Here is a 72,089-nt window from a genome sequence, read left to right on the forward strand (position 1 = left end):
ACTGTCCTTTATGCTTGGAACAACCTCTTTCCTTCAGTTGTTTAGTGCCCTCCCTCCCAGATAATATTTACCATTTGTTTTTTTCATACCTTTTCTGTATACAGATAATTGACCCTACCTCATTCTGTCATTCCAACCCCCTCCCTCCATGTAATAAAATTGTGTGTGTGTGTGTGTGTGTGTGTGTGTGTGTGTGTGTGTGTGTGAGGAGGGATTGTTTTTGTCTTCTGTATCTCCAATATCTGGCACAATGCCTGACAAACGGTAGGTGCTTACTAAATGCTTGGTGAATAAATGTGCTCCAGGATCATGAGTAGAAAGCAACAGAACTGCAATTCAAGGCAAATCCTATGGCTACTAATCAGATCATGTCTGTGAAGCCATAATTTTTGTCAAATATAAATTAGCCAAATCACCATTTTGTGATGAATTCAGTGCTACATCCCACAAACAGAACTTACTATCCTAATTAAACACATTCTCTGCAGCCACAAGAAATCTTAAGACAGAAGAATACTGTGGTCTCTCTAGGTCTTGAGGTAGAGCTCTTTTCCAGCTATATCAACAAGAGGCTTAGTCTCAGATCAGTGGGGGTGGGCAGCTCCCTAGAAAGCTAACTGGGAAGTGGTGTCAACACCCAAATGGATCTTTACTACAATGCTCTGGTCTCAGAGAGATCAGTCTGTAAAATGGGGTGGGGAGGGGCACAGAGGTTGAATGGCAGCACCAATGACAGCCCATCAGTTTTCCTTTTTTCTACACAAAAACGTCTCCTATGATGCACATCAGTGATGTTTAATTTTTCCAATACCCAGGATTCTAAAGAAATGAGTGGCTAGATGTGATGGCAAACATATCATCAGAACATTCATCTTTATTTATCTCTCATCAGCATATGGAAATCTACATGAAACAGCATTCTTAAAAAATAAAAACTACTTAATTTGGGCTGAGATGAACATTAGAAATTTTAAGAAGAGGAGAAATATCTCAGCAGCTAAACTGCTATAAGCCAAAAATAATCAATTTTCAAACTGCATAGGTTAATATGCAGGGAATAAACCATCAGTAGGAATTTGAGTATTCTAAATTCTTTTATCTATAGCTTGAACATGACATCCAATGTCCAGGCTTGGTATTTTTTCACTGACTTGTCTCATTCTATTGGAATGCTTTCCCTTCTCACTTCCACCTCCTGCCTTCCTTCAAGAATGCTCAGATCCCACTTTCTGCAAAAGGCCTTTCCCAGTACCCTATACTGCTGGCTCCTTTCCTCTTGACATTACCTTCCATCTATGCTGTATGTATTTTCTAGGTCTGAAAGTTTTCTCCCATTAGGATAGTTCTCTGAAAGGCAAGGGCCATGTCTTTGCCTTTCTTTGCATTTCCAGAGTTTAAAACTGTCTGACTAAATGCTTATTGAATGACCACTACCCACAGAATTGCCTTGATGCATATTCTTTGATGAAAGGATAATAGAGCCTTTGGTTTAAGGATTTACAGGTTTTCTTTGAGAAGGTTTTGAGATAAAAAGCTAGCCTAGAGTTGAAGAGAGAAAATACTGCAGAGTTCTCATAGAGAAAAGGGACTCATCAAAATAGCTGTATGCACATGTGTATGGATGTACGTATTATCTAATGAGGAAAAGCAATTCATTTATATTTTCACAAAGGATGACATTTATTGGCTACAAGAATCTTAACCTGGCTTCCATTACCTTGTTTTAAAAATATTTTTAATAACTATTTCAATTGATTTCTAATCCTACATATTTCATTTTCTGCATTTAATTTTTTTTCTAATAAGATGGCCCTAGGCTTCACCAGACTAACGTAAGGATCCGTGTGTGTGTGTGCGTGTGTTCGTTCTTTGTTGCCAAAGAAGACCATGCCATCAGAGAAATGGTGACATGACTTGCACATGACTTTGTTTAATAACAGAATGTCATTTGGTTAATAGAAAACAGTTTCTATATAAAAAGGTGAAAGACTGAATAAGAATCATAGTTTCCCAATAGTTTAAGCTATTAAAACTTAAAACTACACTAAGATTTTTAGGACACCCTACATTTTTCACCCACCTCAATAAATAAAGCCATAAAGAAAAGTAAAAAAAAAAAATTCTTGCTAGTGGTATTCAATAAGTATAAATAAAGCTTTGATTTCCACCCCCTTCCAGGTCTACAAAATGCAACAAGTTCAGCAGTTACTAGAAAGACACCATTTTTACACGTTGGACTGCAAGGGACCTCTGATATCATCAAGTCCGACCTCATCACTTCACAGAAGATGAAACTGAGGCCCAGACAAGTGAAGAGCCTTGGCCCAAAGTTAATGGCATTTACCTCTCCACTGCAGCATGCAAACATGCTGAGATGTTTCTAAATTATTTCATAGAATGAAAGCATAAAATGAAATCAAATACAAGCAGGCACATTAAGATTCACTGTTGGTGTTGTAAATTGGTCCAACCATTCTGGAAAATAATTCAGAATTTTACTAGAAAACTCATTAAGCTGTACGTACCCTTTGGGCCAGTGATACCACAACTAATGAAGACTGGTCATATTGATATCAAAATATTTATTGTAGCACTTTTGGGGGTACTCATCAACTTGGGAGAGGCTGAGTAAATTGAGTAAATTATGGTATATGAATATGGCAGAATATTATTTATTATGCTCTAAAAAATAATACGCATATTCAGGGAAACAAGGGAGGATTTGTATAAACTGATGCAAAGTAGCAGAGTTGGAACAATCTGCACAATGATCACAATCACTTAAAGGTACAAAGCACTTTCTTTCCTCACAATAACCCTCTGAGGTAGGCAGTGCAGGTATTAACACTTTGTAACTGAGGAATTTGTGAGCTAGAAGGTGACATACCCACAATTACACAGTTTGTGAGTGGCAGAACTGGAATTCTAACAATGAAGTCCATTAATATTTCCACCAAATGAGACAAAGCTCTCCAAATACAGTTAACTGGGCTAACTGAATCTAAAGTGGTCTTAAGAAGCATCTTCACAACCCCAAACCTCTAATTCTGACTTTAATCAGTGAGCAGAAAACACACAACCTGAGTTCAAGGAAATGCCTCATCTCCCGCCACTTTTCTAGAGCTGATATAAAAAAACCAAAACAAACAAAAGATGAGGTTTCAAACTATATATATTCTCTAAGTCAGTAATCTTTCACTTCCCTTATTGTACCCTTTCCCTTCCTACAACCCTAACGCCCAATTCAGCCAGAGAGAAGCATAATCTAGGACTAGGAGACTCCTGCTATTGACCATTCAGAAATGATGTGAAATAATGGTAAGAGTAAGCCAATATGCTGTGGAAAAATGTCAGGTACAATTTGAGTCTCAATAGAAGTCTAACCTGCCATTGTTTGTGGACTTAAGAAAGCCAAACTAAAGTCCTCTGTCACTGACAGGAAATTTGGTCAAAGATCAAGATTTTGTTCAAGCATCTCAATAGCTAATTTTACACTCACTCAGCATGTAAATAAACTCCATTTGTAGATGTTGTTTTAAGTTGCTTTATGAGCCAAGCAGGCCATTGTTTATTCCCAATTTCAATACTAGGTTTAAATCTATGTACCTTCTCTTGAAAGTCTAGGCTGTGTTGCTAAAGTTTTTCAGTGGATATATACTGCAGTGAAGAAACATTCCCAACTTTCCAGCACTGTTGTCTTTAGTGTCCAATTAAATTCACCCATACTAATAAAAAATTATGTTCTGCCAATGGCACATTTGTCTCTTTTCTGAAAGAGTACACCAAGCTATGCTGGGGGAGGAGAATTCATTTGACCTCTTCATGGAGAGATACATCGGCCTCCCTTATCCGTGACTTCAGAGCACGTGTTGGCCTTCCCTAAATCATAGGCTCAGTCTTCTGTGGTGAGGTCATAAGAGTCCTTCTCCAAGTTCCTTCTCCTGTTCCTGTGGCACAGAACCAACTACGCTTTGGTTCTCAAAAGTTATGCCAGTAAATTTCAAGCTCTGGCATCATCCTAGTGTCAGATTATGCCTGCTTTCCATTGCTTAATATGCACAGGAATTATCACTGGAAGATGGACTACTGAGGGATAAATTCTTTGAACACAGTGAGCCATAAAATGGATAAAAATACAAAATGGTCCTCAGTCTTGAATGAACCCCCTTCTACTTCTGGAGAGATCATGGCCGAAAGGAAAAAGAGGGTATTAAGACTCAACATTAGATTGCATATTAACCATTAACATTCAATGTGAAATCTGCCCAGGGACCTTACTGGCAGAACTGAACCACAACCATACTGAAACCAGAAGACACAGTGATGTGATCACCGAATGTAAGGATGGCTCACAGGTTCTCTTCAGGAGGCAAAAGAAACTGGTTTGATGTTTTGCCTAAATACAACAAATGTCATTTCACTGTCATCTCCACCTTGTTGTACACATAACATGCATAAGCAAAATGATGATCACTGAGATACTGATGCATAAGTTGCATTTATTTGTTGGAGAAGATAAAGTAGGGATATTGTATAGAGAACTTCAGTAACAACTTAAAAACCAAGTACATATGGATGTTTTAATACTCAATTACTTGCAACATGAAAATGAGTATACAAGATGAAGAATATGCTGGAAAACACAGACTGGAATTAAGGAATTAAAATGCTTCCCTCAATCCCTCCAAAATAAAAAAGTCACTGTGATATAGTACCTTGGCTACAGGAGAGTCAGGAGAGACCTGGGCTCAACCTGCAGCTCTGACACAAGTATGAAAGCCAGAGGCTTTCATAGAAGTTACTAACTTCTTTGAGTCTCAGTTTATTCATCTATAAAAGGGGGTTACTAATATCTACAGTACCTATGCAAAGCACTCTGCAAAGCTTGAAGTACAATATAAATGGCAGTTATTATAGTGGACTATGGTAGAAGCTTCATACCTATACATCACTTTTTCAAGTCAGCAGGTACTGGATATGGCAAGTACTGAGAATGACAAAAAATGAAACTGCATCTTAGCAGACAAGAAATAATTGAGAACCAATATGGAAGTCATTTGAGAATCACCTGTGCTTGCATATTCACTTCTTTGGTCAAAATACCAAATTAGGATAAAGTTGAGAAGCTACTACATGCAAATATTATAGCTCCAAATCAGCATATTTAAACAAGATGTTGACTTCAAAAAATGGATGACACTGAAACAGATTAACACTGTTCCTTAAAGAAGTTTTAATTAATGTAAAACAGTAACCACAACTTGACCACAAGGGTCCCAAAACCACTTCAACCTACTTGATCTCTCTGCTAGTTGGAAACACATGGCAGCCAAGGGCAATATTAGTTCAGAGCTTGTACTCTAAGAGGGAGAAGGATAGTTGATTATGAGCAGATTTTCCTTACAAAGATGGAGGCGGAGGGAGTGGGGGAATAGTCCACTGTAAGGTTGTCCTTAACAAAGGTTATTAAAAGCTAGGATAAAGTACACTGGCAAAATTTCCAGTTTTCCTTGTTAAAGACATTAAAACGATCAGCCATGGTGTGTATATATCCTACTCCCTTGTCCCTCAAAAGAAAGAAGGTTCCTTGGGAGCAGGGATAATTTTGACTTTTGTCTTTGTTGCTCTAGCATCCAGCACAGTGCCTGGCATGTAGTAAGTGCTTAATAAATGCTTATTGAATTGAATATGCAAACTGTTTTAAGTTTAAAAGGAAAATGACCTTGAGTATTTAAACGTCAAGATCCTTTTAGGGGTTAGATTCTCATCCCTGTTAATAACTTCCTCCATCTTTCCTTTATCAGTAGGTACCATGTATTTAAAAAAGGAACCTTGAGTATGGAAGAGACAAGAGATAGTTAAAAGACATGAAAACATTGCAGAATGTTTGCTATTTTTGGTACAATGTTTTAGAAACCATTGAATATAAATGGGAAAAGTTGTTATAAGGCCAAAATTAGCTATAGCTACACTGAATGCAAATATGTGTGTATATCCACACTCACACATCTGCATGTATAAAATACATATAGATATGTGTATGCATGTGTGTATATGTATACACACATTGCTTCATTAAAAATCACTTAAATGGGGGAAGAGGGAGAGAGTCCTATCAGATTAAGGAAATTATGTTAGAAAAGTTCTTAACTGAATCAACTGCATTTTGTAAATGGAGTGGACAAAATACAGCGGTAATTTGCCTGATAAAATTTTTCTCAAATAATTAGAATGCTCTCCAAGAGAAAAAGGTCCAAAACTTTCTATACATGTTAACTAAAAGGAAGCAAATATTTTTCTTAGTCAAAATGAACTTCCTAAAGTGAAGAGATGTACGCTTCCCTGATGTGCATCAATGACCTGTCAAAATAACTATACCTAAAACTCTGTCTGATAAAAAATTTTTATGCTTGTAAAAAAAGTATTCTATAAATATAAAGCATTAAAATGAGATAACATTTAGTGTTATGTAAAAAATAGCACAATGCAAATTCAAATAAATGAATCACAAAGTAACCATTTAATGAATACTCAAAATTAAGTTACATATCTTTATTAGTATTAACTTTTTTGCTAAATTAAATTTTTATGTAAAGCAAAATAACTACATAAGAAAATGACACATTAAGATCATACAGTATTTATAAAAAGGCACTTGTGGTTAGTCTTGCAATAAACTGTATTTAGGGTAAGCTAAATCATATTTTCATATAAATCTATGAATATAACAAATGAGATAGGAACAGTATAAATAAGAAATCTGCACTATTTACACTTATACAGAAACTAGACCAAATGGTGCAACAAGGAAATATTTGCTGTTAAAAGTGAGATTACATATTCTGCATACATATATATGCATCTTATTATTTTAATGCTTTTATATTGTGTGCAATTTCTATACTATTTTGGATATATACTTGCATAGAATTTTTTTTTTATAAAATATCACTTAATTATGCATTTCACATCACAGTAGGAGCTTTTAGTAAAACAGTACAAAAACACTACCTCAGTTTTAAGGGGCAAATCCTCTCAAATCTAATTTCTCTTAATGTCAGGTTTCTTGCTTTTGGGAACAAGGAATACATTTCCATCCCTTGTTTGCTGCAGGGAATACTCACTAGGGGAATAGGGGTCTCCATTTTCATCCCGTAGCATGCTGAAGACCTCAAGATATAAGGTGCTAAGCTGTTTTTTCAGTAGATGGAGGCTTTTGTCATTTTCTCCTTTTTCTCTGAGCAGCTTTTCCTTTTCATCTTTTAAGTGATCCAAATCTTGCTCTAGTTCCACTATATTTTCCAGTTTTCTTTTCCGGCAGTTCTGAGCAGCCACTTTGTTTTTGCCCCTCCTACGTATATCTCGAATAAGTGCAAGCTGAGCCTCATTAAACTGCTCTTTTGACATCATTTCATTGAAGTCATCCATACGAAGGTTAATAATTTTTTCTACAGGGAAAGGGATATGAAGAGCTTTTGCTCTCATTTCATCTCTTGTGAAATGGGATTCTAGGCGGCTTGAATGCTTGTCTTTTGTGAACGGGGTTTTCTGGTGACCAGGACTGGTGGGCAATTCTTTCTTTGGTGTGCTTACACTCTGCAACACATCAGGTGCTGGAATGGCCGGCCCCTGAATGGGCGACATTGGATAGCTTGTGTCCTCTTGCAATGGCACTGGCTGTGTCCTGGTGCTGCTCTGGTGAATGCTTCCAGGAACACTGTCAACATCTTCCATTTCAGAATCACTGAAGCTGAGCGGCGTGTCTCCATAGATGGAAGACTCTACTGAGTGTTCTGGTGATGCCATGTTGGAGCTTGTGTTCAAAGAAATGCCTGAGTCAGAATCATTACATTCTGGTGAGTTTTCAGGATGGTTGCTGTTAAAAGCCTTACAAAGTGAAAGGTCAGAAATATCAATGGGCTCATTTAAAAGTTCTGAGAGTGACTGGCTGATGTGGGTGGGGGAAGGCATAGTGCTGTTTATGTTTGTTTCTGCTATGAAAGTTGAGTAAAATTCCTCACAAAAATCAGTGTTTATTGTGGCATCTGAATTTAAAGAGTTCATTCTCAACTGGTTAGGGTCTTCTGTGGGGAGCATGCTGTCAAACGAGTCCTCAAATGCACTGAGGAAATCTGGACTGCAGGAAACTTCTTCTTTTTCCAGTGTTGAGAGTGAACTGTAGAAACTGTAACTGTTGTCGATTTCTGTTGGTTTAGCTTCAGGACTCACAACTATGGTGGCCTCAGCCAGCTTGTCATTTTGAATGTTAAGACACTGCATGAGGAAATGTTAAAATAAGATTTTTATGTAAGCAATGCCTAATATTTTCAAATTAATAGTAGCTGACATCCATATTTGCTGCTGGTTTGGGTGTTCACAAGAACACGTGAGAGCAAACCCACCAAAGTCTTCAAGTTGTTCTTACAGAATTACAAAGCCTATTTGAGTTGATGAGGCTTTATAATCATCAAATCATTTTATATAGATATAGAAACTGAGGTCCAAAAAGTTAAGTAACTTGCCTAAGGTCATCTATATGCCAAATTATAGTCTAATTTCTAGCATAGACTTTCATAAATGATTTGCAATTTCTAAGCATAAGCATGATTTTCACAATTTCTAGGTCAGACTTGAAATATACGCCATCTGTCCTAGCCATCATGGTGGTACATTATCTGCTTACTATGAAATGAGACAGGATCTGTTATTTTATTGAAGGAGGGAACTTCCTTTACCAATATAGACTAGCAACTACTCTACAATATAGTCTTAAGAGAATTGCATGTGGTAATGTGGGGCCAAGTGACTTGACAGGGTCCCAAAGACAATATGTGTCAATGGCGGCACTTGAATCTAAGTCTTCCTGTCTGGGAGGGGTGCTGCTCTCTAGGTACCGAGATAGCATAGTGGATAGAGCACTGGGCCAGGAGTCAGAAAGACCTGAGTTCAAAGCCAACCTCAGGCACTTACTAGTAATTTAACTTCTGCCTGCCTCAGTTTCCTCAACTGTAAAATGGGGATCATAATAACACCTACTTCTCAGGGTTGTGAAGATGGAATGAGATGATATCTGTATAGTGCTTAGTATGGAGTCTGGCATAGTAGAGGCTATGCAAATGCTTATTTCCTTTCCTCTTTCATAGAGAGCTGACACTCACTAAATAATTAGATTTTTTGTTGAATGTTAGTATGGGCTTCGAAGGCTGTGAAATATAAAATCATGCCTTTGTTCCTGGCTCTTAGTTACCTGTAACTCTGGAATAGACAACAGCTCCTCCCACACTTGCTCTATATCCTGCATGCTGTTGTCCACTACTGAATGAAGGGCAGTTGATCCAGGTTGCTCAGCTTGATTAGAAGTAATGAAGACTGAGTTGCTGTCAATGTGATCTGGAACAAGTGATTGAAATGTGGCTGAAGAAACCTAAAATTGACAGATAATTTATTTAAAATATGAAGTGCTTGTCAATAATACATGAAACCACAACTCCTTATGGAAACTCCTATTCCCCAAGCTATGATTATAGTTTTTTAAGTTCCTGTGTCTCCCTTGTTCAGTCCACCTCATATCTGACCCTAACTTCTTTTCTCTGCCAGATACAATTTTGTTCTTCCTGACCCAACTGGCCCTCCCTACCTCTTGCCCCCTAATCCCTAGTTATTATCTTTTTCATTACTTAATAAACTTCAAGCAAGAACTATCATGTTTTTCTGTTGCAAATATCGGCATGTAGGTGACATTCAGAATTAAATGACAAAGTCTGGGGAGATTACTCATCCTACTCATTTATCAAGTCAGAAACTGGCCTACTCATGCAGGCTTTATTTTTATACAATCATAAAAAGTGAATGTCTTTTGTCCATGGCTATTCTAACTGCTATCTTTGGTTGTTAAGAGTGACAACAATTTGGCCCAGACACTCTTTATTTGGCTGAATTATTTTAATGAAAAAGTCAATAACAGTGGCTACAAAGAAAATGTTTAGTGCACACTACAACAACATGATTTTCTGCACAAAGTTCCTTCCCAAAAGTTTTTTTTTTAAAGGAGAGACCCTTTATGTGACAGCAAACAAATGAAAATAAGGTAGATGCCCATCAAAGAAGATCGCCATTCTGGCTACAGAAACTGTGATCCATGACTATTAACAGAAGAGGGGCCCTGTGCTGTAAGGAATGTTATATGTGATGGATACAGAAAAGCCTAGAAATATTTACATGAAGTAAGCAGAGCCAAGAAAACAATAGAGAGCAAATACAACAATGGAAATAGAAAGAACCACACACACACACACACACACACACACACACACACACACACACACACACACACACACTCACCCCCCCAAAAAATAAAAATGAATATAAAGATCCAGCAAGACTACAATGAAGAAGGATGAGAGGACACACACCCCTCCTTGTGGAAGTAAGAGGTCCACAGGTGTTCCACATGACACATATTTTCAGACTTTTTCAATATATTAATGGGTTGGGCTGATTTTTTTCCTCTTTTTTTTTTTTTTGCAGGGGCAAGAGGGTTGATCTTTAAAAACTACTATTTGTTTTATGGGACAGCTCACTAGGAGTGAGAGGAGAGATAATGGGGAAAGTATCATGACATAAAACAGAAGTCATCTAAAAAAGAGCACACACTCATGTCACATAGAACTGATTTTGTGGGTTTTAGAGTTTTTGTTGGACATCAGCCCGAAGCTTTACCTCATCATCTTCTACAAATGGGAATGTCTCTGCCAAAAGCTGCATGCAGTCATCAAAGAAAAGAGCATCTGCTTTAGGGATGTCAGCCACCTATATGAGAGAAGCAGAAGTTAACAGAGGAAGGTGTAGATAGCATTAATCAACAGACATTTACAGAACACCCACTATGTACCTACAGACTCTCTACTCCCAAAGTAGTTGATATTCTGGTTGAACTTCCCTTACATCATATTTAAAAATCATTGCACAAAGAAACTGATTACTTACCTGGGAGTAGTTGGCAGATGTGCTAGGCTCAATGTGCTGGGCAGGCTGAATTGGGAGAAATTCACCTGTTTCTTCGTCTAGTTGCAGCTGGGCCAGAAAGGCCTTCTCTTGTTCCTTTTGGAGTTGTTCTTGTCTTTCCTTTTCAAGTTTCTTTTGTTTTTCCAGCTCATGCTCTTTCTGCCTTTGACTGAAGTCAAACACTTCACGTCTTGCCCCAAGATCTATATCTTGTCTCCAGAGGATGTCAATCAAATTCATATCCTATAATAAAGGAAGACTAGGTCAAGAGGGTTCCTAGATGAAGCTTCCTTTTAGTTTTAAGCACACCTTGTGGAATACGAAAATGCTGCCTTCTATAAGCATGTGTATGTATGTATGCATACACACTAACATTTATAGAAGAAACCACATGACTAAGTAATTGACTTTAAAATGAATTTTACCTAAAACATCTACGTTTAAGATACTTCCTAAAGGCAGGATAAAGTCAATTCTCCATTAATCATAAGTGAATTGCCCACAATAAGTAAGGAAGCCAAAACTGACTTCACCTGTCAGCCCTTTCTGAACTTTTTCTTTTGAATGATGATTCATGTTTAGAAAATGTGATTATTTTTAACAGTATTCTTCTAAGTAAAACTTTAACAAGGAAAGAAGCCTGTTGAAAAGTCATGAAACAAAGTGCAATCATTCAGCCAATAAACTCACTGACAATATGAAGGGATGAATGCTAGGCACTTAAGGACACGTAAATAAATTTAAGAGGCATTCCTATTCTCACCATAAATCAGTTTATAATCCAGATGGGGATAAGCCCTAGACATAAAATATAATTGCTTCATTTTACTCTGAGCTCAAAAGCAAAACAAAACCCACCATACCAAAAACCAGTACCATATTTAATATAAAGGGAAAGAAGACTCTGAACTCCTTGAGGGCATGGCCCTAACTTACTATTTTTTTATCTCCTAAGGTCTAATAGTGTTTTGCACCTGGTAGTATAGTTTGCTGTTGTTTTTTCTTTACCCCCAGTCATGTCCAAATCTTCATGACCTCATTTTGGGTTTTCTTGGCGAAGATACAGCTCATTTCACAGATGAGAAAACTGAGGCAAACAGGGTTAAAGTGACTTGCCCAGGGTCACACAGCTTGTAAGTGTCTGAGGTCAGATTTGAACTCAGGAAGATGAGTCTTCCTAACTCCAGGTTCAGCACTCTATCCACTGTCCCATTTGTATCTGGTAGTACTTAATGAACCTTTGTTGCTTTAGATAGTGGAAGCGACTATGGATAAGACAGACAAATGCAAAAAAGATCAACTGCCCTTGGTAAGTGGTTGAATATAGGAATTGAGTAGGAAAAGAGAGAAGTTGAAGAACACTCTTGAGATTTCAAACTCCAGTGACTAGCAAAATGGTGAAACCATTACTGAAGTGAGAAGTCTGGAAAAGTAATGTGTGTATTTTTGTCGTTTTTTTAGAGGTAGGGGGAGGGTGTTAAGTTCAGTTTTACGTAGGCTGAGTTTGAGGTGACAGAAGTCCAACAAACAACTAGAAATATAGGACCAGCACTGGTTTGGGAGCCATGAATAGAGACAATGGGGAAAAAGTATTTCAATGTACCTGATTTAACTGGGGGATCAAATAATGTTCAGGTCTGGACTTCCATGTTAAAATAATTTGTCACTAAGAATGATTTAATTAACACCAGTAAGGTTTCCCACCCCAAAATATCCTCCTGCTACCAGGTAGCATGATGAATAGAGCATTTAAGAGTCAGGAAGACTCAAATCCTGCCTCAGTCACTTACTAGCTATGTGATGCTGAGCAAGACACTCAGCCTCAGTTTCTCCATCTGTAAAATGGAGATAACAAAAGCACCTACCTCACAGATTTATTGTTAAGAATCAACTGAGATAACATAAGTATTTTGCAGATCAAAGTAATATATTAGTGTAGTATTAGTATGAGTCAGATGCTTTCCTATTCCCAGATGCTACCTGAGGTTAACTCACTGACAATAGTAACTCTGATTCAGTGTCGTGGTAGGAAGTAAGGAGAAAATAACAGAGCATGAAGAATTCATTTTGATAGGGTATGGAAACAACACCAAGAGGAGTAAAGTAGATAAGGACTGATGGCCAACCTCACCAACTTTTGGTTTTGTTCAGTTGTCCTAATAAGTGCATCCACTCCCAGCCCCATTCCCAAGCTTCCCAAAGCTAAAATTAACAATTATTTCAGCAAGCAGTCAACCTATTTTTAGTGTCAGAGGCAGATTCAGGCCACCAAACCTAGAGGTATCCCTGCTCACTGGATGATGGGAACACACATCTACCTCTAGACTGTTCAGGTCTTAAATTATGCAGAAACCTTATTCACACTCAGAGCAACTTTTGGCTTCAGTACAATTCTAGACTTGAACTTTATAATATATACAGACATTTAAAATCTAGCATAATCTAAACCCCAAATCTCCTAATCTTCAGAATCTGTTGAATTTAGATAGTATAATTTGACAGTTAATCTAAGAGTATACACATCATCTCTCCCATATATGTACTCTGAGGAGGTGGGGAAGAAACGAAGCGATTTGGAGAGAAGGGAAGGTGAGAGATGAGGAGATTTCTAAAAAACAAGAAAGAGACTCCTATTTTCAGATTCTGTACAGTTGGAGTCTTGTTTCTTATTATTACATTTAACTCTGCTTAGGCCACTGAGGTGCTTCCAACTCTCAAATTTAGTGATTCCGTAACAGTAAGGTCTGACATAGTATACTGTTACTAGACAAGAGACTTGGTGTAGTTTCAAGTCCACCAGTGGTTAATCAGCATTACTTTTTCCAGAAGTGGAAATCCCACCATTGTTAATTTAATTTTTATTAAGGAAGCATGCCACGTGTTAAGAGTTTACTATATGCCCATCACAGAAAGAATCAAAGGAATCAATGTAAACACAATTCCATCTTGCCTAGTCTCTGTCTCTCTGTAAAAATAGAAATGATACTACTACCAACTTCCTACTTGTCTTATGGGGTGTTAGATCTTAGAAAGCTTTGAGTATTTTGGAAAACCTAGATTCCAGGACCCTAGTTTTAATAAATTTAATAAATTATATCATGCCAAAGCTGTAAGAAGTGCTTCAATGTAATCCATACCAAAAAATTAGTGTTTTTTAAACTCATTTCCATATTTTATTTTATGTACTCATATATTCTCTCTCACACATCAGTTACTGGAATTGATGCTCTCCTAAATAGGAAGTGCTTCCAGCAAGAGGCAGTGTGGGCTGAGAACATGACTGTGCTCTTTTCAAAGTTCTTGCATCATCCAGAAGGAAATGACAATCACAGCAAAACATTCCATGAGACCTCTCTATATAAATGTGTGAAAATGAAGTAGCCCTGCCTTTTCCGTTGCCTCTCCATGATATCAAAAGATTCAGGGATGTACTCTATGGAATCAGGAGGATATAATATATAGACATCAAATACCATATTAGCTAAGTTTTGAAGAGAGAAAAGAATACAGAGAGTTTTCTACGAATTCTGCTCAGCATTTTCTTGATTTGGGTAAAAATACATGACTGACTTGTTCAGTGTAATCAAGCTTAGGCTTCCTTTCTTTTAGGACGGCATATGGAGCAAACATTGTCTGGCACTCAGTCTTGATTTTTTTGGGGGGGTTCTTTTGGTGATATGTTGTCACAGAATCTGTTCCAAACCACACTGCTAGCTTGGTTTAGACAAAAGAAGATAATTTTAATAAGACAAGCATAAATGTTCAACAATTCATGTTAAACTACCATCTGGCTCCATTGGAAATATTCATTTAAAATTTATATATCAGCACTTGCCATCTGTGTAATCTGTTACACATTTTATGAGGAAACTGCCGACATTGTGAAGTTGGACGATTAACTCTTACTGCTTTTAAACAAACATCTTTGCACTAGGATAAACAAAGATAGAGAAAGGCCCTGAATACATAATCCCCATTACACACGTCCATTGCATGCAGTTTAATTCTCCCCTCTCCCCACCCCCATTCTACTGTGGACAGTTTCAAAGCAGATGGAAGGAGAAGGATCAAAGTAAGAAGTCTAAGTCAACTTTTAAAATAAACTAATCCCAAAATAAGTAATTTTAAAATGAATTATCAACATATTTCATTTGATGTTTTGCTTTAAGGCAGGAGGATTCCACCCCACCCTCAACCCCTAATTTTCCTTTGAAAATTCAAGTTTTCTCCCATGCTTGAAAATATCTTCTACCTCATCCTTGTTCAGTTATGTCTGACTCTTCATGACCCCATTTGGGGTTTTCTTGGTAAAGATACTGGAATGGTTTGTTATTTTCTTCTCCAGCTCATTTTACAGATGAGGAAACTGAGGCAAACAGGGTTAAGGGACTTGCCCAAGGTCACCCAGCTAGTAAGTATCTGAGATCAGATCTGAACTCAGAAAGATGAGTCTTCCTGACTCCAAGATTGGAGCTACATCCATTGTGCTACCTAGCTGCCTTTTCTTATCATTGCTTCTCCAAAGGTCAGTGCGCCTCCTACAGGAGGCCTTTCCTGACTCCCCTGCCACCCACATAGTAGCGCTGGTCTCCCCTAAATGCCATGTACTTAACTTTGCATGTATTTTGTAACTACACATATATGGATATTTTGTTTCCCCTTATAGGGGGTAAGATTCTTCAGGGTAGGGAGTGTTTTATTTTTGTTGTATCCTAGCACCAAGCAAAATACCTAGCATGTAGAAAGCACTTAATAAATGCTTGGTTAGAAATGAATGTTTTACCAAAGAACTACTCCAACAACAAGCTGTCCAGGCAACTTTATTTTACTATCAATCAAACAAGCATTTATTAAGTGCTTACACAAAAAAATTAGGGATGGACATGCAGAGAAAAGCAAAAACAGTCCTGGCCTTCAAGAAACTATTATACAATGTCCACAGAGAGTAGATGATAAAATGAGTGGCCCTAAGCTGGGGTCCAGAGAGGGCAGGAAAGCTGGGAAAAGCTTTCAGAAAGCAATGGTGATTAAGCTGAGTATTAAAAGACTAGTATAGGTAAAGTATATGATAAGGAGGGTATGGTAAGAAGACTAGGAAGGTTAAGGAGGCTAGGTTATGATAAGCTTTAAAAAGTCAAAGAACTAATTAAAAAAAAGTCAAAGGACTGTGTGTGTGTGTGTGTGTGTGTGTGTGTGTGTGTGTGTGTGTGTGTGTACAGTACATGCAGAGGGCCCTTTCCATTTCTGCAGTTCCAAATGGACGTTTTCCTCAAGGGCTAGCAACGCATTTTATTTTCATGTCTTTTTTTTTTTCCTCCTTGGGGCAGCATTTTTCAAAATGTATGTTGTAAAACTTGTGTCACATTCCATTTGATGTGAATAAGGGTTTGGTAGAAAAAACTATAATTATAGGAATATTTTTTCTTCTAAAATTTTATATAAAATTATGTAACAAAAATCATTAAATGGTAATTAAAACAGGCTTAATTCCCTCTAAAATTCCAAGTTAAGCAGGTCCTTAGAACCAACTTCGTAGGTTTTGTCAATCTATTTCATGCTTTCTGTAGCCTAATTGGCTTGTAAAACACTGCCTGGGGTGATCTCTATTTAAAACTAAACTTAGTTACTATATAGGATGTAACTGTACCAGGTATTGAATTACTTTTATTTTGTTGATTTTTAAAATCTTTTTTAATCTCCTACTTATCTCAAAGGTTTACATGAATTACCGTATCCTAAGGTTAATCTAATTTAACCTTTTCCAGTATAAATTGCCCAACTACTTTTGCAAAGTCAGAGATGTAGCATAAGTTGTATATAGATCCTACTTCCTGGAGGCAAGGCTCATGTAAGAATTTGTAGGGACTTAAAAGGTTACTGAAATTTAGGGAAGATTTATTTCTGGAATTGTAAATGTTCAAACTATACTTCCCAATACCAAAGTATGACTCACACAACCCTACCCTTGTGAAAACTTTTTTTAGGAGGCCACTGATATGTTCTTTCTCTGCTCCCTACCCCCATCCTCTAAACTGTCCCATAAGCCAACCTTTAATTTTTAGTGACAGTACAGGTATGGTCTCTAGAAACAAATCATTTCTGTAAATTATATACATACATATGTATATATGTGAAATACACACACATATAAACACACCAGAAAATGATCAAAAATGTAAGGGGAGGGGAAGGAGGGGGGAAAAGAGAAAAGGACTAATATTTGAAAAAATAATTCTTTGGCTTCCAAAAACAATTTCAGCCTGGACTTTTGGCAAACAGAATTTAATTATGTTTATTAATCAAGGGGTAAACTTCTTGAGATATTTTGGCTCAATTTGTTTACTTTGACAATTCCTCATAATACAGATGTAATAGTAAATAAAGGAAGTGATTAAATAATGGTTTTTTAAAAAACTAAATGTAATCACCAGGAAAAACTTACTAGAACAAGTTTCTTGAGAGACAGAAGGCAGCATGGTGAAGTGGAAATAGCATTAGATTTGGCATTGGAGAAGACCAAGATTCAACTTACTATTTGTGTGACCTTGACTCATCTGACAAAGATGGGGTTGGACACGATTTCTTCTGAGGACCCAATGATCCTTCATGACTACATCTTATTTTTTGTATTTCTTTCAGTGCCTAAAACTGTATATTGTGCAGAGAATCACAGAGAACGAAAGAATGTCCGAGATGGAAGGGACTTTAGAGGCTATCCAAAGTTTTCAATTTGTTGATTTTACTGAAAGGTAAGTTAAGGTTAACAGGTGAGCAGATCAAGGTCACATAGTGAGTTAATGAATTACAGAGACAAAGTCAGCATCCAGGCCTTCTTAATCTTAGCCTAAATGCTCCCTCTCCACTGCTTATCTGCTGCAAGCTACAGGTGAATATTTGTTTACAAAAGTGCTGTATTTAAAAATAACTGAACCGTCATCAACATGTAATAATCTTGGAGATGACTACTTATTCAAGTTTTTCTTTGTTTTCATAAAGTCTTCCCCAAATGGGTTAACAACAGCACAATTCTCATTTATACCAACAAATGCAAGACAATTTACTTTTAAACCAAATTAGTCAACAATTAAATAAACTGAAAAATATCTTTCCCACTCTACCCTTTTCTTTCTTGAGGTGGGTAATTACTGTGGTTTTCAGTTATAAAGTAGTCTAACTGTATACTTGACCTGGCATGTTACTATATACAGGTATTTTCACATGCTGCTTCCTAGTTTACAAATACACTTTCTTAGTAATGACGCAATGATCTATGAAATATGACCCTGCCAATCAATAACACATGTTCATCATGCTGTCTAGTGAATTATTGCAGCACAATACAAAGCTAGAGTTATAACCAGACGATGATTCAAACACCCAAAACGAATCATTTTCAGGATGAAAATATGTTTCTTGACCAGAAAAAGAAATTATGGTTGGCAACTCATTTTCTGAAATAGTGGGTTAGTGCCATCTGCTACAAGTACATCATTCTTATTTATGCTTTGAAGATTATACACCTAGCATTCCAAAAGACGTATTTATATTTGAATAAAGTACTAATGACAGCACTCATAATGAAAAAGATGTATGTGAGGGTAGGTTGTGATTGCCTAGTAAGATCTGCCCAGCTCAATGAAAGCAACCCACTTTCCAATTCTTGAAAAGTACAATTCTGAATTACCTTCCCTATGTAAAGGTAACTACCAACCTATAAGTAGATCATGTAATTCCTAGTTAAATCCATCACCATTAATGAAAAGCTGCATTATGAACTTTGGTTGTGAGCCATCCACCCAACCAATGATACACAGATGGTAGGCAGCTTTGTGGGTAAGAGTAATGGACATGGAATCATTAAGACCTGAGTTCAAATCCAGCATCAGACACTTGCAAGCTCTGTGATTTCGGGCAAGTCACTTGATCCCGTTTGCCTCAGTTTTCACATCTGTAAAATGAGCTGGAGAAGAAAATGGCAAACCACTTCTGTATCTTTGCCAAGAAAACCTCAAATGAGGTCATAAAGAATCAGACACTACTGAACAACAGCAATATGGGAAAAAGAAAGCACTTCACAGCACCCCTCACAGGGTGCAAACCGTAAAGCATCCCATAAGTGAGAGCTATTTACACAAGCTCACAGAACCAAACTGTCTGGGTGCTACCTTGAACATGCCAAGAACTCCTAAGACCCATACTCTTACACTAACTTGCCAGATTTATTCCCTGACCACTCATTTAATAATGAGGAAATTTATCCCCAGAGAAGTGAAGTGATTTGCCATGTCCCTCCTCTAGAGCAGTGTGTCTCTGTCTCTCTCTCTCTCACTTGGGTTTCTAAATAGGGCCCCAGGAACCTCCTTAGGTCTACAAATGGTAGAAGAGTTGCCAATGTGAGTTGATAGTTCCTTACCAGATTAAAAAAAGGAAATACTTTGGTATGTAAAAATGCTGGACTAAAAAGGATGCAGTAGACTTAAGGTCTCATGCTAGCCCTGTAAATAACCAGAATTAATCATATCATAGATCCCTGATGATACTAGACTATTTATAGCTATTCTAAGGCCTAGTAGGAAGACCTCTGCCCTAATGAATATAAGAAATAAATTAGTAAGTTTTTTTGTGGAAAGACACAAATATTTAGATAACAGCACAAATAGATCAGAGAACTTAAAAACAAACATTTTAAAAACAGTGTTTTAGACCACAAGACCAAAGTGGAAGTCACGAATGCATTTCATAACCTTTTCCTGTTCATTAATACTGATGACAACTTGGAGAAAACAAAATCTCACCTGAGTCCTAATCTACTAACTTCAAATAGTAGCTTTTTCACAAATACTAAAAATGAAATACTTCAAAAATATGTACACAGATTCAGTTACTCTCACATGTGTGCATGTACACTAATAATAATGTTCTTGAAAGGCAGTACTAAAGAAGTGCGGTCTGAAAGAATTTTTATGGTGAATTCTTTGTAAACAAATATTCACCCTCACTCTATTTCATCCTGATTTTCCTAAAATTTCTCAAGCAGATAATGTTCCTTTGACGGTACAGCATATATCCTCTTTGGTAGCTTTCAGGAGTACCTTTAGCAGAGTAAAAGGCATATGTGGGTGTTAAATGGTTGATGGGCTATTAGGATTAATTAAATGTAAGTACTTACAAAGTACTAGTACCCTTTCAAATTGGGTCTTCAGCATTACAATTCAAAGGTAAAACTGAAGAGCAAAGAAAACTTCATGCACTAACAGCAACAACTGAACAATTTTTATTCAATCACCAAGACTGTGATTGTTTTGGATCAGACATCTCTCTGTAGTCTATTGCTAAAATGAAAAGGATCATAATATATATAAAACAGCAAGCAACCGTGATTTCTGCACAAATGCTGTAATGATAAGTAAATTTACTTTTAAAATTTACAGTGAAAAATCTCAAAACAACGATATTCACTAAAATGAACATTAAATAAAAATTTATCTTTTCATAAAATATGCAAAACCTCACTATTTAATGTAGTATTTTTTCTTACAAGGAAGGCCAAATTAAGAATGTTGACCTATTTAATAGCTCCTCATGGAACATGAAAAAGGGGACAAAAAACAGAAAAAGGCCTAAATCAGACATCAGGAGAGGTAGAGTTCTGACGGAGACTATGCCACTAACTATACAGTACTGGACAAATTTCTTAACTTCTCAGCATAAGAAAGTTTAAACAGGTGTGACCTCTAGGGTACCTTCCCCCTTATGGTAGTTTTAACATATTCTTAAAAACATTTCTCAGGCACAGAACATTTAACCATTAATTGTATTTAATAATCATGTTTACATAAAGCATTTTCCAGCATATACTGTTCCTTAAGAAATTAACTATTATAGAGAACTTCGAAATAAAAAGAACACTTTGGGATTACCTATCTAAATACTTCAGGAAAAAAAGTTTACAGCTTGGTTAGACTTTTCTGATGCTTAACCTTCCAACTCTAAAATGCTAGATTCACAGAAACTACAGGGTGATGAGATCAAATCCAGTTACTATAAGAACAAAGTCAGTACATACTCTACTGTGTGATACACAGTTCATTGTGTTGTTTGATTTTGCATGTATTATACTTGTATTTAATATATTACATCTTCTTGTGGTAAGATAAGTAAGGTTTTAGGGAAGAGGGGTGTCTTCCATTTCTGGTCAACTTTCCAGCCAATGCCAGTGTTACCATTGCTAAGAACAATGGTGGATCCAAAAAATCAGTGTATTTATAAGTCAATTCTGCAAGTCAATAAATATTTAAGAACTTATTACATGCAAGACACTGTACTAAGTGCTGGGGATGCAAAAACAAGTAAAAGAAATGAAGCTCTCAGTCTAATGTAGGAGGCAACATACAAACAACTATGTGTAAACAAGAAACATACAGGATAAATTGGAGATAATCAACAGAGGGAAAGAATTACTATTAAAGAGCGGATTGGAAAAGGCTTTTTGTAGAAGGTGGGATTAGAATTCCAGGTAATGGGGACAGCCAGTGAAGATGCACGAAGTCAGAAGATGGAATGTCTTGTGTGTGTTCAAGACTAGGGTACAGGTTATTTAACTACTAAAGCCACCTTGATAAGCTATTCTGGCACATGGTACAAATACCACAAAAGGTACCTTTCATCAACTTCTCAAGACAGATTCAGCTGAATCTTCAAATGCAAGGGAAAGAAATCCCGGATTGCTGCCCCATTGAGGTACAAAGGAAGAATGGAGACCCTGGGACACTGAGAAAGAAGGCTGTTACCAGAACTGAAATTTGGGAAGTGATTACCTGTCATCTGGTAGACCTCCTTAAAAAAAAAACAAAAACTCTAATTATTCTTGCTAACTCAGTTTATACCTACCTCTGTTCACACCCTCTAAATTTCAGTGTCCTGGAGTAAAACCCTGTTTCCCTATCCTAATTATATCTCTTCTCTAAACTTTACCAGTTACTTACAAAGACTTCCTGGGGATAAATATCCTAAGGTTGTTCTATGTTTGACCCTAGAAACAACTATTTCCCTTCACTAAGCTAAGCAAAGAAAATCCACTAAAGTTACTGTTCGGTAACATACTATCCAAAAAATATTGGTTCATGCATACACATGCTGATTTTTTTTTAACCCAGAAAGTTTACTGAAGAATTTTATCTGTGTATAGTTTAAGTTAAATTTTGAAAGACAGTCTGACCCTCTAATTTAAAAAAATTATAAACAGATAAACATTTCAAAAGTCAGATGATAGCCAAAAATACTACAATGGTATATACAAAACAAAGGCTCTTTAGCATTTTTTTGTGTGTGTGTCATGGACAAACCACTTTGACTCTCTGGTTAAACCTATGGACCCCTTGTCAAAACAATGTTTGTAAGTACACAGAATGAAATACAAACAATTACCAAAAAAAATTATATTGAAATACAATTATCAATACAGTGAAAAGACAAGCTCACAGACTTCACAGGTTAAGACTCCTGGAGCAGAACAACATAATGCTTGAGGAGTTTCAAATTCACAGTTTCTTCCTATATGGAACAAAACTGTTTCTGTTTTGGGTTCATTATCTTTGAGCTTAAAAACAAGACCTGTGCACCTGGGTGAAAATTTGGAAAAATTGTCAGAGAGTGGACAGGCCCTTAGAAATCATCTAGTTCAACAACTTCAGTTCAGAGTAAGATGAAGGCCAGACAGTTTGATTATGTCTAGTTCAACATTATAAAGGTTAAGAAATGACTGAATTAGCTTCTAAACACACACAACTCTGACTCCCAGTCAAGGACTCTTGAAAACATACAAGATATTTTCAATCAGTAGGCCAGAGTTATTACAAGGGATCTGTAAATCTAAATGTCAAACACTACCATTTTTATCTTGATTTTGTTACATCAAAATATGCAGTGTCACTTCTGAAGACTAAGTAGCTTATACACATCACTACTTTTCAAATGTATGTAATTTTTGTGATATATAAAATAAAAACTATGACTCTAAAACTGTATCACATACTTTCACAATCAACAGACAACACTAATGCAACTACTCTTGGGGGGAACCACAAAATTTGATGTTAAAAATGTCCTTGTTCTCAAAAAAGTTGGAAATTCCCCATCTAAAATATACTGCAGTTAGATTTCATTTAGTAATCAATGTCTGGACCCAAGAATGCAAAAACTGATGCAAATGATATGAATATTCCATATAGAAATATAATTTACATTTACCATCAGAAAGGATTACATGCCTAACAACTCAAGTTGCTTATATTATGTCCTGTACAAAACAGTTTTCTCACTGCCTCCACCTAAAACCTTGAGGTTTTTTCTCCAGTGTTTTGAAATAAAATTTTTAAAAAATTATTAGTGACACCAATTATAGTTCTGATGTCAACAAAACAGTATCTAAAAGTTCAAGGGAGGAAAGAGCATTGAACTGGGAGACAGAATATTCAGGTTCTAGGCCAGGAGCTCTGTCCATCTGAGCCTCAGTTTCCTCATTTATAAAATGAAGAGGCCAGGCTAGAAGATCTCTAGTAAAGAATACCAAATTGAGAATCACAATTTGCATTATATACAGTAGCAGTTTTTCCAAAGTGAGTAAGCCTTTAATAGTGCTGAATTACATTAAACAGAGAGCTCTTACACTTGGTAAATGACTCCTTGAATGTAAGTCAAACATAATACTAAGAAGGCTGAATTTTCAAATAATCCTCTGCCTGAAAGAGTTAATATCAGTCTCTACAATCTTGAATCTTAGTGAATACTACAACTAAAAACATGAATTATTTGATTATTTCTGTGTTAGAATTCTAACAACTTCTCAAATTACAAAGGGTTCACAAACCTATAAAATGATCATAGCTATTATAAAGGCCATATAAAAGAAAAGGAGAAATATGGGGTTATTTAAATGGCCTTCAAGGAGAAAAACAACTTAAAAGGACCATCCCAGTGCCTAGCACACAGTAGAAACTTACTAAATGCCTACTGACTGATTGATTAGTCAAAGGACAAAGCTACCAAAATTAGGATCTGGTTTGTAAACAATCCTCAGTACTCATTTAGTCTAGGACCTTAAAAAAGAAGTTGGTTGGTATTAGAGCTAATTTCTCCTTTGATACTGAATCAACCACACTGGCGGTACAGGGATTAAGAACAGGCATTTCAGTAATTTAACAATACTTTTAATGTGTATGTATATGTATGTATGTGCATGTGAAAATATGCATACATTGCATATATGCATGCCTACATACATACTTTATAAATGTTATGTACTTCATACTTTGCATACACAATGCACTTTCATATCTTTGTAGTCAATACATATCAAATAAGAACATAACAATTTCCGTCTAAGACTGTACATAACGAATTTCATTCACTTCCAACTTCAAACTTAAGTGCCTATTTTGTTATGATGGGAAGAAAAGAGGGGGATTATTTAATGCCCATTCTTCCAATTCACCAACTAAACAAAGGTCCAGTTCACAATGGAGAACTATAAACGTGTAACTGAAACAGATCCAAAGTTTATAGCTCTGTTCTTATTAATTAATTATATCTGAATAAATGAATATAGACTTTCAAAACTTCAATTCTAGAAGGGACCCTGGAATTAATTTACTCTAAACTTCTCATTTTTATAATTGAGCTCTCTGATGCACAACATCTAAGAATGGAAGATTACATGCTCAGCAGAGAAAAGACAGAAAAGTATCTAAGCTCAGAGGTTACAAGAATTTAAAAAAACCTCACATGATAGTAAAAATTCTTTTCTTGGGACACAAAGTGGTATTGTAGAAATGGTACTGAATTAGGAATTGGGAAACCTGTTATGATCTCATAACTCTGCTACTAACTAGCACTGTGAGTTGGGGTAAGTCACTTCTCTAAATGTTTGTTTGTTCATCTGAAAATGGGGTTAATAATACCTATCTTACCTTACTTCATTTAAAGAGTTGTTCTGAGCCAAAAGAGATGTTACGTAAAACCATGGTATGCTAAATAGCAGAAAATACATAAGATAACACTAAATCTTCCTTGTATCTGTACATATGAAATGACTTCAAAAGAAGCATCTAAATTCTAGACTTTTGGTTCTAACAGCCAAATAAAAGAGGGTCTAGTAATAACATTTATTTACCAAAATTCACATAAATGGTATCAATAATATGACACTAATTCTTAAATCCTTAACATTGCAAAATCCCTGAGGACTCTTAAACCTGACTGGGAAAGTTTCTATAAAATGCTGTTTAAAGCCCTGAATTCTGTTTTACCAGCTGACATTCTGATTTGGATAAAGGCATTGATGGTTATACTCATCCAATTTGCAGATGACACACAGCTGAGTGAGATAGCTAACACATTAGATGAAAGTCAGTATCCAGAAAGGGATCATGGCAAGCTGTAGCATTTGGTCTAAATTTAATCAGGTAAAATTCAACAGGGATAAACGTAAAGTTTTGTACTTGGGCAAAAAAATAAACAAACCAAAAACCCAAAACTTCATGATTATGAGGGAGGCATGGGTAGATAACAGTTGTTCTGAAGAAGATGGGGATGGGTGGGGAGGAAGGAGTTAGTAGGCTACAAATTCAATTCAATAAATCAGTAGTGTGAAGTTATAATGCAAAAAAAAGGTAATGCAATCTTGGTATAGGCCTACTATGACTTCATTAAACCTCATCTAGTAACCTTGTGATATGGTTCAGAAAAACATTAATGAACTGCTATGTTTCATTTTTGAAGATGACCATGACATCAGGGAAATGATGACATACATGACTTGTATTTGAGTGAGGGAGGGCAGTGCAAGGTCACCAGCCTCACTTCTCCTCCAGAGCCATCTGGGTGCAATAGCCAGATATTTGTCAGGACAAGTGGAGATGGCCTGGAATGAATAGGAGACCCAGGCACTTTTAGGATAAGGCCTTTACAGGTTCTCACTTTGAGTGAGGTAATGCCCATTCGGTGAATAGGCTTCTTTAAAAAATCAGCAAAGGGATGGCCCCTTTAATTAGAAAGAAAAAAAATCAAGCTGGGAGGGAAGACCCTCAGGGTTGCTATTCCAAATGGAAAGTTACCACTGACATTCACTTTAAGCCAGGAGGGCCCAAAATACAGCTATTAAGTGGAATTTTTGGAAGTGGTGCAATCTATGAGTTTCAGAATGGGGAGAGACAGAGAAGAAATCTAGCCAGTAAACCCCAAGTTAACTGGGCAGCTTCTGGCCATCAAAATTCACTTTCCTTTTGACAGAAGAAGAAAAGAGAGAAGGAGAGATGATGAGCTGAGTTGCCTAGCTAGCTGGGTCCCCATTCAGACAGCTTGGTCTTCTCACAGGTTATGTTGGTCCTTCATTTCCGAAGAGGCCATCAAGGAAATGATAATGTGACTTGCAGTTGACTTTGATTTGAGTCAGGGAGGGCTGTAAAATCCCGGAGAAGGGAAAACAGGGATGGTGAAGGAACTTAAATTCAGTTTATATGGAAGTGACTGAAGGAGACAGGAACAATTAACCTGGAAAAGAGAAGACTAGGGAGAAGAGGGAAGGAAGGTCTGTCATGTGTAGGAGGGATACAACTTGTTCAGTTTGGTCCCAAGGGACAGAACTAGGAGAGAGGATAAAAGTTTCAAAGGAGAGGTGGTGGTTTTCCCCTCCTTGGAAGTCTTTAAGCAGAGGCTGAATCAGGAGTAGGGAACCTGCAGCCTCAAGGCCACATGTGGCCTTCTAGGTCCTTGGGTGTGGCCTTTTGACTGAGTCCAAGTTTTACAGAACAAATCCTTTTGTTAAGGGAATTTGTTCTGTGAAGTTTGAATTCAGTCAAAGGGTCCCACTTGAAGACCTGGAGGGCCATTTTGTCGGGCATACCAAGGTAGAGATCCCTTTTGTGTGTGGACTAGATGGCCAAACTCTGTGATACTAACTGTAAGGGAAAGATTACGGTGTGGGACAAGGGCTGAAGACTAGCTAACTTTACAGAGGATGTAATTTAGCACTCCATCTCCTTCACTGTAGCTGTCTGTGCACCTCCCTCTCTTATCTTCCATACCAATCTCTACCTAGAGAAACTTTGGCACAAAAAAAAAATGTTTTTTTATAAGACAACCTAAGGAATCTTCCCTTCACTTAAAGGGAACTTAGAATAAGAGACTCAGAGGTTCACAGTTGATGCTTTTGGCCTCCAGGATTTTTTCCCCTTACCTCTAATGATACTTTTCAATGGATTTTTATGGAATATTTTCACAAGTAAAAGAAACATCAATCACACTTCTAGGACACAAATACACTTCTACCACTAATAGGGAAAGACATCAAACATGCACACTTACCTGTTCAATGTTTTTCTTTTAAAATATGTAGAATGAAAGGCCAAAGAAGGTGAACTACCTTAGGTCAGTAAGACTCTTCTAGGTTAAAGGTCTCAAGCTATGGAAATTCTAGATCCTCAACTAATACTTGAAAAAGATACTGGGGAAGTTTTATATTACAAAATCTAGAATCCATATTTAGTTCCACAAGTTTGATCCTACAAGCAATGCTACTGATAAAATCTATAAGAACTTTTTTAAAAAGCTATCTTCTTTCATTTTCCCACCTTCTGGATCATATACTGCAAACTGAATATCCAAGACAATAAATCCTAGAGAATTTTCCAAGGGAAAAAGTTCTTTCCTATTTATTATCTTAAAGAAGACAGATCAATAATAAAATAAAAGCAAGCAACTGTAAATCTATATAGCAACAGAGAGTTGTTCTCACCCATTAGAAGAGATTTCAAAACAACATTCAATTGCATAGCAGGTCTATCAGGAGCAGAATGCCTCTTTTATTTACTTCCCATTTTACGTTACTGTGACAGATACAAGCTGGCAACATCACTTCACACTTCAACTATAGCAACTATTTTTTAATTAGTCTTCTTTTCTCCCGACTCTTCTCTCCTTGACACCATCCTTCACACCACCACCTGATTATATTCTAGGTAAGGAATTCAGTCACAGAGGGCCCATGCCATGTCCAAACACTCATGGACCTTTCCTACCATTGCTCACATGGTTCCCTCCACTGGAATGCTGCTCCTCTTCACTTACTGAAATCTTATCCATATTTGAAGATCCAGCTGAAATGCCAAGATGCCTTCCCTGATCACCAAGCCAATCCTCCCTCCCCTACACTCTTAGATAGCATTAGGCAATATTACTTACATGGCATTTATAACAACCACTACTCATATTTAAGTAACAAAGTTTACAAACACTTTCTCCCAACAACTCTGTGAGTTAAATAGGGCAACTAATACCCGCTTTTTTAAAGATGAGAAAACTAAAGGTCAGGGATACTAAGTTATGCACCCAAAGTCTGTTGGAGATAAGATTCAGATTTATCACTGAAAAAGATATTAGACATCACTCAGTCTAATTTCATTTTACAGATGAGAAAACTGAGGCCCAGGTGACACATACTAATAAATAGCAGAGTTGAGATTTGAACTTTGGTCCTCTGATTTAAAATCTAGTACTCTTTCCATTGCACCAGGATGCCCTCCGAGTCTTCCAACCCAAAGCACAATTTTCCTCAGATAGAGAACTGCTTTCTACCCACATATGGACAGAAATGCTATGTATTCCTCCTCCCCAGAACTCTGCTCCTTTTCTATCCCTAAAACATAACTCATTCTGCCTCTCCAAATAAATACAAATTCTGAAGCTATAAGCTTACATTCTGTTTAGTCCTGTTAGCTGACATTTTAATAAACCGTGTGTGTGTGTGTGTATACACATGTGTAAACATGTAATTTGGGAGTGCAGAGGAACTGAGATGGGAAATGGAGATGTATAAGAGACAGAAAGGCCAGCTTAGTTAGACCAGAGTGTAGGAAGCTGAATAATTTACAATGAGGCTGCAAATACTGATTATTTTTCTAATTAAAAACTACTGCCACATATTTGTTAAAAACCCTAATGGATCAAAATGGAAGATTGTGGGGGGAGCTATACAACTTTATGTTTGAATAAAAATATTCATATTTTAATATTTTGTATCACTACTCTTTAATAATATTGATTAAATATTGACAATGATTTAATGAAGTATTTATGTTGGAAGATAGTTTGTGTAGCACAGGTATTAACTTGTTCTTTAGGTATTCATTTGGTGCTTTATAAAATGGCAATGGAATGTTTATTTTCTTCTTAAAAAATTGGCGGGAGCCAAGATGGCAGAGTAGAAAGACAAAAAAATGGAAGCTCTCCCCACACAGCCCATAAAATACCCGTAGAGAAGGGCTCTCAACAAATTTTGGAGCAGCAGAAGTACAGAACAACAGAGTAGAGGAGATTTCCAGCCCAGAGTGACCTGAAAGGCCCACGGAAACATCAGTTGTACTGGACACGGAGCAGAGGGTAGAGCCCAGCCCAGCCCAGCCTTGAACACATGGCTCTCAAACAGCCCTCAGGGGCGGAATCTCCAGTCGTAGTAGCAGCAGCAAATCCCCAGTCCCAGTAGCAGCCGAGAGTTCGTAGATCCCTCAACCCACAGGCACCAAAGGTCAGTGACAGGGTTTTTTCAGCTGGCCAGGAAGGGAGAAGGGCCTTCCCATAGCTCTGGCAACAGGCAGCAGCTGCAGAGGCCACATCGGGCAGGCGGCAGCAGATCTCACAGCAGCCCATATAGCAGCCCGAGACCTTTGCTGGATGGTAAAAACCCCTGGGGGCACTGAGGGAGCTTGTCTTTGTTCCACACTGAATGGTGGCCCTGCCCTCATAGCTTGGCTGAATCCCACCCCAACCCCAGTGCTAGCTTGGCGGAACTGGAGGTCAGGTGCCTGTGGAGAGGAAACTCTGCTAAGATTCTGGGCACAAAAATCTTTCCCTGAGCCCAGACCAGTACACACTTGACTGTGCCACCTTGGAGGAACTGATTATCTTACAGGTCCCCATAGTATTCCCTACTCTTGACAAAGGACCCAAAAGTCAAATAACTGGTTGAGAAAATGGCCAAAAAAGGGGAAAAAAATAAGACCACAGAAGGTTACTTTCTTGGGGAAAAGATATCTTCTCCCATCCTTTCAGATGAGGAAGAACAATGCTTACCATCAGGGAAAGACATAAAAGTCAAGGCTTCTGTATCCCAAACATCCAAAATAAATCTTCAATGGGCTCAGGCCATGGAAGAGCTCAAAAAGGATTTTGAAAACCAAATAAGAGAGGTGGAGGAAAAACTAGGAAGACAAATGAGAGAGATGCAAGAAAAGCATGAAAAGCAGGTCAACACCTTGCTAAAGGAGACCCAAAAAAATGCTGAAGAAAATAATACCTTGAAAAATAGGCTAACTCAATTGGCAAAAGAGGTTCAAAAAGCCAATGAGGAGAAGAATGCTTTAAAAAGCAGAATTAGCCAAATGGAAAAGGAGGTTCAAAAGCTCACTGAAGAAAATAGTTCTTTCAAAATTAGAATGGAACAGATGGAGGCTAATGACTTTATGAGAACCCAAGAAATCACAACACAAAACCAAAAGAATGAAAAAATGGAAGATAATGTGAAATATCTCATTGGAAAAACAACTGACCTGGAAAACAGATCCAGGGGAGACAATTTAAAAATTATGGGACTACCTGAAAGCCATGATCAAAAAAAGAGCCTGGACATCATCTTTCATGAAATTATCAAGGAAAACTATCCTGATATTCTAGAACCAGAGGGCAAAATAAATATTGAAAGAATCCACCCATCACCTCCTGAAAGAGATCCAAAAAGAGAAACTCCTAGGAACACCATGGCCAAATTCCAGAGTTCCCAGGTCAAGGAGAAAATACTGCAAGCAGCTAGAAAGAAACAATTCAAGTATTGTGGAAATACAATCAGGATAACACAAGATCTAGCAGCTTCTACATTAAGGGATTGTAGAGTGTAAAATATGATATTCCAGAAGTCAAAGGAACTAGGACTAAAACCAAGAATCACCTACCCCGCAAAACTGAGTATAATACTTCAGGGGAAAAAATGGTCTTTCAATGAAATAGAAGACTTTCAAGCATTCTTGATGAAAAGACCAGAGCTGAAAAGAAAATTTGACCCTCAAACACAAGAATCAAGAGAAGCATGAAAAGGTAAACAGTAAAGAGCAATCATAAGGGACTTTCTAAAGTTGAACTATTTACATTCCTACATGGAAAGACAATATTTGTAAGTCTTGAAACTTTTTTCAGTATCTGGGTAGTTGGTGGGATTACACACACACACACACACACACACACACACACACACACACAGCACAGGGTGAGTTGAATAGGATGGGATCATATCTTAAAAAAATGAAATTAAGGGGTGAGAGATAAATATATTGGGAGGAGAAAGGGAGAAATGGAATGGGGCAAATTATCTCTCATAAAAGAGGCAAGTAAAAGACTTTTCAGTGGAGGGAAAAAGAGGGGAGGTGAGAGAAAAAACATGAAGCTTACTGTCATCACATTCAACTAAAGGAAGGAATAAAATGCACACTCATTTTGGTATGAAAACCTATCTTACAAGACAGGAAAGTGGGGGAGAAGGGGATAAGCAGGGTGGGGGGGATGATGGAAGGGAAGGCAGTGGGAGGAGGGAGCAATTTGAAGTCAACACTCTTGGGGAGGGACAGGATCAAAAGAGAGAATAGAAGCAATGGGGGGCAGGATAGGATGGAGGGAATCATAGTTAGTCTTATACAATACAACTATTACGGAAGTCATTTGCAAAACTACACTGATACAACCTATATTGAATTGCCTGCCTTCCCAAAGGGAATGGGTAGGGAGGGAGGGATGAGGAGAAGTTGGAACTCAAAGATTTAGGAACAACTGTTGTACTGTTCTTGCAACTAGGAAATAGAAATACAGTAATGGGGTATAAAATTATCTTGCCCTACAGGACAAAAGAGAAGATGGGGATAAGGGAAGGGAGGGATGTTAGAAGAGAGGGCAGACGTGATAGAGGCAATTAGAATGCTTAGCATTTTGGGGTGGGGGGAGGGGAGAAATGGGGAGAAAATTTGGAACCCAAAATTTTGTGGAAATGAATGTTGAAAAGTTAAATAAATAAATTAAAATTAAAAAAAAAAAGCTCTCTAGTGGAAGAAGAGAGACATATTGTAAAGTGAAAGGAAATTAAAGAAAAAAATTAAAATCCTTTTCAATCAATTAAAAAATTTTTTTTTCCTATTTCAGATGATCATGAATTTCATAATTTGCATCTACAGTCAACTCAAATATAACTTTGCTTATTATTTTTGCATTTGATTTATGCACATATATGTGTATATACAAACTATAATGCTTCCTTTATGTATTATTAAAATTGTAAGTCACTTTCTTTTTACTGTTTACGTAGAATTTACAAAATACTATTCTATAACCAACTTGAATTGTCCAGTGATGATGATTTTATACAAATAAAACTAATATGTCCTCAACAACAACAACAAAAAATTGGCTTATTTTATTATCTGAAGGTAGCTCGGCGGCCCAGTGGATAGAGTACTGGTCTTGGGAGTTAGGAAGGCCTGCATTCAAATTCAGCCTCAGATACTTACTAGCTGTGTGACCCTGAGCAAGTTCTATAACCCGTGCCTGTCTCAGTTTTCTCATCTGTAAAATGGGGATAATAATACCACCTATTTGACAGGGTTGTTGTAAGGATTAAATAAAATAGTGTGTATATTAATATAATATATGCATATTAACATGCACATATTGGATATAATTATACTATATTAATATAATAAAGAATATATAAAGGACATATGCAAAATATATGCAAACCTTAAAGTGTTATATAAAGGCTAGCTAGTACTATTATTAGCATCATCAGTTACTTCCTGTTTTGTATAATGCTTTTGGGGGTTGGGGTGGAATGGAGCTAAAGATCCAGATCTGTGACTACAATGATATCAGGAATTTCTAGTAAGAAAACTCCCTGGACCAATGTATCTCAGCCAACTGTTCTGCAATTTATAGTCTCAGAATCCAGGGTCCTGGGCCATAGATAGGTTAAGTAATTTACCCAGAGTCACAAAGTATTTTTCAGAGGTAGAACTTGAAGTCTACTCCTGACTTTCTAGCCCTTTATCCAATATGCCTTCTACCTGGCTATTTTGTAAGTACTTATCAATTTATACTAACAGTTTTACTGATATGTAACTATGTACAGTTTCTGGTAAGTTTATTTCTTTTGCATTCACTGTGATTTCTCCTAATTTCTGATTTTATTTTTTCCTCCTATGCACATTTGTCAATTTTATGAACTTTTTTTAAATAGTCGTTTATAATAATTCAGGTCATAGTTTTAGAGCTGAAAAGCCTTAGAGGTTCATCTAGTCCAACCATTTCATTTCCTTTACCTCTCTGTGGTATAGGGGGGCTATTAAGTCCCTTCCCCAGGGTCATACAGCTAGCTAACAAGCATGAGACTGGGGATATATGAACCCAGGTCTTCCTAACTCCAAGTCCAGTATCATATCCGCTACACTATACTGGGCCTTGTTTAGCAATTCAATTGTTCTTTTATTATCTTATTTAAACTGACTTATTTAAATAATTTATTTCCTTTTACTTGATTTTGGTGCAGTTATTTGTTAAAGTTCTAACTTTCTCAGCCTTAAATTCATTTTCTTTTCCACCTATTAGCTTTCAATGATTTAAATTTGCCTCTGCTTTTGCTGAGACCCTAAAATTTTCATGTATTGCATTTATAGTTATTTTTAAATGTAATATTTCTACAACTTTTATCTTTACTTAAGTTATTTTTATTAATCTCCATTTAGGTCTATATTTTTTAAAAAATCACATTTTCAATCTGATTACCAATTGTACTGCATCATGATCCACAGACATTATTTTTAAAATTTCTGCATTTCTTGGATCATCTGTAACTTCTCTGAAATCCAGAAGATACTCTGATTGTTTTGAAGAAAAAAAAATTGACCTACTGTTGAAAAAAATTTTCATTTACATTTTCTTTAGTGATAAAGTCATAGTGAAGGGGGAAAAAAACCTATTCAAATAGCTAATGTGTCTTACCAAAAGATAAAAGAACATGGAAATTAACATAAATAGCACGGAAGGTGAAGACATACATTAGTAAAGGGAGCTTCCTCACCAGAGTTTTTTGGGCCTATACTTCTAAAACTGCAGACACGTGATCTGGAGGTGGGAAACACTGGCTGGTAGCCACCATATGAAATCCTTCTGCTATACTGCTCCCCATATCTCTTCTGACTGCTAAGACTTCCTCTGGACACATGTAAAGCTGGAAGTTTCCCAAAGGGAGGCCCTAGAAACCATGCCTTCAATTCAACAAACATTTATTAAGCACCTATTCATGCTGAAGCTCTGACGATACTAAGAAAAATTAATGTCCCTACTCTAAAGGAACTCATGCTTTATGTACTGTAGAGAAGTAAGTATATAGATATTTGACTGACACTACCTCCCTCAGCTTCTTCTTCCCTCTAATAGAACGGCTTGAGAGTGGAATACCAAACTCCTCCCAATGCTGACCTTAATAGAGGGCAGCAACTTGCTCACTCCACTCTGCATCTGCTGCTTTGTCTGGTTTCAACTCCACAGAATATGACACCCCTTTGCCAGGTATCCTCTGGTCTCTACCCTCTTCCCCTTGCTGCCTCCTTTTGTGTGTTGTCTTCCCCTCATTAGGGTGTAAGCTTCTTGTGAGCAGGGACTGTCTTTTTATTAATTGTATCCCCAGCACTTAGTACAGTGCCTGGCACATAGCAGACATTTTTATTTATTGGATTGGACTGGATAAATATATAATAGATGCAAAGTAACTTAGAAAGGAGACCCTGCCTTCCCTTAAAGACCCCATCAAATTGAAGACATTCTCTCCACAGGCTTGCAAAAATATCCCTGTGCAACATCAATTTTATCATGTCTGTTTAGCACCCAGTCTTAAGTCATGAGGAGAACACAGAACTTATCTGCCAAAGGAACTGCTTATTTACAACCAGCTGTTTAGAGTTTGAAAGCAACATCAGATATGATCTAGTCCAATCTTCTCATTTTGCAGACTAAAAAAAAAAAATAGGTCCAGCAAGATCATCCAAAGTCAGACTATTAGTTTGGTGACAGATCACAGCCTTCTAAGGACATGCCCAATTTTCACCTCATGACTCAAGGAAATAAGGAAATACTTGGTTCCTAATACTTACAGTTACAACATTTGCAATTATCCTTGATCAAGAGTCACATGACTACAAGTATTCTCTCTACAGCATACCTCCCCATCTGTGGAATATCTAATCCAGATATTGCCAAAACTCAGCAAACTAGTGAATTCTATGTTCTACCATATATTCTTCTCCAAGCAGGAATGATAGGGACCTAAAATGAAAACCATCAGGATGTGGATATCTCTCTAATTCTGGAGGATTCTCAATTGTCTTCAGATATTAATTATAATTAGCTTTTGATTTTTCCTCTCTATCCAAAGTTTATAAGCAGTGGTGTGGAGGGAGAAAGGTACTCCACAGTTATTTCAAGTCAGCTCTGGACTAAGAATTTGAGGATAAGTCTCCACATCCATTTCTCCAGATTCCCAACTGTGAGAAGTTCTTTTCTGACTTTACCTTTCACTGGGGCTACCAGGGAGTAAATCTCTGTACCTCTAATAATAACAACTTCAAATTTGGAATTTTTGAGCTCTGAGGGCTTCATGTAAAATACTCGAATAACAAAAACTGGAGATTTTTAAAAGATATGTTCTACTGAACTAGTACACATGGCTTGAGAACCAATTAGGTGATGTCTCTTTGTGAATTATCATTTGATATCATTTGTGATTCCCTACTAAGGAGTCAATGTACTAAGGATGCAGACACCAAAGCAAAAGAGTACCTATTCTCCAAGAGCTTACGTTCCATTAGGAAAAACAGCATTTACACATAGGTAAAATCAATTTATGTAAAAAGTAATGGGAAAGGGGTCATGTAACAACTATGGGAATGAGTAAATGTCTCAAGAATTAGCACTTGGCTGAGCTTTAAAAAGGGGGGGGGCGGGTACAGATTCTAAGAAGTTGAAGGGAGAAGAAGTAAATTCTAGGCATGGGGGATAACCTGTGTGAAGGCTAAAAGGAGAAACAGCAAGTAGGTCAGTTTGGTGAAGAGCTACTGGAACTTTCTGATTAAGGAAGTGACATGTTTAGTATGTGTTCTAGGGATATCAATTTGGCAGCTTTGTGGAAGATGACTTTAAGAGGGGAGAACTTTGCAAGGAGACCAGTTAGGAGGATACTGAAATAGTCCAGGCAAAAGTTCCTTAACCAGGGGAGTGGTGAAAGAGGCAGATGTTGGAAATATTGTGAAAGTAGAACCAACAAGACTCAGTAACTGGGATGAGAGGGAAAAGAAGAGATGAGACTAACTCCTAGACTATGAATCTAGGTGAACAGAAAAGATGATGATACTGATAATGTTTAATATAAAATTTTAGAATAATCTCTTTGTTCTCTCTGAAGCAAACTCAGAGGGTGCCTCTTCCTATGTCAACAAAGCCAGCCAAGGCTGACTCTACATTCCTTAAGAGACCTTTAACCTAAGACACTATCTTGAATAATGGGACATTTTCCATATCTTAATGTTTGTAGACATATACTATGTTATGGCATGTTAATGGTAAAGAAAACACAGACATCTTGGGTCGTAATTTCTATGTGAAACTTTGTCAAACTCTGTTATCTTATTGTATTTACAACCTATGCAATTAAGAAATTCCTTTACTAATGGTCTAGTTAGTCACTTATGGAGATCATAAATCTGAAGGACACAGAACACTTCTTTGTCCTAAAACATATTTAAGGCTGCCCAATTCTTTGTATCGGTAGCCAGAACATTTCTGGCTCCATAATGCATTATGTTACTGTTTTCTTTAATAGGGAATTGATCAATTAATTAAATCATAAAATGTATGCATTTAGCCTGTTGCCTTTTCTTAACAAAGTTTTCAGGTCAACAATACCCTCAAAATAAACAAGGACGCCAAAGACAAAGGTGAGTTCAGGAAATGAGTTGTTTTGATTATGCTGAGTTTGAGATATCTACACAATATTCAGTTCAAAATACCCAGACAATAGTTGGTGATTCTCTCCTGCAGTTTAGAAGAATATGGTTAGATATAAATCTGGAAGTTATTTGTGTAGAGATAAGTCCCATGAACCCATGGAAACTGATGAGATTACCAAAAGGGTAAATTCTTTATCTAAAAGAGAAGAAAGCCCAGGTTAGAACCTTGGGGGGACAATACTGAATATCCAACAAAGGGGAAGGGCAGAGAGGTAGGAGGAAAACCAAGAGAAATCAGCATCTTGAAAACCTGAAGAAAAAATAAGAACAGAAGGTAATCAATGGTGCCAAATGCTACAGAGATGTCAGAAAACATAAGGATTATTTCAAAAGCCAGCAGATTTGGCAATTAAGGGTTCATTCCCTAGTCCCTTTCAGTGTTTACTTTCAAAGACAGTCTAGGTGTTCTGATAATCAACATATCAAAGCAAGAGCTACTGGGCTTTTAGGATAATCAAGGCAGTTTGGTAGAGGGTGCCACAGCAGAGGGTCCAATAAGGATCCATCATTAGAAAGGTCTTGGAAATAAAGAAGTCAAGTTTAGCTATATTTCTTTTTTCTTCCAGCTAATTTCTTGAAAACAGAAGCATATTTTAATATTTAATGCAATGTCATGAAAAAAAATCCTTATCATTGTCTTTTAGAACGCTTTGCTTCCTCCAAGTTCAGTTCAGGTTCTACCTCATCAGACAGGAAGTCTTCCCCATGCTCCTATCCTTAGTGTTTTACTCCTTTCCTCAAATCATTTTGCATTTGCTTTTCAATCAATCAATTAAACATTTATTAAGCACCTACGTACCAGTCACAGTGCTAAATGCTTTTATGTTTATATGCTGTTATCTTATTCAGTAGAATAAAAGCAGAGGCAGTTTTTCATTTTTGTCACTATATCCCCAGTGTTTTGTGCATAGCAGGCAATTAATAAATTTGAGTTCAACTTAATGAAGTTGAACTAGATACCCAATATAGAGGTAAAGATGAATTAATCACAACACCCTTGTCGTTTTTTTCCTCACAAATTCTCTGAATTTTTTTTTTTAACAAAAATGTGAATTCAAGTATGTTCCCATTAGGAAGGAAAGGAGCCCTATAGGAAAGATATGATTAAAATTCCAAATTCCCCAAATGTCATTCTATTTTAGATTCCTTAATTGTTTTAAACACATACTTTACTCAGTAGCAGTACATTTATTTTCCAGTCAAATGGTGATTTTAGAAAACAACTTAGTATTAGGAAAAATGCGCTAAAAGCCAACATCAAATTACTAAAAGCTAGTAAAAAAAACAGTAAAAAAAATTTGAAAGTTACTTCTATTAAACACTCAATAAATTTGCATACATCCAAAAGAAAGAAGCAATGCCAGATCTGCAGTTAGGGAACAACAATTGTATATACCATTTTGGTTATACAGTACAAGCTCTGTACCAACAAAGGTTGAGGAGGTTGTGAGAAATGGTAAGCACAGGAAACATACCTACTCCCTAATCTATTAGCAGGGCTACAATGATTTACTACTGGGTAAACTAATCTTAAAAAGATAGGCCTAATCCCACACCTCAGAAATTTATACAGTGAAGCAGTTCCACAAAAGCAGTATTCAATAAACAATTAAAAATTCAGGACCTGTCACTAGCTCCCTCACACATACAGAAAGCCATTACCATAAACACAAAATATTACTTCAATTGTCTAGCAGGTCTTTGCAAATCAGTCAAAGAAACCAAGATTCAGAAAGGTTGGGTGACTTGCCCAAGGTCACACAACTAGTCAAGGGCAGAGCTACAACTAAAATCAGATTTCCTGATGCCTGTGCTCCTTCTACTGGACTCCTAACACTGCCTCTCAGATGGAAATAAACTGTAGGTCATTACATAATACTCCCCCATAATCCTGATTCCTAAGCATTATGTACTAACTGAATTTTTCGGCGTTAACCCTAAGTAATTCAACCTCTGAGTTACTATTGTAGTAAAGTCCACATTCCAAAAGAAAAACAGAAAATTTTCCTAACTCAAACAGAGAAAAGGCCTTTGATGACACAGATGTTGCTCAAGTTTCTAGATCATCAATTATTATTTACTGAATTTCTGAAATATGTCACCTTGAAACAACATAAAAAAAGTCCCTGCTGTCAGTCAACTGTCCACAGATAAACAGATCACCTAAAATGACAGGATGAAGGCCTAACCAAATGGTTTAGATCTACCTTCAGAAATACTCAATATACAAGAAGACACTGCAGAGGCTACAAAAAATGAGAATGGCTCAAGAAGTTCACAGTCTAGCTGGGGAGATAAAGGATAAATAAACAAACAAATGATGGCATAAACATATGAAAAAATGGTCAAACAGGAGGACCTTGCTAACTGTCAAATGAGTAGTAAAAAACCATGAATGAAGAGAGAAATAACTATGAATCAGACAGGGCAAATATTTCTCCATCTAGCTGAATGACTTCCCTTCTTATCTGGCCTGAAAAAAAGGATAGCTAAACATCAGTATGTTACTGATATCACAGTCCAAAAGTCCCAGAGTTTCTAAGCTTGTGAGAAAAAAAAATTAAGTATTTACAGACTTTTAATAAAACCCTTCAGACTATGCTGATATGTTGAATTATAATGGCTTTCAAAAGTCACTTATTAACACTACCCAATAAAAGATGGACTTGGCTCTCAAATTCCATTTTACCTCCGGCCTTTGTATTGTTTAGTGCCAGAGTGAAAACAAACCCACACAGGGACTACACTCCGAAGTCAGTAGTCCTCCTCTTCATGTATCTAGGTCCTGACATGACTGGAGCAAACAATGTGTTCCGTGATAACAGTACTTTCTGTTCTCAGACTTAATTCTAGTATTTAAAGTGTTGTGTCAGTGACTCAAACAGAAAAACCCTCTAACTCGGGAGTGAGGATGGATTAATTCATTAAGTGTTGTAATAAGCTTTTTGTTTCCTTGCTCATAATCTTAAAACAATCATATATATCTTAAAATACAATTGGTATATTTCTGAGAAATTTTAACATCTTCCCAGCTTTAAATAAAAATTGTAAAACACTATCGTCATTTCAATTACTCAATACCTGATAAAATCCATAAAACTTCCTCATCTATTAGATGTTTTAAGTATTTCTATAACCTGCTGTGCCAAACACAAATTTCTGAAATCTGCTCAACAGACACATCTACTGACTTCAGTTAGGTTGACTATACTCCAAAATCCAACAAATGCATCAACAACTTAGAATATTATAAGTTTTTAAGGAAAAAAAGTTATTTTATTTTGAACGTGGTATTCCTAAAGACAATATAAACTTACCCAGTTAATTAACCCGAAGACTTCTTAAGACTTTGTTTTCTTCATTTCAGAAGTACCAAATAGGTTATGTTTTATTTATCCCAATAAATTTCTCCTCTGACTGATACTTAACTCAAATTCAGACATAATCACATAGAAACAGGTATATTTCTTAGAAACTAAAAAAAAGTTAGCTTCTTTAGTTTTCCTCAGTTTACCCACTTTTTATTAAAATGCGACATTTTCCTCTCACATTATCCACAAGTGTGGATAATGGCAATGTTAAGAGAGTCTAGAATGAAGAAAAAAAGAGGGAAAAAACCTCTGAGATTTTCCCCAACATTCCTGGGGTTACTTTCCGGCTGTCCATAAATTATCTTGAATGAAAATAGATTAATATTAATGAAAACATATAGTCTCTCTTTAACTTTTTGTTATTCACAAAGAATGAAACCTTGTCCTTATTGTCTAGGAAAATTTAAGTGCACCAGGCATGACTTTTTTTGTTGTGACTGAGAGGAGTTGAATGAGTCCTCCTACAAAGTGTTTTCAAAATATCTCAAGATGTTTCATAAAACAAAAATGTCAAGTTGCTCTCTATATCAAGAGAGACTACTGACTTTTCCTTCTCACTTTTCTTTTTGAACTTGACACTTATCACTGCAGTGAAAAAAGTAACTGCGTCTTTCATCTGCAGCACAATGTACAAGAGAATAAATGTAAAGTTTTTATGATGGGTGTGGGGAATTCAAGTTATATACTTAACGATCTCTTCCTAGATATCTTCTTCTATGTAAAGAGGGTGACAGCATATTTTCTGGTACAATAGGGTAAGTGGAATAGGGAAAGGAATAAGCATTTTTATTGTGCTTTTTTATACACACGTATGTACCAGACTGTAAGTGCTGAACACTTTTTACAAATATTATCTCACTTGATCTTAATAAATTACACATTTAAAATAAAGAGTCTCCACAAGGTCAAGAACCTTATTCCTTTGGTGATACCTAGCAAGTATATTACAAAAACTTCAATATCTTTATTCAATTTTTTTTTTTGCTATCAGCTCTGAAGCCTCATTTTATTTTTCTACTGACTTCAAACTGATGTTTCAGTGATAAAATTTTGCCATTTTGTTGTAAGTCCATTCTCCATGTTTCCTTTTGTTTCCTCAAGCACGAAATTTTAGGGCACATTTGAACGCTATCCTCCAAAACATTTTCCATTTCCAAAAATGAATCAATAGTATTTTGTATATGTTCAAGGAAGCATCTACACAGCCTCAGTTCTGGTCATAACTGAATCCAACAAAACAGCTATCTTTATAATAGTAAGCTATTAGGGCACAAAACCAAAATCATTCTTCGGGAGCAGTCCAAGACTATACAACTGCATAGGGACCTATAATGTCCTGAATGTATATCCAAAGAGAAGGTGAAAAGGGAACTCTTTAGTCGTGCCAAGATTAGATAACTGCTTTCAAAGAGGAAAGCATTCAATACCTTGAGAGGGTCAAGTTCAAATTAAAAATGTCCTTGAAACAATAATCTTTCTTAAAACTTCAAACAAAAGCCGAGAAATCCTAAGTAATCTTTTCACTTGTCTGTCACACTTTTAAAATATGCTATGATTTGAAATGATAAAGGACCTTACTTCCAAATTCTTCCAACTCGGACTACAGAACTTGCTAGCAAAAGGATCACCGTGCAACACAAGTATCCCGTCATCTATCCTTACAAAAAAGGCAGAACGAAAAGAAAGAAAAATTCTCTAACAGGAAGGGGACCGGGAGAAGGGCGGCGGGAAAAGAGACTCAAGGTAAAGCCAACTAGGCAGTAGTTTGGAGTCGAAGTTTTAATGTGTAAGCACAGACCTCATTTTACACAAAAATACAAACCCTGATCTGCCCTGGCAGCCCTACTCAGAACAACATTTAGCGTATTCTGCTTTACATATTTTAGAATTACAATCTGAGAAACTTCATCCAAAGACAAAGCAGCCCAGGGGAAAATAACAATTGCGCAACAGCTCCCCAGCTCCGACTCGCCCTGGCCTTGAGCTCCTCGAGCTCGGCCGGGCTGGCACGCTAGGCAGCACAAGGGGCCCCTCTAGGGCGGCCGCGACTGGCGGCAGCTGACCCCCGCCGAGGCCGCAGGGACGCGTTCGGAGGCCGCGGAGAAGCGCGCACTCGGGACTACCGCAGCGGGGAGGGGGTGCTGTATGTTGTACGGAACGTTTCCAAAACTCCCGAGTTCTGTAGGAGAGGAAAAGGGGGGGAGGCAAGACAAACTGAACTCCCAATTCCCCATTCTCTCCCGGACGACAAGCGGCCTTCATCAGATGCAGGGTCCAGGCCTGGCTATCTTCCGCCACGGTCCGCCCGGGGACCACCGTCAGGGGTAGATACACTATGAGCTTTTGGACGGCTTCATTCAGTCCGTCGGGGCCATCTAGGTCACTGCAGAAGCACAAAGCTAACTGGAGTCCTTTAAAGACTGGTTTTTCTCAGTACCCTAGAAATCCCTAGTGGAGGGTAAGCGTGATGAGGAACAAGCCTAGCCTTTCCCTTCCCCGGCTCGGAGATGCAGTAACTGGAGAGGTGGGGGCGGGGGAGGGCTAGAGATGATCGATCTCTATGGAAGCCCAGACTTCCAAGCCAGACGTGCGCCCCGCGCTCCTCGCTCACTCGAGGGTCCGGGGGCCAGTCCATACCTCATCCTCCCCCTGGCGACTAAGCACGCAGGCTTCAAGGCCAGAGAGAGCAGCTCAGGAATGGAAGTGCGAAGAGACGAAAGAAGCTAGAGCAGGCCCCGAGGGCGCTTAGGAAGCTTCTCCTCCCCTGACAACCAGACCCCGGGGAGGGGGGCAAGGACGGGGCGGCGCAGGGGCGGGGGCGGTGCAGGGGCGGGGCGGCGCAGGCTTCGCCCCACCCCCTCCCACAGTGCCCAAGGAAGAGACCAGAGACACCTCCTCAACTCACCCATCGCCGCGCAGCCGCAGTGCGGCGACCTGGGGAGGAGGGGCTCCCGGAAGACAGCGGGGGCGGGAACAGCTGTTGCACCCCCCACCCACGTCCCCCTCCCCTCCGGAGTTGGGAATCCCCACCCCCTCCGCACCTCCTCTTCCTCCTCCCTCAGGAAAGGAGACCCAGCGCACCGGGGCCGCCGACGCGCTCGTGACAGGCAGAGCCGGGGGGAAGCTGCCCCCCTCCCCTGCCCTGCATCCACGGCTTCCTGGGGACTTCCCCTCTGGATCCCCCTAGGGCGCCATCCTCAACTCCTCCCCCACCTCTATTCTCTCCCGAGGAGGGGGTCGGGTGTTATTTTTCCTTTAATCCTAGACTCCTCCGCGACCCCGGCCTTCCCCGCCGTCCCCTCTCGCCGGTGGACTGTACAGAGAAGACAGAGGGAAGGAGGTCGGCCCACGTCGCCCACGTCGCCCCCGTCCCTGTTACCGTAGGCGTGTCCCCCCCTTGCTCCCGGAGGCGTGACGTCCGCTCCCCCCCAGCCCCGCTCTCGTGTGCGTGACGTCTCCCCCCCTTCGCCAGTCCCGGAGGTGCCGGCAGTAGCACCTGTTGCGACGGGGGCAGCTCCAAGTCCATCATGTTGAGCTTCCGACCCCTGCGCTGGGGCTCCCCGGCCGGACTTCTTTCTCTCAGCTCCCGAGACAAGGTGCGGAGAAGGAAGGCGCAGCGGCAGGGACGGGGTGGCGCGGAAGCGGCTCCTTGAGTCTCCCTGGCACTTCACTGTATTCCACCCGAGGGCCGGGACTCCCCGGCACAGCCCCGGCAACGCCCCGCCTCCGACCACCCTGGGGGCGGAGAAATGCGTGGCCACGCCCACCGAGGCCGGCCGCTTCCTCCCGGCTCCTCCTCTTAAAATCCCCCACCCTTGCGGCTGCTGACTTCCTGCGGGTTTGGAATGGGGTGGGGGCTGGCGTGGGAGCACTGGGGGGGAGGGGAGGAAGGGAAGGAGGTATTGAGAATCTTTGTGTTTAACTCTCTCCATCCCCGTCGGGGGCGGAGGGCGGGGAGAGACCCCTCCCCAAAACACAGGCCTTACCGTAATAACCGTAGATTTTTGAGTTGGAAGGCAGCCTGGAGTTCATCTCGTCCAGACTCATCATTTTGGTCATGAGGAAACTGAGGCCCAGGGAAATTTAAGTGATTTGCTCAAGGTCACCCAGGGTAGTAAGAGGAAGGATTGGAACTTCCAAAACCAGGAGTTGGACCCGGGTGTCCCAACTCCAAGAGACGGTGGACTCCCCCTGTGCGTATGTTTTGTGCTTGTGCGCCTTTTAAGACAAAACCGTTTCTCCGGGCGTATAATTTAGAGCAGTGTAGTGTACGTGTGTCCTTTAAAACAAACCAAAGAAACCATTTTTCCCCTTACCTCCCAACGAGATTGCCACTCGGAAACATAGTGGATGCTGTCTCACCGACCTGGCAAAGAGTACGCGGTGGCCTAAGGGAGGCTGGCTCCGAGGTCCAGGTTGAAGGGCACAGCTCAGTTTTATCTCTACCTACCGCACCTACTTGAGGGTCAGGTGCCAGCCAAGGAGCACCAGGACAAAAGCTGCCTGCTAGTCAGCACCACCTTTCCCTCACTTTCCCACCCTCTGCTCCCAGGGAACTCTTGTTAATTCAGTGAAAGTGTAATCAGTAGGAAGTTCTGGAACCACTCTGGGACTTTGGAGTTAGGTCCCCTCTCCTGTGTTTGCCAAGGCCCAAATGCCCTCCTGTTTACTTTCGCTCTTTAGAAACATTGCCAGGGACAGCGCTCCAAGGTCGATTAGAAAAGTCCTCTTGAGATGGAAGCTGACTGTTCAGCTTGGGCTTTGCAAAAACTGAAACCATCTCCTTCTCTTTCCCCCCATGTCTCATCTTGCAGCACTGAGCTGTTGCATAATCCTTAAAAATAAAATTAACTTCGAAAGTGGCAAAAGCCTCAGAGGAGAAAAGGGAATGTGAAGCCCTGGAATATGTTATTCAAAAGTATTGGAGATTTTTAAAAGAGAATTTGTGCGTGCATCACTGTCAACAGGTGAGTCCCAGAGGCTTTAAGAACTAGATCTTTCCCATATGAGAAAGCTGAGACCCAGAGAATTTAAGTGACCTAGCATTGTCTCTGGATCTAAGAACCTTTCTATCTCTTTGATAGGTTCAGCTTTTGGTTTCTAGCTTTTATTTTAAAGATTGTTAGAAATTAGGTAACATACAGATGAAGAATCCCTAGCTTTATTTATGTATGACAAACGTTTAAGGTGTAAAAGATGGACGAGATATAGTAGTTCCCAACCTGTGGGATGCTATTATTTTAAAGGGTCTATCTCATTAAATGATTCCTCTATAATAAGCATAGTTTTTGTAGACTGAATAATGTCTCATTTAGATTCTTATTTTTCAGAAGTATTCAGATGAATAAAACACAAGTTCACTTAAAAGCATTACTGAACTCATAATAACTTTTTGTTATGTAATTTTTCAATCATTGGTTACTAAATAGTACAACAATAACCCATAGGTCCAGGAAACTTTTTTTTTTTAATATTGAAAAGGAGTTTATACACACTAAAAAGTGCTAGTAGCCAACGAACTAGATATAAGATTTTATGACCCTAAGAGTTTCTGTTCTAGGTACTGTGGTAGATAAAAATAAAATCCTATCATCTAGCAAGGGAGAGAAAAAAGTCTTCATGCAAGTATAAAACAGCCAGAGAAAGAGGTCAGGCTACAATGTTTTTCTGTAGGAAAAGACTAGAGTCAACGGTCTTTTAGATTTCACTAGCCAATTCAGCCATTTCTACTTTACATAAAACAGAAGAGCTGATTGGGTAAAATGATCTGATCCTCATCAAAGTGTTTCCCCCTGGGGAGATTTACCTTGGTCTTACAACCTTAGTACTGAAATGGGTTTCTGACCATGTTAGGTAACAATTGAATTTAGATTTCCAGGAAAGCCAGAAGAGAGTAGGTAAAGTGCAGAGAATAAAGGAATTGCTTAAAAGAGTTTGAAGGCAAGCTTCTGTCTGACCCCTTGTCCCTTCTGTGGCAGTCTGAGTAAAAAGAAGAAAGTATCCTAACTAATTGAGGATCCTAGCTGAAAACAAAAACAAACAAAAAAACTTCATAGCTATTGGCAAACAAGGTTAACTAAGAAGAATGAGCCCTTCTTGCTAAGGAGAATATTGCTAATCCCAACACCTTCAGTAAATGAAGAACCAAATTGAGTAGGTGGCTCTGAAGATAGCACTTAATCTGAAGATTATAGCTAGAAATGATAATAAATAAAATAGTACTTATATAGCACCTACTACTGCCAGGCATTGTACTAATCACTTTACAAAAATGGTCTCATTGATCTTCATGACAAAACCCTATTTTACAGTTGAGGAAACTGAGATTAAGTGACTTGCTCAAGTTCATATAACTAATGAGCACCAGAGATTGAATTTGAACTCAGGACTTTTTGACTCCAGGCTCAGCTGCCTCTAACTTATGCACAGGAGGAAGCTGAAAGAGTAGGAGGCTGATAGATCAGATTGAAGGAGCTAGGGAATATCTTTTTCAGGAGAGAGTATAATTCTAACTAATCATAGTACCCTTCCATGGCAGAGGTGACTAAAAGAGTTGGTGAAAGAACTGTAACAGTATCCGTAGAAGATGTTGTACAGAATAGATAGTACACAGCTAGATGGTACACAGTAGACAGAGTGCTAGACTTGGGGGTGGGACAACTTGAGTTCAAATCCAGCCTGAGATGCCTCTACCTCAGTTTCCTCATCTGTAAAATGGTGATAATAATAGAACCTAACTTCTAGGTTATTGTGAGGATCAAATAAAATAACATATTAAGTACCTTGTAAACCATAAAGCAACATGTATGTATGTATGTGTACACATACATATACACACACATATATATGTATATATATTATTATTATTATTAGGTGAATCTGAAAATAATCAGTTGACATTACCTAGATCAGAAAAACATGCCTTTTGAGGAAGTAAAGTAATATCAGTAGGAGATAGCAGCTCTTCATTGTGAGGTTCATGAGTTAACCCTTCATAATCAAATATAAAATGCTTTATCATTCCAAGCCTGTCATAACCTGCCCCTCCCACCTTTCTAATTTTTTTACACTTTATGATTCAATGACACTGGCCTCTTTGCTATTTCTTAAACATGATTCTCCATCTCCCAACTCAGAGCATTTTCCCCCATGTCTGGATTGCCTTCCTTCCTCATCTCTCCTCCTGGCTTCTCTGACTTCCTTTAAATCCCAGCTACCAAATGATCTTCCTAAAGGACAGGTCTGACCATGTTTCCCCCCATCTCCCCCCTTAATAAATTCCCTATTACCTCCAGGATCAGATATAAAAATCTCACTGTCATTTAACTAAATTTATTTATACTGTCATTAAAATACCTTTGTTATTAATTGTTAACGATGGCTGACTGATAAAAAGTAAAACATCACTGGGGGCTTACAAGTTACTACTTGGAAAGAATTTTTCGTAGGTGTGCTGGTAAATGTTTAACAAGCGACTCTGAAAAAATACACACAGAACACACTTTATGTTTAATCTATATTATTAATATTTTCTCCATCACTTTACGTCTCGAAAATCAATAAAACACAAGCTCTGATTTGCAGTGTTTGCCAATTTCCAGGGTGTAAATGTTCACACTGAAAATTTAACAGTTGGCTTTCGATGCTGATACCAGCTGGCTCTTGGTCAGCACTGATTTTGGTCCAATATGCAAGTGACTGTAATGCAAAGTAGAAAGTGATCATAAGAAAGGAATGACAGAGCTGATATTATGACGATGCAGAAGAGGGGAAGATGACTTCTCCTGGCAGGAAAGGGGAAGGCTTCATGGAAAGGATGTTATCTGACCCAGACCTTGGAAAACTGGAAAGATTTCAACAGAGTAGATCAAGGTGAGGCTATCTCAAACATTACAAAAAAAATAAAATTGGGCCAAACTCCCCCCCCCCCCCCCCCCCAGAAACAAGAAAGCATGGGGCATAGGATTTATAGATAGACCTTAGAAATGATAAACCCTTAATCTTTATAGATGAAGAAACCAAGGCTAGATATTAAATGACTTTTCTGGGGTCATGAAAGGCAAGGTTTAGAATCTAGGTTTTCTGATTCTTCCCCTACAGTGTAAGATATTTAAGGAGTTTTGAGTAATGCAGTTTGATAGCAGTATAGTGTCTGGGTAGGAGAGGAAGGATTGAAAATGGGAGGGGAGGGGTAGGTGATGAAATGACCTCTCTAAAGACCCTTCCAGTTCTGAACCTCTCATTCTAGGAAAGTTGAATTGGGGCCGGGTTTTGGAGAGCTTTGAATCTCAAACTAAAAACTAAAATTGTATTTGGCAGGTAATGGAGAATCATTTGTTTTGTTTTATTTCTTTTCTTTTGTGAATGTGATTAGGTTTCCCAATTTTCCTAAGGCTGGAAGTTCAGCAACCATGCACAGGCCCAGCACTGATGCTGATAGACACAAAAGCTTCGACCTGTTCTATTCCCAGCCTAGGCCACTTTGCCCCTCCTTACAAAACCTGGTGACCCCCCCCCCCCCATTCCCTGTGGTTTACACATTGGTACCACCTTTAGCCATACTATAACTTAGAAATCCCTGAACTCAAGTAATTTACCAACCTCAGCCTCCTTAGTAGCAGGGACTATGAGCATGCACCATCACCATATCTGGCAATATTATTAATTTTTTTAATTAAGGGAGGAGATGCAATTAACTCTCAGAATCAGGAAGATTAAACCGATAGCATCATGCATGATGAAATGGAGGGGTGAGAAAAGGAAGCACATTTTAGAAGATTTTATTACTGAGATGTGAGATAATGAGACTGTGAATGAAAATAGAAGGGAGAATGGAAAAGAGGGTATAAAGTCAGTATTACAATAGAATTTGGCAACTGATTAGATATGGGGAATGAGTGAGAAGTAAGAGATGGCTCAAATGTTTGAAACAACAACCTCAGCTCCTAAATAAACTGCAAAGTACTTTTTTTTCTGGATTATGAACTTTGACACTGCAACAAAGATATATCCTTCATATTTTTATGACATTTTATAATTTTCAGAGCCTATATACAGTATTACCACATACCACAATAATCCTATAAGATAGGTAGGGGGGGTCCATTTAGTCAGTTGGTCAGTCAATAAGCATTTCTTAAGAACTCACTATGGGCTAGGCCTAAAAGCTAGGGACACAAACAAAGGGAAAAGAACAACCCCAAAACAAACCTACCTCTGCCCTTAAAGACCTCAAATTCTAATGAAGAAGACAGTATGCAATTACAAAAATTCAATACAAGATACAGATGATAATCTCAGAGGGGAGAGTACTAGCAGCTAGGAGGAATTGGGAAAGGCCTCCTTCAGCAGGTGGGATTTGAGTTGAGTCTTAAAACCAAAGAAATTAAGAGATGAACGTGAGGAGGGGAACATCCCAGGCCTGGAGGACAGCCAATCCAGACAGGGAGATGAGAGATGGAGTGTTATGTGTCAACAGCAAGGCAGCCTGTATGGCTAGATTATAGAATGATTGGAGGGGAGAGAAGTTTAAGAAGACAGGAAAAGTAAAAAGGGGCCAGATTACAAAGAATTTCATATGCCAAAGAGAGGACTTTTTATAATAAGAAACCATAGGAATTTATTGAGCATAGGGGTGATATGGCTAGATATAAACTTTAGGAAAGTCATTTTTGCAGCTGAGTAAAGGATGAATTAGCATGGGGAGAGGTGATATGTGTGTGTGCATGCATGTATACACATACATATATAATACACATATGCATGTATAACATATACAGGCACATATATACACACATATACACACATGCATATGCACATACACATGCCTATATATGTGCATACACATACGCATATATACATACATGTATACACACTGCTCATATACACACATACACATGCATTTATAAATATACACATACATAGACACACATGTATGTATAAATACATTCCTATCTATATATCTATCTGTATATTTAGATAGATAGATAGATACCTTGAAGTTTGTTGTGAGGATCAAATGAGATATATATAAGCTATATAAATGCTCATTTCCTTATTCCTATATATTTAATCTCTATCTATCTATCTATCTGTCTAGATGCAAGAGATGTTATGAAGGTAGGAATGACCCAGTTCAGCAATGGATTAGATTTGTGAGTGAGTGAGAGTAAGCAGGAAAGGATGAAACCAAGGTTTAAAGCCTGCATAATGGGGAGAATGGTAGTACTCCCAACAGCAGCACAAAGTTAAAAAGAGGGGAGGGTTTGAGGGAAAAGATAATGAGTTCTGTGTTGGACTTGTTGAGTTTGAGATGTGTAAAAGGCAGCCAGTAATGTGAAACAGGAACTCAAGAGAGTGACTAGGGCTGGATATATAGATCTGGGAATCATCTTTCTACAGGGGCTGTGTAAAATCTTAAGAACTGATGAGATCATCAAATGAGAGAAAATGGACAGAAAAGAGAAGCAGGCCCAGCATAGAGCTTTGGGAGACAACTTGGGTAAGTGAGTGTGGTATAAATGAAGAATCAGCAAAAGAAACTGACTAGAAACAGGACGGAGAGGAGAGAAGTGGGAGTGAGAGAGTAAGGAAGGAAATAAGCATTTACATGGCTTCTTTTTGGTTGGGTTGTTGGTGGGCAATTGGTGTTAAGTGACTTGCCCAGGGTCATACTGCAAGTGAATGTCTGAGATTGATTAGAACTCAGGTCTATCCTGACTCCAGGATGGGTATTCTACCTACTGTACTACCTACCTGCCCCTTTATGTAACTTCTTAACAAATATTTAATCTTCATAAGGATCCTTCAAGGGAGGTACTATTATCATCCCCATTATACGGTTGAAACTGAGGGAGATGGAGGTTAAATGACATGCCCAGGGTCACACAGCTAGTAAATATCTGAGGTTGTATTTGAACTCAACTCTTTCTGACTCTATCCAGGCCTCTAGTCTTTGTGCCACCTAGGAGAGAGGAGAGTCACAAAAACCTAGAGAGGAGTGAGGCTCCAGGAAGACAAGATATATTCAACAGTATCAAATATTACACTGAGGTAAAGTAGGATAAGGATTGGGGAAAGGTCACTAGATTTGGCAATTAAGATACATAAGATGAAGAAAAATTAAGCAATTTGACCAAGATCTTATAAAGTGCTGGCCTTGGAGACATTAAGTGGCTATTAAGTGCCAGAGTTGGACCTCAAACCCAGGTCATTTTTTAGTCTAGTGACTCTCTGTATCTTTCATTAGTGTAAGATCAAGCATGTCTGCCAGTATCGTAGCAATTCATGACTGATTGGCTGACAAAGCTTTTTGGTTAATTCAAAGTGTGCTGACAATTAACAGAAAAGACTAAAATCAAGGACTCATTTAAGGACAAGTAGATTATGTAGAGAAGGCCAGAATGTGTAGGATTTCTTCTCTCTCAAAAATGTAATTTGTGACCATGCTGATTTGGGAGAGAGGGAGAGAGAGAGAGAGACAGAGAGAGAGAGAGAGAGAGAGAGAGAGAGAGAGAGAGAGAGTGTATGTGTGTGTATGTTCATGTTTAAAAGCAGCAGCACTTTTCCAAATGAGAGCTTCCAGATACACTATCCAAAGAGTCTTAAATTAAGATAAGTGAAGTCATAATTTCTTCCAATAGAAGAGATTTGTCAACCTGAAACTCAATTTATCTTTTTAGTTGATAATAACAACCTAGGAGGCAGAACATTTTAGTAGCTAGCATAGAAGACAGAGCCTGGGTTCAAATCTAGCTGTTGACACTCACTCTGTGTGAGGATGGGGAATGGATTAGTGATATCATTGGTTAGGGATCTACCAGTGAAAAATCTTCATATACATATGTAAGTCAATATCTTCTTATTAGCTTAAAACCATAGAGAGTTGCTAAGAGCAGGGAGAAGTTAAGTGACCTTCCCAGGGCCATAGAGTACTCTGTGTTAGATAGAAGACTTGAACCCAGGTCTTTCTGGCTCCAGGGCTAACACTTTATGTATTCTACCAAGCTACATCTCATTAGCTGTACGACTATGAACAAATCACTTAACTTTTCTCTAAGCTTCAGGCAACTCTAAACCATAACTCTAGACCATAGACTCTAATTGAGTTATTACCTATGTTGGTAGAGAGAGTTCCTATATAGGTGAAATAGTGTGTGAATTTGTTTATTCATTTTTTTATTAGTGAATTTATTTTTACTGCAGTCAGTTGGATGTAAATAAGCACCTAGCTAAGTATTCAGTACATGGTATTGATTAAGAAACTTAGCTGGCACATACTAAATCATGGTTAAATGGATAATGCCATGTGGGGCAGCAGTGGATAGAGTGTTCAAATATGACCTCACATACTAGCTGACCCTGGACAAGTCATTTAGCCCAATTGCGTCAGTTTCCTCATCTGTCAAATGAGCTGGAGAAGGAAGTGGCAAACCACTCCAGTATCTTTGCCAAGAAAACCCCAAATGGAGTCACAAAGAATGTTACACGACTAAAAAAGACATGACAAAAATTGCTTCAAAGAAAAAAGGTATTTTTTTCCTTCAAATTTGACCATGAAAAGAGTGCTTCATACTGCCCTAAACTGGGTATTAGTCATGGATTAGGACTGGAAGAGTCTTTAGAGGCCAGCTGAACAATCCTATCATTTTACAGATGAAGAAACAGGCCCCAAAAGAACAACTTGCCCAAGGTCACACAGATAACAAAAGAATGAGGTAGGATTTGAATCTTAGACCTATGATTCCTCCTCTAGTACCTTTTTAATTGTACCATCCTGCTAAGGTTCTGTGGGGAACATAAGCAAGGATATACATATCCCCTCACCTGAAGCAGCATAGAAGCTATTTGATATTTTCTCTTCATTAAATCTAACCACTTCAATAAGCAACATATTTCAGATGATCTCTATTATCCTAATCAACTACAGAGCACATATTTTCAGTGTGAGGAGGATAACTATGATAAGAATTTAAACATTTTTCAGAAGTTTAAATAACAAAGGGAAAGAGAAATTATATAGCATGGAAAACATGCCTCAAACTGCGCTATGGCATTAAGAAAAGGAAATGTTGGGCTTTTCATCAACAGTTGTCCACCCCTGAGTAGGAAGTCTTCTAATTTTATAGATGCTGAAATAAATGTGGATGTACCAGCATGTCCTGAGTCCTTGCTGGGCCTAATAACCTATGGTCTCCAATAGCCTAGCTAACTTGTTAGAGAGAGTCTAGGTTCAAGTCTGGCCATTGGCACTTCCTAGTTCACCAAGGTTAAAGATGGGACCTCTGATATCATTGCCACTTTTCCTCGAGGTACAGTGCTTGCACATCAGGGAGCCTCCTAGTACAGGGAGGAGGAAGCTTCAGGAGTTCTCCTCTTTCCCTTTGTGGCGGGCTGTTCCACTGACAAACTGTTCTGGTCTTTAGTTACTGTTATTCTCCTGGCCTTGCTTACATTCCTTCTACCCTTGTGTATCTTTGATGATGTCAAGAGAATTCCATGATGCTTTTTATTTATTCAACCAATAAATTCAATAAACATTTATTAAGTGTGTACTGCATATACAATTCTATGCATGGATAAAACATCTTATTCCTGCCCTTATGACCTTTAGGGACTAGGTATATGTGTATGTGTCTGCATGTGTGTGTGCACATGTGTTTAACACAATTTTTGCTTAACATTACATGACAAATATATTACAATACATTCCATAGTGTCATGTGAGAGCTAAGGGGAAAGGTTATTACTGATCCAGAGGGTCAGAAAAGTTTTTTGAAAGATAGGTTAAGAGAAATAAAGTAATATGTTTTAATATATGGCTTTCACAAGAGGTGTCCTATTTTAAGTCTTAAAGAAGTGGAGAGGTTCAGTAGTAATGGCTTTTTACTTAATCTAATCCATGATGAATCTGCCAAAGGCCAAAGCATAGAAAACCATGAGGATTTGGTTAAATGCCCCTCTTCTTACTCTCTTCTGCCTCCCTTGGTGTCCCTACTCTTCCTCCTCTTTTCCTACCCTCAAAATGCCCTCACTTTAAAAAGTCAGGTATTCTTCAAAATCCTTTGAAACTACAACCAGAAATTCAAACTCAATAGGCTTGTACTTAGGGAGTATATATGGCATTGCCCTAATGTATCCAAATCTAAGGGAAGGTTTCTCTTGTCTCTGTTATAGAGGTTACTTTTATTTAATGGAGAAAAAAATCACATCCAAAAGAAAACATTTTGATCATATTTTTTAGAAACTAGTTGACTTGACTAGGATTAAAGATGAGATCTTTTTGATGTTTCGCAGTGTCACTGTTATGATAGAAGGCAGTGTGATACCGTGGAAAGCATGCTGGTCCTTTGGTCAGATGAAAGCTAAGTTTCAAGCCCTCCTCTGACATTTTCTATCTCTGTGACTATGGACAAGTCACTCAACTTCCCTATCCAGGCTGTGGGGTATTCTATGTTTTTCCTAACAAGAGCAACAAAAAAAAATGGAAAACCACAGAGCACATAGTCCAAGACAACTGCATTATTAGGATGCAGTTAGCAAGAGGAAAGAACAGCTTTAGGTCCCAAAGACTATAAACTTAGGGTACATCCAGAGGTGTGCTAGTAAATGTTTAACAACTGGCTCTCTGGGCAGGAAAAACAAGTACCCACCATACACTTTTAAGTCTAATCAGCAATATTAACATTTTCTCCATCACTTTCTTAACTCTAGAAAATCAACAAAACAAGAATTCAAAACCTGATTTGTAGCATTTGCTGTTTTCTGAGATGTAAATGCTCCCACTGAAAATTTAACAATTGGCTTTCTCATCTTCCTATCTGAGCTGTCTCCAGTGGGGCTGACATCTTTCTTGGATCTCACTCTAGCTCCAGATCTGTGGTGGAGCACAGACTATATAGGCAGGTGTGAACATGCCTGAGTATGACCCAGCCAAGATTCCTTTTCCTGGTTCATACCCTAGAGTAAACTTAAGCTAGGATCTCTATTGGCCAGCGCCTTACAAAATTTCCTGTTGTAATATTTATATTTTAAGGCATTCTGAGAGACACAGATCATTCAAATTAAGTGCTCAACAGAATGGATAAATGGAAAAGCCTGACGATCTGATCACAGCTCAGTTTTCTCAGCTGTAAAATGAGGATAGTGGAACTGTCCTGATAATAGCCTGTGGAACTTACCTGACGGGGTTGGTGTGAGGTTACAAAGAGATGGTTCTTTACAGTAAAGCACTTTGCAAATCATAAAGTGCTATATAAACATGAGCTATTATTGAAAGGTAAGTCCACTTAATTACACTCTACTTGTCTTGCTAAATCAAGACTTTTATCTAGCACATGCTAAGCATCACAGTTAATCATCAATAAAATATTGGTAGGGCTACAAATACTTCTAGAGATTCTGACCCTGATATGACCCTGGCTACAACAGTTATGTAAGATATATGCTAAATCCCTACTGAGGGAATTTGAACTTGAGGAGCAACCTGCCCAGTGGATAAACTGACTTTCTGTAGCAAGTGCCTAAAATAATTGAAGTATTTATTTCAAAACACACCCTTTGAGTCCACACCTTCTTATTCAAACTACTGGTACAATAAGGTGGATATCTCACTACAGAGCCAATTGTAACTGGTGCAGGGACTCACTCCTAAAAGAGACAGAGTGATGGATAAAGGGAAATAATCAGAAATTTATCTAAGCACACTTTCTTTCCAAATAACTTGTGGTGCTATATTTCAAACTGAATTCTAATGACAGATTGTATACATCTTCTTCTTTCCTCCTCCTTCCCTCCATAACCATGACATAGCTTATAGCAGAATCTCTTCTGTGAGTTTTTAGTGGAGGTCTACAATCCTTCATTTCCCTTACCTCTCATTGGGTTTGCCAAGTTGGACCCAGTGAATTGTTGTCAAATTAACAAATAGTTAAATTAACAATTTATCCAAGAATAATTTGGTCACCTACATTGTCCCTTATTTGTGATAAGAACCAAAACAGAAGCTTGTAGAAAGATTTAAGGAGGCCTCCTTTGCTGAGAACTTAGCTGGACAGCCAAAGTAGAACCATCAGCAGGGCAGGTTCTTCTAACAGACATTAGCTATTAATCAAAGGGCAAAATGGAAGCCCACACAGCAAGGTGAATGCCAAAAGGTAAATACCGTGGCACATTTTTCTGGGTTGTATCACTTTTAAAAGGCAAGCCCAATTTTAGCCCAGGCCAACAGGCTCTAGGTTTGTTTCATTTGCATTTTAACCCATTATTTCTATTTAACTTATGAGTACAATACCTCTCTCCAAATCCCAATTCATTAGAAATTGCCTGTTCTTTACAAATTAGCTAGTTGACAAATTATACCTGCCAGCAGCATATAATTAGTCCCAATTTGGAAATCGGGACCCTGATAGATATACAGCAATTAAATGACTTGCTTATAGTAGTTGCCCTATAGAGGCATTAGATGACTCAAGGAAGGCAGGGTAGTGAACAGTGAGCAGGGCAGGGTCAATATTCTAAGAGGAAGCATCAGCTTTTCTCTCCCTCTGTAAGCACTGTGAAAAAACAGAGAGAAGCTGGGCCTCTGGGCTGTTGTTCCTTAAACCGACCCTTATGCTGTGGATGCTGAGCTATGGGCAGAACCATAGGAACCTGAGACATTATCTAGTCCAATCCCCTCATTTTACAGATGAGGGATCCGAGGACCAGGGAGGTTGTGACCTGCCCAAGGTCACACAAGACGTTAGTGGCTGGACTTTATTCAAACTATATCCTTGGGAATTCTAACCCATCACTGTACTATGATTTCTTGTTATTGTTGATGGGAAAGAAAGCAAGAGCTGGGTGAGATCTTCTGCTAGAACAGAGCTCTGCTGAGTTGGGACGCTTTCCCTGCATATCTGTAATTTTGTTTTCTTGTGTGGTATATATCCATGGGGAAAGTCTTGTGGATTGAACTGTGTAGTAAGCTGCCTGAGGCCTTATGCACTGACAACATCAAAGGGCTGGGCAGTGATGACAGTCATTAGGTCAGTGGAAACTGTGTCCTTAAAAATATTTTCTGAGTCTTTTTGCTGGAAGCAGATGGTAGTTTCAGGATTCTGAGAGTAACAGCAATAATCTATGAACTCTATTCCCTTACTAGTAAGGCTCTAGTGAAGGGTACCCATGGGTTGGATGAGAATTTTCAATAATTACAAGAACTGCTCGTTTGGCTTGTAGTGAAGGAGGAAGGTTGATACTGTGGACTGTGTTGGATCCATCACTGCCGCACGCAATTATGCTGTGCTTATTCCTTCTCCCACTTTCTCCCACCTCCTCCCAAGGGCTGAGGATGCAGAAAATGCCCTTCCTGGGCCAGTTGACCAAGGACAGGATTTTATTGTGGACAGATTAAAAAGGGTAGGAAGTCAGGGGAGAGCATGAGAACCACTGTCCCGGGGAGAAAAGATTTTGACTGATTACACTCAAGCTAATCTTTGCCAGGGGCCAAGGAGTGGAGTGCCTTAGATTTGGCAGTTCTTTTGGTGAATGAAAACAGTCCGCATTTGGAGAGCTAGGAAATGTCAATGTTTTTATTATAAGAGGTTTGTAGCTACCACTAGTGTGGGCCTTCAAGCAGAGGGGACACACACTGAAGACCTATGAAAATGAATTCTGTCATCTGAGAACCATTTGGAACTGGAAAGGAAGTAGTTAGAAAATATTTAGAATTAAGAACTCTGTGGATCTTTCAGCCAGACATCCTAGGTGTAGGGATTTGATGGCTCTCATAGATATGAATAAATAGCTGAATAATTTCTTGGGAATATGGAACTTGGCTATATGGAACCATGGCTATACTGGGAGATCTCCAAGCCCATACTAGAGCTTGTACTCTAAGTGATGATAGTACTAGTCTCTCTATAGTCTGTGCTTCTGCTGGGCAATTCAGATCATATAATCAAGCAGTTCCTGGGATGGGAACCACATACGGGTACCTCCTCAAGGAAATTGGAGATTCCCTAAAAATAGGCAATGCAAGTCTAAATGGGCACATCAGTTTCCCAGAGTGTGACCATACCAGATTCTCCAGGACCGGGATTTCCAGTGCAAGGGACCATTCACCTAGTTGTGAGTTGGGGAGCCAACAATCATGGGGGAAGAAGCCTGCCTGAAGCAGGGAAACAAATACTGGAGTTATGGAGAAGGGATCTTTAGGTCAGGCTCAAAGAAACATTTGCCTGGGGCCAGAAGCAGTTTTCTGCAAGTAGTAAGTGCTTAATAAGTACCTTTTCTCATTCATTCTTTCACTTATATTAGATAAGCTCAAGGCTCGATTGATTCTAGGGCCTAGGGGGTTGATATTGCCTAATACTTATTATGTGAACCATGCCATTCCATAAGGAGATAGTCCATAACAGGACAGTTGATGTGATAGGTAACCATTCCACTAATCTGGTTGCTCAGACCGGATAGTTTTGAGGGTATTCAACATGGTTTCAGCAGGCATGGTAGGCTGCAGCTACTGAGAGATCAAAAATCCTCACTTTGATTGGAGCTCAAGTCAATATTCTGAGAAACTGGTTCAGAGAAGACTCCCAAGCCCACACTAAGTGCCCATGGTCACATGGCCTCAAGTCAAAGTAATTCTGGAGAACAGAATGGGGCAACCAACATTCTCCTTTTCTTAAAGAAGGCTTCCAGAGGTAAGGAAACTTCTTAAATCTGGACCTCCAAAGCAAAATGAGGAAAAAATGATCTAAACAGTGACTACCCAGAAGGAAGTGGAAAGAGAACAAAAACAAACCAGGCAGACTGAACACTGTGTAACTGTAGTGATAAAGCTTGGCCCAAAGAAGAGTTGAGAAGATGGACCTCCCCTACCTTCTCTGCAGAGGCAGGGCCCTGTAAATGTTGAATATCGCCTACATTGTCAAACACACTTCATGTATTAACTAGTTTTGCTAAACTTGCTTTTTTTCTCTTTTAAAACGTTTACTCCAAGTAGTGGGTGGATCTCCAGGTATGAAGGAGAAAAGGGTATAGTCAGAAACAAATGTGATGTGAAAATAAAAATCAAAAATTTGTAAAATTTTAAACATTCAGTCCCCCATCAACCTGGGCTGAGAGGTTTCTAGAAAGGAAGACAGGATAAGAGGTAATAGTTTATCCCTCCAAGAAGAGCCTCGAAGGTACAAAAGTAGACAGAACTGGTTTAAATGGCCATTGGTAACAACCATTGCTTCACAAAAAGAGCCAGAAGGAAGATTTTCAAAAAGGAAGATGTAGAGAACAATGTAGGAGCACTAAGATGTGGGTATATATGTGGGTACTTAATGGAACTCAACAGCTGACTAGGGGATGTGTTCATATATTGGCTGCTACACTGCATAGCAGAAGATCACATGAAGTATGTCAATGCACTTGCCACTATGAGCCGATTCTGCCAGGTACCTAGAGAGAGGCCAGGTCATACACACTTTCTCAGGGAGGGTCAGGGGAAGTGGTACCTCAAAATGAGGAAGAAAAATAGAGCTGTGAGAACAGAAAGGCACAGTGAGGACTTCTAATTTCCTCATACTCTGAACTTGAGTTTGGTGCCACATAAAGGCAGATGGTACAGTGGGTAGAGTAAGGACTGGAGTCTGGAAGATTCATCTTTTCGAGTTCAAATCTGGCCTCAGGCAGTTGCTAGCTGTCTCTTAACCTTGTTTGCCTCCATTTCATTATCTCTAAAATGAGCTGGAGAAGGAAATGGTAAACCACTCCAGTATCTTTGTTAAGAAAAACCAGTTGGGTCACAGAGTCAGACATGACTGAAACTACTGAACAGCAACTGAAACAACAAAAGGCAGGAAGAGCCCAAGGTTCTCGGTTAGTGTTCTTTAAACTGGCCTTTAGCCTCATTTCTAGAATATATAGAGAACTGACTCAAATGTATAATCATACAAGTCATTCCCCAATTGATAAATGGTCAAAGGATATGAACAGGCAATTTTCAGAGGAAGAAATTAAAGCTATCTATAATCATATGAAAAAATGCTCTAAATCACTATTGATTAGAGAGATGCAAATCAAAACAACTCTGAGGTACCACATCACACCTATAAGATTGGCAAACATGACAGAACAAGAAAATGATAAATGCTGGAGAGGATGTGGGAGAGTTGGAACACTAATTCATTGTTGGTGGAGCTGCGAGCGCATCCAACCATTCTGGAGAGCAATTTGGAACTGTGCCCAAAGGGCTACAAAAATGTGCATACCCTTTGACCCAGCAATATCGCTACTAGGACTGTATCCCCAAGAGATCATAAAAATGGGAAAGGGTCCCACATGTACAAAAATATTTATAGCAGCACTCTTTGTAGTTGCCAAAAACTGGAAGTCAAGGGGATGTCCATCAATTGGGGAATGGCTGAATAAATTATGGTATATGAATGTAATGGAGTACTATTGTGCCATAAGAAATGATGAACAAGAAGACTTCAGAGAAGCCTGGAAGGACTTATATGACCTGATGCTGAGTGAAAGGAGCAGAACCAGGAGAACTTTGTGCACAGCAACGACCACAGTGTGTGAGAGTTTTTTCTGGTAGACTTGGAATTTTGTAATAACGCAAGAACTTCTTATAAAAAAAAAAAAAATCCCAATGGTGGTTCTCAAGGCAAAATGCCTTCCACACTCAGAGAAAGAAATATGGAAGTCATTCGCAAAATGTAGCAGATCATGTTTGTGTATGTGTATGTGTTTGTGTATCATGTTTTGATTTGTTATATGATTTCTTTCATTTATTTTAGTCCGACTATATAGCATGACTATAGTGAAAATATATTCAATAGGAAAGTATATGTAGAACCTATACAGAATTGTATGCAGTCGTGGGGAGGGAGGGGGTAGTGGGGGGTAGGTGTGGGGGGGATAAAATCTCAATTGTATGGCAGTGATTGTTAAACATTAAAAAATAAAAAGAAATAAAAAAGAAAAAGAAAAAAGAAAAAAAGAAAAAATAAATAAACTGGCCTTTACAACATAGCTTTAAAGCCGAATATTTTGACAAAAGGTGGAATAAAAAAGCCATGTGAGACCTTGTTATGGCAGAGCAATACCGCTCTCGGGAGTCTGGTTACCTGGCTAGGTTTCTCTACAAGTCTGTATTTGCTTTCCTCTGGGAAAAGTGTTATGATTTAGACTATTCTGTAGATTGACTTAGGTTCAGAGTACACCAAATGATTGGACAGTGGTCATTCTAGGTCAGAAGATCAGTGACAACCCTAATAGCACCTTCTGAATCCTCTCCTACCCTTTTGCTACCTGTTTTGTAGGTCTTTAGAACCTGGTGGTAAGTACCTAACATATTGTACCAACCTGAATTATTAGAAATAATCAGTTCCTAAGCCTATCCTCAGGGTGACTGGGTGGCACAATGGATAGAGTGCCAAGTCTGCAAGACCTGAGTCTGAATCTGGCCTCAGACACTTATTAACTGTGAGACCCTGGGCAAGTCACTTAATCCTGTTTGTCTCAGTTTTCTCATCTGTAAAATGAGCTGGAGAAGGAAATAGCAAACCACTCTAGTATTTTTGCCAAGAAAACCCCAAACAGGGTCATGAATGTGACTGAAACAACTCAACAACACCAAAGGCCTATCCTCCAACCATTAACTAAAGGGAACTAATCCTTCATTTTGAGAAGTGCTTTTAGAGTATTTTCTGTTTTTTCTAATAGTGTCCCCAACATACTGGATATATATTCCAAGAGGTGAAGAACCACACAGGAGGGGCAAACATAGATGGATTGTGATCTGCCTTATTGCAGGGATTAACCTCTTCAGGGAGATCTCAGCTTCACCAGAGTATTGAAGTACCAACATATCCTGCTCAGGGTTGCCCTGGCCAGCATTGTTTCACAGTAACATCATTAACAGAGAGCATCATCAGAGCCATCATTAACACTGATCAGCCGATCACTCATGCATAAAATTGTTCCTGTACAACTAACTGCCCACTGTAATATGATTTTTGTCTAACAGCTGTGTTTTCATAGACCCAATTACCAGTGTTAGGTGGGGTTTGCTTTTACTAGCATCAGAGCTCCCTATAGTCCACATTTTTCCACACTCTAATTAATTCCCCAAAGTGCACAATAACAAAGTGTTGTTCACTGGGGAGAATACAAGGAAACAAATACATAAGGCTAGGACTTTTTAGATTTGGAAATCCTAGGCTGGTGGGGAGGGGGGAAGGCATACAGAGGAACAAATGGCCTGTTTGCTACTTCCGTCTCTTATATCTGAGAGATTTTTACTTCCCCCCCTTTTCACTGAAAAAATCTGAGAAGAAATAAAACATACTGACAAGCTATTACAACCCTTGCATACCTTCCAGTAAATTAAATCTGTCTCCGTTAATCTGCCTCAATATAAAAAAAAAAAAAACTTCTATGACAATGAGCATTTTGAATTTTAACAACCAGCTTAGGATTCTCTCTCTAGGTCATGTTAATATCTTCATCAAGTTCTGATGAAAGATGTCATGTTTTCATTTCTTGGGGTCAAACTCCTAAAAAGTGGTGATGATAAGGGGTATGGATTGATTGTGTAGATCTACTTTACCTCTAGCAAAAGAAAACAAATTATTAATTCAAATAAGGAAGGAGAAAAAGCTGGGCAATTCAGGCAAATTCCTAGTTTTTGCTTTGTTTTATTCCTCCAAGAACTTCCATTTGGAGGAAGGGCCTGGAACAGCCATCCTTCCTTCTCTGGGCTTTCTCCACCACACACTCCACTTTTTGGCATCTTGTTATATGTTGTCTTCTTTCATTACAATGTAAACTCCTTGAGGGGGGGGCAGGAGCTACCTTTCTTTATTGCTTGTATCACTATCCCAAGAGCTTAGTACACCACCTGAATTTAGGAAATCCTTAAATGCTTGTTGATTTGCCTTTTGGGAGAGGGGGGCCCGAATTATCAAGATAAATGAAATCCCAGTGCCTTGTAGCAGATCTGATTTTTCTTTTTTTTATTAAAAGATTGGTTTTATTTCATTAAGTTCAATTAAATTTAAACTTTTTATGGAGTGTATTAAATGCAGAGGATATTATTTTGGGGATGGCGTGGTGTAGGAGAACTTGGTCAGGAAGTGTTAGGAGGGTATTCTAGGTGTATAGATAGCAAAGTGAGTAAAGGACAAAAGTGAGAGAGTGGGGTCACCAGGTCTAATTCAGCTACACCACAGACTGTGTTGTTTTTCAGTCATTTCAGTTGTGTCTGACTCTTCCCAACCTCATCTGGGGTTTTCTTGGCAAAGAATTTGAGAAGGCTGAAAAGACAGAGTAGCCTCAGATAGTAGAGGGCCTTGAATATTAGACTGAGGAATTGAAACTATATTTGGAAGGCAATAGGGAGGCATTGAAGGGTATGCTCAGAGAGGTGGTATGGTTGAATGTCTGAATTAAGAAGATAAGTCTAAAGCTGCATGGAGGCTATTTAGTTCAACCCTCTCATTTTACAGATGAGGAAACTGAGGCCCATGGAGATTAGATGATTTGCCCAAGAATCAGAGGTGACATTTGCATGTACTGAGGTCCTCTGACCCTAGAGCTAGAACTGTTCCCTATAGTATGTTTCTGACTCCTCAATACTCTAGGTACAGTGCTGCAGGATCAGCTGAGGTTAAAGGCACAGCTAGAAAGGCTTAGCTTGAGCAACAAGGAGTGAGGCTGCCTCTTCCTCTGAGACAAGAGATATGGAAAGAATGGGCATTGATGCTTAAAAAAAGGCTGAGGATGGAGGAGAATAGCTGAGGGAGCAGAAGGCTTCTTTCCAGGAATACTATTTTTGTTATTCAGTTGTGTCTGTCTCTTTAGGGTTTTCTTGGCAAAGAAACTGGAGTGGTTTGCCATTTCCTTCTCCAGCTCATCTGACAGATGAGAAAACTGAGGCAAACAGGGTTAAATGATTTGCCCAGGGTCACACAGCTAATGTCTCAGGTCACATTTGAACTCAGGTCTTCCTGACTGCAGCCTTGGAACTCTATCCATTGTACCACCTAGCTGTCCTTTCCAACAATACCACACTTCTACAACAAGGAAGATGTGTTCAGATAACACATTTGTTGTCAAACTATAGTACCTGAGGTAGAAAAATAGGAATATATATTACAAGTATTAAAGGATGGTTATGTACTAAATAAACTAATGTCGCATGTGCTGGGAAATGTCAATCAACAAACATGTATGAAACTTGTTATACTATGTGCTAAACACTGTACTAGGCACAGGGGACAGAAACAAAATGAGATACTATAATCCCAGCCCTCAAGAAACTTACATTCTCCTGGGGAGACAGGATGTGCATGTATTAATAACAGGGACCAGATCTATGATTTCACTGGTATGGGGAACACCCAGGTAAGGACATGCCTAGCTAGGTGGTGGGGAGGATAGAGTGCTGAGTCTGGAGTCAGGAAGACCTGAGTTTAAATCTGGCCTCAGACATTACTAAGTTAAGTGACTATGGGTGAGTCACTTAACCTGTGTTTGACTCAGTTTCCCCAACTGTAACATAAGGATAATAATGATACCTTCCTCCTAGGGATGTTATGAGGATCAAATAAGAGCATATTTGTAAAGCATTTAACTTGGCAAAGTGCTTGGCACATAGTAGGTGCTTCATAAATGTCCTCTCTTTCTCTCTCTCCACATAATGGTGGCCTAGGTGGTACTTGAAGTAAAGAAAGGAAGCTGAGGTCAAAGTGAGGTGGGTGTCCCTTTCAAGTTTGGGGCACAGCCAGTGCAAGACATAGGAAAAGAGATAGAGCATCACTAGCAGGAAGACTATAGAGTACAGGAGGTAATGTCTAATAAGGCTAGGAAGGAAGATTGAGGCCAGGTTGTGTAAAGGGCTTTATCTTAAGCAATCCTAGCATGAATGTAACCCTGAACCCCAAAGCCCATCAGTTTGGGACTCTTTCCTCATTGGTGGAGACTGATGTCCTGTGCTTGCATGAAGGGCAAGGGCAGAGTTGGTAAGATCACAAGAGGGGAGAGGTTCATTCTCTTAAGCTCTGGAGTTTCTTTAAGTCTGGACATTCTTCGAGCTTTTTGGGTCTCTCAGAGTCTTTTTGATCTTTGCAATTGCTTACGGCCCTTCTGGCTTCCTTCAGGAGAGAAAGATACAAGATGCCAACCCTGCTTCAGGTTGCTGAAGGAAAAGACTTGGGAAAAAGCTAACATAAGAGGAACTGACAGTCTCCAACATGTCTCTAACCCTAGCTTGCTGGACTAGAAACTTTGGGGAATTTCCCCTTGGGTGAGACATGGGTCTCTCTCTCAGTTAAGCTGAGTACCCTCGATCTCAGAGCGTCTTCACTCTGTATCATCTGATTCACATTCTCTTCTGTATACTTTCTCTGATTTCTATTTTACTATCAATTTGGATAAATAGATTTCTTTACTATTGGCTACGTTCATTGTGGAATTGGTATTTGGTGAGAAGGGAGTAGTCTTAGATATAAATTTTGAGTCCTCCTCCCATCAGTGAACAGTGATCAGAAGTTTAGTGTGGACCTCCAAATCACATCTCCTAGCGTAACAATATTTAAGGGAGCAGATATCTATCAGAGCAATTCTATCCCAATACCCCTGTCTCTGAGAAGAGTAAGCAAAGTAGCCAAGCTTCTGGCCCCAACCTGCTGCTAACCTTCCTACTTAATAATGATTTAGAGCATTTTCTCATATAACTATACTTTGATTTCTTCATCTGAAAACTACCTGTTCATCTCCTTTTTCAATTGGGGAATGACTTGTAATCTTATAAATAACTTTCCCGACAAGAAGTAAAGTCTCCCTTGGAGAAAGGTGGGAGGACAAGAATCTAGAGATGACTATTCTGCTTCTCTTTGAGCTGTGCAGTGACATCCCTCATGCTACATGTGGTGGACAGCTCTTGTTATGTGAATTTCTACATTTAAAATGTTTTTGTAATTATTATATATTGAGAAAGATTCTTTAAAAATCCATCTACCTTGAAGTTTTTATTCTACACTTACACTTTGGTGGCATAATAAACAACAAAAACAATAGTGGTACATGGTAGTACTGTCTCACTATGGATCTTGGGCCACAGTGCCCAATCTACCTCTGATTCTTCCCTACCCCATTGACACTCAGAGTCATGGAGAAAATAACATGAATCAAATTGCTCAAGATGATCTATTAATTATCCTAGCAAACTTCTACCAGTTTTTAACCACTTCTTTTAAAAAGGCAGCAATCATAGCCATCAGCAATCTATCAGTTGTAGAGTATGTAGCCTACAGGCAACATCTCTTCACAAAGGATCACAAGATTTGTCACTGGTAAGGAAATGATTGATAAATTTTTTAATGTAGTCAATTTCTATAATGAGATTTTACTTGGGGAAAGCTTCCTTTAAGCCTCAGTTACAGTCCCACCTTCTGCAAGAAGTCTTTCCCATTCTTTCTTATTCTTAATGTCTTCCCTCTGTGACTACCCTCCAAGTTTTTCTGTTTTTAGCTTATTTGGTCATAGTTGTTTGCATGTTATCTTCCCCACTGGACTGGCAGGCAAAGTTTGTTTTTCTTTGTATTCTCAGTACTTAGGACATAGTAGGCACTTGGTAAATGCTAGTGGACTGACTGATCAAAAGATATCTAGAATTGTTTCTGATTTACCAGAACTGAATTTTCTGTAAAGGAACTACTACTACATAGTCAGCAGCATACAATACTTTTCTTTGTAATCTTCCTATTTACATAAAGGGCCATGATCAGCTTCCAAAGGTTAAGCAGCTTCTGTCCATGCTTAGATTTCCCTAGATATGATAAAGAGAATGAAAATTTGTTTCTTTTCCTTTTTTTATGTTGTCCTGCCATGGTATCTGCAAGGTCTCTTTGAACAAACTGAATTTTTCCCAAGGACCTTTATCAGGTACAGTCAGTTCTGCTATAATGTTTGTTTTGAAAACACAAATTTGTTCCAAATTTGTTTGATAGGGAACATTTTGAACATGACTCACATTTTGTATTGACTTATGTGTGATTTCTTTCATGAGAAAGGAGAAAATTGCACAACTTCACAATAGCTCACAACTTACAACCCTTTTGATGTGCATTTCTACAAGCAAACTTTATATTTTTTCAAGATACAGTATTGTACTTATTATAATATCTCCTGGAGTAGTAAGAAGACAGGACAGAAGAGGGGAGAACTGATCTACAGCCACCACTTCAGTCTTCCTCTCCCCACCTTCACTAACTGTCCCAGAGTTTTGACTTGCAGAGGACCCTGCTCTATTAGTCAGTCAACTTTGGGTTCCATTGTCACAGATACTACTACTACTTATTGTAGTATTATAACAATTTAACTTATCTAAACTGCTTCCATTCTCATTAGATTCCTATCTCCTTTTTGTGTATCACAAATGAAATTTTTGAGTATTGTGTTCCTAATCTCATTTTTCCCATAAACCCTGTGATTTTTATTGTTTGATTTTGCATAGCATGGTGATTTTTTTTCTTTAAATTTATTTAAGTTTTCAGCATTCGTTTCCACAAAATTTTGGGTTCCAAATTTTCTCCCCATTTCTCCCCTCCCCCCACCCCAAAATGCCGAGCATTCTAATTACCCCTATCACCAATCTGTCCTCCCTTCTAACATCCCTCCCTTCCCTTATCCCCATCTTCTCTTTTGTCCTGAAGGGCCAGATAAATTTCTATACCCCATTACTTGTATTTCTTATTTCCTAGTTGCAAGAACAATACTCAACAGTTATTCCTAAAACTGTGAGTTCTAGCTTCTCTTCATCCCTCCCTCCCCACCCCATTCCCTTTGGGAAAGCAAGCAATTCAATATAGGCCATATCTGTGTAGTTTTGCAAATGACTTCCATAATAGTCGTGTTGTGTAAGACTAACTATATTTCCCTCCATCCTATCTTGCCCCCCATTGCTTCTATTCTCTCTTTTGATCCTATCCCTCCCCAAGATTGCTCCCTCCTCCCACTGCCTTCCCTTCCATTATCCCACTCTGCTTATCCCCTTCTCCCCCACTTTCCTGTATTGTAAGATAGGCTTTCATACCAAAATGAGTGTGCATTTTATTCCTTCCTTTAGTTGAATGTGATGAGAGTAAGCTTCATGTTTTTTCTCTCACCTCCCCTCTTTTTCCCTCCACTGAAAAGTCTTTTACTTCCTCTTTTATGAGAGATAATTTGCCCCATTCCATTTCTCCCTTTCTCCTCCCAATATATTTCTCTCTCACCCCTTAATTTCATTATTTTAAGATATGATCCCATCCTATTCAATTCACCCTGTGCTCTCTGTCTCCCTCTATGTGTGTGTGTGTGTGTGTGTGTGTGTGTGTGTGTGTGTGTGTGTGTGTGATCCCACCAACTACCCAGATACTGAAAAAAGTTTCAAGACTTACAAATATTGTCTTTCCATGTAGGAATGTAAACAGTTCAATTTTAGTAAGTCCCTTATGACTTCTCTTTGCTGTTTACCTTTTCATGCTTCTCTTGATTCTTGTGTTTGAAGGTCAAATTTTCTTTTCAGCTGGTCTTTTCACAAGAATGCTTGAAAGTCCTCTATTTCATTGAAAGACCATTTTTTCCCCTGAAGTATTATACTCAGTTTTGCTGGGTAGATGATTCTTGGTTTTAGTCTTAGTTCCTTGACTTCTGGAATATCATACAATCCCTTAATGTAGAAGCTGCTAGATCTTGTGTTATCCTGATTGCATACTTGAATTGTTTCTTTCTAGATGCTTGCAATATTTTCTCCTTGACCAGGGAACTCTGGAATTTGGCCACAATGTTCCTAGGAGTTTCTCTTTTAGGATCTCTTTCAGGAGGTGATCAGTGGATTCTTTCAATATTTATTTTGCCTCCTGGTTCTAGAATATCAGGGGCAGTTTTCCTTGATAATTTCATGAAAGATGATGTCTAGGCTCTTTTTTTGATCATGGCTTTCAGGTAGTCCCATAATTTTTAAATTGTCTCTCCTGGATCTATTTTCCAGGTGAGTTGTTTTTTCCCATGAGACATTTCACATTATCTTCCATTTTTTCATTCTTTTGGTTTTGTGTTGTGATTTCTTGGTTTCTCATAAAGTCATTAGCCTCCATCTGTTCCATTCTAATTTTTTTTTTATTTTTTTTTTTTTATTAAATTTATTTATTTAACTTTTAACATTCATTTTCACAAAATTTTGGGTTACAAATTTTCTCCCCTTTTATCCCCTCCCCCCCCAAACACCAAGCATTCTAATTGCCCCTATGACCAATCTGCTCTCTCTTCTATCATCCCTCTCTGCCCTTGTCTCCATCTTCTCTTTTGTCCTGTAGGGGCAGATAGCTTTCTATACCCCTTTACCTGCTTTTCTTATTTCCTAGTGGCAAGAACATTACTCGACAGTTGATCCTAACACTTTGAGTTCCAACTTCTCTTCCTCCCTCCCTCCCCACCCCTTCCCTTTGGAAGGCAAGCAATTCAATATAGGCCATATCTGTGTAGTTTTGCAAATGACTTCCATAATAGTTGTGTTGTATAGGACTAACTATATTTCCCTCCATCCTATCCTGACCCCCATTACTTCTATTCTCTTTTGATCCTATCCCTCCCCATGAGTGTCGACCTCGAATTGCACTCTCCTCCCCATGCCCTCCCTTCTATCATCCCCCCCACCCTGCTTGTCCCCTTATCCCCCACTTTCCTGTATTGTGAGATAGGTTTTCCTACCAAAATGAGTGTGCACTTTATTCTTTTCTTTAGTGGAATGTGATGAGAGTAGACTTCATGTTTTTCTCTCACCTCCCCTCTTTATCCCTCCACTAATGAGTCTTTTGATTGCCTCTTTTATGAGAGATAATTTGCCCCATTCAATTTCTCCCTTTCTCTTCCCAATATATTTCTCTCTCACTGCTTGATTTCATTTTGTATTAAAGATATGATCCCATCCTATTCAATTCACTCTGTGCACTCTGTCTCTATGTATGTGAGCGTGTGTGCATGTGTAATCCCACCCAGTACCCAGATACTGAAATGTTTCAAGAGTTGCAAATATTGTCTTTCCATGTAGGAATGTAAACAGTTCAGCTTTAGTAAGTCCCTTATGACTTCACTTTGCTGTTCACCTTTTCATGGTTCTCTTCATTCTTGTGTTTGAAAGTCAAATTTTCTTTTCAGCCCTGGTCTTTTCATCAAGAATACTTGAAAATCCTCTATTTCATTGAAAGACCATTTTTTCCCCTGAAGTATTATAGTCAGTTTTGCTGGGTAGGTGATTCTTGGTTTTAGTACTAGTTCCTTTGACTTCTGGAATATACTGTTCCATGCCCTTCGATCCCTTAATGTAGAGGCTGCTAGATCTTGTGTTATCCTGATTGTATTTCCACAATACTTGAATTGTTTCTTTCTAGCTGCCTGCAGTATTTTCTCCTTGACCTGGGAACTCTGGAATTTGGCCACAATGTTCCTAGGAGTTTCTCTTTTTGGATCTCTTTCAGGCGGTGTTCTGTGGATTCCTTGAATATTTATTTTGCCCTCTGGTTCTAGAATCTCAGGGCAGTTTTCCTTGATAATTTCATGAAAGATGATGTCTAGGCTCTTCTTTTGATCATGGCTTTCAGGTAGTCCCATAATTTTTAAATTGTCTCTCCTGGATCTATTTTCCAGGTCAGTTGTTTTTCCAATGAGATATTTCACATTATCTTCCATTTTTCCATTCTTCTCTCTTTGTTCTGTGATTTCTTGGTTTTGCATAAAGTCATTAGCCTCCATCTGTGCCATTCTAATTTTGAAAGAACTATTTTCTTCAGTGAGCTTTTGAATCTCCTTTTCCATTTGGCTAATTCTGCTTTTGAAAGCATTCTTCTCCTCATTGGCTTTTTGAACCTCTTTTGCCAATTGAGTTCGGCTAGTTTTCAAGGTGTTAATTTCTTCAACATTTTTTTGGGTCTCCCTTAGCAGGGAGCTGATCTGCTGTTCATGCTTTGACTTCATGTCTCTCATTTCTCTTCCCAGCTTTTCCTCCACCTCTCTAACTTGATTTTCAAAATTCTTTTTGAGCTCTTCCATGGCCTGAGCCCATTGGGTGGGCTGGGACACAGAAGCCTTGATTTCTGTGTCTTTGCCTGATGGTAAGCATTGTTCTTCCTCATCAGAAAGGAAGGGAGGAAATGCCTGTTCACCAAGAAAGTAACCTTCTATAGTCTTATTTCTTTTCCCTTTTCTGGGCATTTTCCCAGCCAGTGACTTGACCTCTGAATATTTTCCTCACACCCACCTCACCTCCTGATCCTCCCAGCCCGTGTTTGTGGTCTGAGATTCAAATGCTGCTTCCAGCCTCAGGGCTTTTGGCGGGGGCAGGGCTGCTATTCAGTATGAGATTATGTTCTGGTGCTGAGGTCGGGGCAGGGCCACCTCTCAGGCTCAGTTCCCTCAGGGGGTTTATGCACAGACCTTCCGCAATGGATTCAGGCTCCCGCCCTCTTGGGGAGCCCCTGTCTGCAGCCACCTCTCAGCTTCTACCTCCCGGGGGGGGGGGGCCTGAATTATGGGGGCACCC

The 72,089-nt window shown here is 38.7% G+C and overlaps 1 protein-coding gene across 4 annotated transcripts; it reads right to left on the bottom strand.

The window, feature by feature from the left end:
* Positions 1–6,537: 6,537 nt before the first annotated feature.
* On the bottom strand, positions 6,538–44,296 carry NFE2L2 (NFE2 like bZIP transcription factor 2). Of its 4 annotated transcripts, none has more exons than XM_072612412.1 (5): positions 44,019–44,296; positions 10,987–11,247; positions 10,720–10,809; positions 9,248–9,424; positions 6,538–8,274 (listed from the first exon to the last, which is right to left on the bottom strand). In XM_072612412.1, exons 1-5 carry the CDS (start codon positions 44,049–44,051, stop codon positions 7,042–7,044), a joined length of 1,794 nt encoding a protein of 597 aa, XP_072468513.1. In that variant the 5' UTR covers positions 44,052–44,296; the 3' UTR covers positions 6,538–7,041. The 4 variants fall into 4 exon arrangements, with proteins under 4 accessions (XP_072468513.1, XP_072468515.1, XP_072468514.1 ...); XM_072612414.1 differs by lacking the exon at positions 44,019–44,296 and adding an exon at positions 43,736–43,868; XM_072612413.1 differs by lacking the exon at positions 44,019–44,296 and adding an exon at positions 43,160–43,312.
* Positions 44,297–72,089: the final 27,793 nt, after the last annotated feature.

This window comes from Notamacropus eugenii, chromosome 5 (assembly GCF_028372415.1).
Source record: "Notamacropus eugenii isolate mMacEug1 chromosome 5, mMacEug1.pri_v2, whole genome shotgun sequence".
Lineage (NCBI taxonomy): Eukaryota > Metazoa > Chordata > Mammalia > Diprotodontia > Macropodidae > Notamacropus > Notamacropus eugenii.

Excerpts from the sequence above, each read along its gene's own strand:
- NFE2L2 (XM_072612412.1), bottom strand. The coding sequence starts at position 44,051 with ATGATGGACTTGGAGCTGCCCCCGTCGCAACAG. Across the intron at positions 10,810-10,986 it reads CATCTGCCAACTACTCCCAG|GTGGCTGACATCCCTAAAGC; the intron begins GTAAGTAATCAG and ends TCTCTCATATAG. Across the intron at positions 8,275-9,247 it reads TGTCTATTCCAGAGTTACAG|TGTCTTAACATTCAAAATGA; the intron begins GTAACTAAGAGC and ends TTCCTCATGCAG.